The sequence below is a fragment of the Salmo salar genome, chromosome 01, assembly GCF_965601325.2.
Source record: "Salmo salar chromosome 01, fSalSal1, whole genome shotgun sequence".
NCBI lineage: Eukaryota > Metazoa > Chordata > Actinopteri > Salmoniformes > Salmonidae > Salmo > Salmo salar.
Window position 1 is genome coordinate 35,048,443 of NC_138291.1, and position 72,089 is coordinate 35,120,531.

At 41.4% G+C, this 72,089-nt stretch overlaps 1 protein-coding gene, 1 long non-coding RNA gene and 2 pseudogenes across 2 annotated transcripts; all 4 read right to left on the minus strand.

Moving 5' to 3' along the window:
- Positions 1–15,510: 15,510 nt before the first annotated feature.
- Positions 15,511–16,485, minus strand: LOC106600869 (G-protein coupled receptor 65-like). Its single transcript, XM_014192604.2, has one exon. The coding sequence runs from the start codon at positions 16,483–16,485 to the stop codon at positions 15,511–15,513; it is 975 nt and encodes a 324-aa protein (XP_014048079.1).
- Positions 16,486–18,019: 1,534 nt separating this feature from the next.
- LOC106600862 (B1 bradykinin receptor-like) lies at positions 18,020–25,898 on the minus strand (annotated as a pseudogene).
- A 4,464-nt stretch (positions 25,899–30,362) lies between these two features.
- On the minus strand, positions 30,363–31,406 carry LOC106600857 (B2 bradykinin receptor pseudogene; annotated as a pseudogene).
- A 4,702-nt stretch (positions 31,407–36,108) lies between these two features.
- On the minus strand, positions 36,109–39,439 carry LOC106601394 (uncharacterized). Its single transcript, XR_006758861.2, has 4 exons — positions 38,507–39,439; positions 37,017–37,202; positions 36,705–36,834; positions 36,109–36,592 (listed from the first exon to the last, which is right to left on the minus strand). It is a non-coding gene; the product is annotated as an uncharacterized LOC106601394 (long non-coding RNA).
- Positions 39,440–72,089: the final 32,650 nt, after the last annotated feature.

Here is a 72,089-nt window from a genome sequence, read left to right on the forward strand (position 1 = left end):
GTCAATCAAAGAATACTACTCTGAAATATGAGGACTACAGGATGTATCCATTTAAAAACAACTGAATGTATTACAAGAATGCATTAAGATGCAGTTGAAGTACATACCATGAATCGTCAATGTAAAAAGGTACAAAAAATGTCTGGAACAGGGATCATCAACTAACGTTAGATTCAGCCGCGGGCCGAGTTTTTCTTGAGCGATGGTCGAGGTGCCTGGACATAATTACAAACTATTTGTAGACTGCAAATTGCCTGCAAGAAGCCCAAACAGATATCTTTGTCTAAAACATAATAATATCAAACCTTGCTTACAAAATTAAAATAACGTGGAGCTGATTTCCTGGTGTTTTTACAGTCTTCCAACAATGAAAATGATTGAATTGGTTATAAAAAAAAAGAAAAAAAAAAACTTGCGGCCCAGTTGGGGAACCTTGGTCTAGAACATAGAATACACCACAACCATGGCGATAGAACGTATAGCTAGGATATTTGTAATTACAAATGACTCAAATTGAACAGAGCAAAACATTAAACAAATAAATAATCCTACCTCCCCCCTCCTTGCTTATTCTGCCCACTCTTGCTAATTTGCTCCCATTGGAAACGACAGGCTGTGGTCAATCTTGGTTAAGTTATAAAAATCTTTGGTAATAGTAAGTGTACTTTTTGTAGTAAGCTGTTTGTAGCCCATGTGCCTCAACCTAATAATGTTGTCCCTTTCCCCCTTACATCTTAACATTAGAGAAATGTAATCATAAAATATTGTAAGAGCTTTCATTGTCTGCTTATATGCCCCCTTTATTTATCCTAAGGTTCTGACTTGGTGTACAGGGAGAAAATTGTAAGAATGGCCCATTTTCTGAATTCTGGCGCTGTACATTTCAAAAAGTGCTGAACAAATAGTTATACTGACTATGTCTTAGCTCGCTCATTAATGTCTTAATCGAAATTACGGATTGCCTCTTGTTCCACTCATTGTTCCCTTATCCATAGTTTGTAAATCTCAATTGTCAGTAGAAACCACATTTGTTTAAGCAAGTCAGCCATATCAGCTATGTTTTTAAAAAGGCAGTAAATGAGGCTGAATTAGGACTAGGTGATATGGACAAAATATTATATCACGGTATATAAAAAAAACAAATTAGACGGTATGACGGTATTTTTAGTTTTTTAATAATAAAAGTTCTACATTTGCTTTATGAGTAGTGAGTGATCCTAGGGTGCCAGCACATACATTCTAAGTGATTTCAATTAGTCTTTCTCCATTCTGATTGATTTATACTGTTCAATTCAATGTCAACCATAACAAATTTCAGCAGTATTATAATTTCTGCATTTCCTGCACTTAATTGCAGTGGTGGAAAAAGTACCCAATTGTCATACTTGAGTAAAAGTAAAGATACGTTAATAGAAAATTACTCAAATAAAAGTGAAAGTCACCCAGTAAAATACCACTTGAGTAAAGGTATTTTGTTTTAAATATACTTAAGTATCAAAAGTAAATGTAATTGATCAAATATACTTAAGTATCAAAAGTAAAAGTATAAATAATTTATATTTTTGTATTTATTTACAGATATCCAGGGGCACACTCCAACACTCAGACATGATTTACAAACAAAGCATTTGTGTACAGTGAGATCCCCAGATCAGAGGCAGTAGATGACAAGGGATGTTCTCTTGATAAGTGTGTGAATTGGACCATTTTCCTGTCCTGCTAAGCATTCAAAATGTAACAAGTACTTTTAGGTGTCAGGGACAATGTATCGAGTAAAAAGTACAGTATTTTCTTTAGGAATGTAGTGAAGTAAAAGTTGTCAAAAATAAAAATAGTAAAGCACAGACACCAAAAAAAATTGACTTAAGTAAAAATACTTTCGGGTACTACTTAAGTACTTTACACCACTGCTCAATTGAGATCATTTCCATACAGTATGGGCAAATAATCTAGGACTTATTTTTAACTAAATGCCGGGGTGGCAGGTAGCCGAGTGGTTAGAGCGTTGGACTAGTAACCCGAAAGGTTACAAGATTGAATCCCTGAGATGACAAGGTAAAAATCTGTCATTCTGCCCCTGAACAAGGCAGTTAACCCACTTTTCCTAGGATGTCATTTAAAATAAGAATTTGTTCTGAACTGACTTGCCTAGTTAAATAAAGGTAAATAAAAATGTTGCAATTGCAATTTGACTTGCGAATTAGAACAAAAATGTTGGAATCATGGAAATAGAATGACTATTCTAATTATATAGTTAGAATATAATAGTGGGCACTTCGTATACAGTGTTGTTTGAGATGGCAATTAATTAAAATGCCAGGGAGGAGTTATTGTGACAGGGTAGGAACTAAAGCGCTGACAAGTGTTTCCTAGGGGTCCCTATAAGCTTTGGCTACATCGAATCCTTAAGCTGACTAGGTGAAAAACCTGTAGATGTGCCCTTGAGCAGTGTACTCAACCCTAATTGCTCCTGTAACTTGCTCTGGATAAGAGCGTCTGATGAATGACTAAAATGTAAATGAAGCAAATAGGAGTTGGCCTACTGTATGTTGTTATCTGGCTATGCTCCATGCCATAGGCTTGTTCCTTTAGCTGACATAATATGCTTATAAGTCCCGTGCCATTATTTTACAGTGCCTTCGGAAAGTATTCAGACCCCTTCACTTTTTGTTACGTTACAGCCTTATTCTAAAATTGATACAAAAATTCAAATTCTCAGCAATCTACACACAATACCCCCTAATGACAACGCGAAGACAGGTTTTTAGATTTTTTTTGCAAATGTATTAAATATAAAAACAGAAATAACTTATTTACATAAGTACTTAGACCCTTTGCTATGAGACTAGAAATTGATCTCAGGTGCATTTCCATTGATCATCCTTGAGATGTTTCTACAACTTGATTGGAGTCCACCTGTGATATATTCAATTGATTGGACATGATTTGAAAAGTCACACCGATCTACATAAGGTCTCACAGTTGACAGTGCATGTCAGAGAAAACCAAGCCATGAGGTCGAAGGAATTGTCCATAGAGCTCCGAGACGGAATTGTGTCGAGGCACAGATCTGGGAAAGGGTACCAAAAAAATGTCTGCAGCATTGAAGGTCCCCAAGAACACAGTGTCTTCCACCTTTCCTAAATGGAAAGACGTTTGGAACCACCAACACTGGCCGCCGGGCCAAACTGAGCAATCGGGGTAAAAGGGCCTTGGTCAGGGAGGTGACCAAGAACCCGATGGTCACTCTGACCAAGAACCCGAAGGACAACCATCTCTGCAGCACTCCACCAATCAGGCCTTTATGGTAGAGTGACCAGACAGAAGCCACTCTTCATTAAAAAGGCACATGACAGCCCGCTTGGAGTTTGCCAAAAGGCACCTAAAGGACTCTCAGACCATGAGAAACAAGATTCTCTGGTCTGATGAAACCAAGATTGAACTCTTTGGCCTGAATGCCAAGTGTCACATCTGGAGGAAATCTGGCACGGTGGTGGCAGCATCATGCTGTGGGGATGTTTTTCTGCGGCAGGGACTGGGAGACTGGTCAGGATCGAGGCAAAGATGAACAGAGCAAAGTACAGAGAGATCCTTGATGAAAACCTGCTCCAGAGTACTCAGCACCTCAGACTGGGGCAAAGGTTCACCTTCCAACAGGACACCGACCCTAAGCACAAAGCCAAGACAACGCAGGAGTGGTTTCAGGACACGTCCCTGAATGTCCTTGAGTGGCCCAGCCAGAGCCCAGACTTGAACCTGATCGAACATCTCTGGAGAGACCTGAAATTAGCTGTGCAACAACGCGCCCCATCCAACCTGACAGAGTTTGAGAGGATCTGCAGAGAGCACCCAAGAAGACTTAAGGCTGTAATCGCTGCCAAAGGTGCTTCAAGTACTGAGTAAAGGGCCTGAATACTTATGTAAATGTTATATTTGCTAACATTTCTAAAAGCCTGTTTTGATTTGTCATTATGGAGTATTGTGTGCAGATTGATGACACAAAAAAAACTATTTAAGCAATTTTAGAATAAGGTTGTAACGTAAGAAAATGTGGAAAAAGTCAAGGGGTCTGAATACTTTCCGAATGGACTGTATATTTATGATTTTATAGTAAGAAGAATATAATTGAACTTAGTTGAATAAAATAGAAAGGATATTTTTCCCATTCCTGAGTTAGTGTGCATATGAAGTGGCTATGTTGAGCATAAAAGTGATCATTTCAAACAGGTCCTATAAAACTAGATTTAGAGTTATTTGGCAACTTTAGTTGTGAATGATACAAACCTTACAAATGTCTTAAATCTAAAAAATATATGGGCTGCATGGTGCAACTATAGGTTTGATGATTTGAGAAAGTAAAAAATAAAAAAAATAGCTTACACTTGGTTCCTTGCCTCAGGCTGCACAGCTGTTCTCTCATCAAGTGATCACATTTTCACCTATCAGACTATTCTCAATTTAATTTTGCCTTTCTAATATGTAAAATTTGTTTTGATTTAGAATGGCCCATTATCAAATGGGCAGGAAAAGGGCCAGGGGAAAAAAATACATCACCCCTATGCACGAGAATAGCGAGTCAAGGCCACACGCTTTCCCGCCGGTCCACTTCTCAGTGATGCTGGGTAGGCTACTTTGGTTTTATCGAGGAGTATGAGCAGCTGAGAAATAAACACAAGAACACTTATCACTCCACGCGTGAATCACTGTTTGAGGAGCATGCTCTCGCTGCGCAACAGGTAATATTCCGCCCAAGCTCTGTATGCCATGGGCTCTCCAATCCTGTTGCTGCAGCTACCCAGTGCTTCATTTGGGAAACCAAGTGAAATCTGTTCAGGAATATCGACAGTAACAGGTTTTTGCAACAAAACATATTTCACTAAACTGTTGACAGCCCCTCTGCGCGCTCGAGAAAGGAATAAAGGAGAGAGGAGATGGAAATGCATGGTGGTGAGATATTCTGTATAGCTAAAAGGTAATGTGTCACCCAATTAATTATGAAAATATAAAACAATTCCCTATTACAAGGCTATTCAAAATCAAATACAAATTCATTGTAGGTTAACTGTAGGCCACTCTGCACAATCAATGAACCAACAGCATCGCCTAGGGCTATAGTTTCTCTCCCAGAAATGTTACAGCATAGTTTAAGGTAACCAGTCCATCCAGCATGCATGATAATACAGTCCATACTCAAAGGCGATTACTCAAATATGTTTAATTTTGGAGTATAGGCTAGACCAATTATGTACCAAAGACATCTTAAATCAGTTTTGTTTAATGTTTTGCCATGTGTAATATGCGGTAGACTATGTATAACATCACAATCTGTATTCTTATTTTGGGGTGGGGGCTTCGGCTCATAAGCCTATGCATAAGTGCTAATATGCATATGGGAGTTTTGAATTAATCGTCACCTTAGATAGCACTGTTACACAACAAGATGTGTAACAGTGCTGACTACACCGCTCACGTCGCGTGCATTGCAAAATAAATTTAGAAATCTATGTTATTCAATTATTGCACCCACACTGCTCGCGAGCGTCTGCGTTGCCAAGGGCTAGAATAGAAATCAGTTCCATTTCTGACGCAGATCGTGCTGCAAGTCCTGCCTCTCCCATCTCCTCACTGGTTTATAGAAGCAGGTACCCACATGTCATCTCCTCATTGGTTATACCCACGTGGGTGACTGAAAGACGAACGAGGTCAGTGCACCTAATTTATGAAAAAGTTGTCAATCGCAATATAAAGTCAAGAGAAGAAAAAGCCTGGAAGGAAGAGAGATGACTAGAAACGATTCGGTTGACCATTTTATGTGTGGATTAATTGTCGGAGTAGAGGACCTTGTGCATTTCAGGTAAAATAACAACTCAATGTTTATATCCCAGGACAAATTAGCTAGCAACAGCAAGCTAGCTAAATGGGACAAATTAGCTAGCAAGTGCAAGCTAACTAGCTAAATTGCCATACATGTTTAATGCTTTTCGACCTGTCCCCAAATTAATATAATTGGTTCAGAGTTTGTTTTGATATTTTAACCTGCGTGTCGTGATCGCGTTTGGTGTGGGGGGACAAAATAAATGTATGCACAATGGCGCACGGGAGCAGCCGGTTTGGGTTCTGTGTAAGGCTTTGAAACAACATCCACAAAGACCATGTTTTATACTCAGCTTCAACCAGCTGTTGAACTCCTTTCTTTAAATTGATCATCAATTAAAGTGGAACTGAAACGATTTATGAAGTAAGGGTCCTTTTAATAACCCAATACATCACCAAGCATGTCCCAATCCCTAAACATTGCCAAAAACTTGCATATGTAAATAAAAAATTTGTAAACCTTCTCACTGACCAACAGGGCGTGGCCATCTTAAAACCGCCAAGTCGGTGACGTCATCTGCATGTTTTTTTTTGTAATCTGCATGGTTTTAATTTTATTTTTTATTAACAACAAACCAATACAGGAAGTACATGTGGGAACACAAGTATATATGAATAATATACAATGGACAATTGGGCTAGGGGGTACAATATCACATTAAACAAGGACCTTAAGGGACATACATACATTAATAATTCTAACAGCTTTTTTGTTAGTAGAGTATTTAATTGTCTTACAAAAAAAAGAACTGTATTTTAAGGTAAGAAAGTGTTTTTTTTGTTTATCAATTTACATTTGTGAATATGAAATTTTGCCAAAAGAATAAAGAAATTAATTACATAAAATGTTTCAGCTTATTTCTATCGTAGGTAAAGAATCCAAGCAGTCCATCTCTCCACAATAGTGTAAGATCTTCATAAATGTGTTCAATTATAAATCTACTGATGTCTTGCCACAGTTTTCTTACATGAATGCAATGCAAAAAAGATGCAACACTGTTTCTGGGTGGTCATTACAAAAGGAGCAATTTGAGTTGATGTTTTCCTTAAACTTATTCATATAGTGGTTGGCAGGATAATATTTATGAATAATTTTAAGGGAAACTTCCTTAATTTTGTTAACAAGTATGTATGTGTGTGGCAACATCCAAACATTTTTTTACCAGAGATATTATCAATAAATCCATTCCAATAAGGCATGACATAAGGTATAGATACAACATCCTGCTGAAACAAGGTTCGTATTGCTCTGTTGTTGAATGGACCAAAAGAGAAACAAATCTTCCCTACTGATGAACCAACAGGATCAACGGAAGGTAGGCTCTGAGGGTCAGGTCTTGACACATTCCTGAATAATAAAGCAACACGTGAGGGAATGGCATCTAAAACAATTGCAAAATCTTTTAGGTGTTACAGGGACCTTGTCAAGTGATAAGAATTCCTTATAACTGAGTAAAAGACCCTTGTCATCTGCATGGTTACTTCTCACTGACAGCTAGCAGTGACAGTGTGTGTTCACGTCTCGCTGACAGCTTCTTTAGATGGCAGCTAGCTCAAAATGGCAGCTAGCTCAAAATGGCTTTGACAGAACCAGCTCAAAAGAGGCGCAACGGGGGTCTTACTGTATAGCCCCAGGCTGTAGTAATGAATTTCACAGAACAGGAGTCCACTACCTCTCAAGCGACAATCAGTGTTGCGACAATGGCTTGCACCAAAGCGCACCTGTTGCCCATGGATTCAGGGTAATAACTAAACAACCCTGAGTGTACACGCGGTTACTAAATGAATGATAGACATGTTCTCTATGCATATACACATAATGACGTGATAGGGTGCTAGCCATGCTACAGATACATATTGCTAGCTTACTTGGCTAATTATCAAATGAACACATTGCTGACAAACGGCATCTTAACTCCGAGGGAAATATGGTGTGCTGGCTAACAAATGTACAGGAGAAACACATAAACAGTGACATGGAAAGCAACTTACTGTTCATCAACGCACAGGAAAGGAACCACTGTTTTGTACTAAGAGCCAGGAGCGCCAATAACTTATGCCGAGGTTCAAAACAACTGGGAACTATGAAATCTCAGACTTCCACCTTCAGTGCGTTTTGACGACTGAAAACGAGCCAAAAAAAACTAGCTCTGACTGGGAAAAATCATTTTGAACTGTCATCGGACTCGGAATTCCAAGTCGGAAACTCTGGCACTTTCCTAGACTTTCCGACCTTAAGATCACTGACCATGATTTTAACTCGCTTTCCCCCCCTGAGTTTCCATTAGTTCTTTACAATAGTTGTGAACTTGAAAAGGTGCTCGCGTGCGCACTCTACAGGGAGAGACGTCATACCTAAAATGAGAACAGCTCGAGAGGCAGCCTTGGTGGAATAAATTAAATTGCTTAAAGACATTTAGCCAGTGCCCCTGTGACAACAATTTTGGACCCCCTTGTGGCCCCCCTAAATGTGGAGTATGAAATAATTTTAAAATAACACATTTTTGCTATCCTTTTTTTTTTACATCCGTCATTAGACAGTGGCAACTCGGAACACTAATGATTATGAACATGGTCTTTTGCCTGCTAATGCCTGCAATGCAGTGAAGAAAACGATATGACAACAATAACGTCTAATGTAACTGGCCCCTTTAACAGTACAACTGGCCCTAGCTTGGCCCCCCCAGTTGAAATGGTCAAGAACCGCCACTGCACCCAGGTCATGTAGGGCTGCTTATTTGCAACATATTAACACTGTGACCGTGGGCATCACAGTGCAGTTGCCACAAGTGTACCACTCGCAATTGTTCAGCCTGTAGTGTAATCTGTCTACAACTACATTATCTTCGCAAAAGGACCTGAAAGTACTACTAAGGGACAATGACGAAAAGGTTCAAATGAATATGCCAGGGGATGAAAATGGACAGTTTAGATGTATCGATCTTCTTTGTTTGTATTCTTCTTCTGCTTCTGTGGGGTTTATGGTGGTCTACAACCCAAAAAGGTGTATTGCCGCCACGAACTGGACAGGTTGAAACCTAAACAAGGTACAAAGAAAATCCATACGTAATTGGGAAACGAACTTAATCCACCCAAATAAACAGAGTACATTGACAAAACAAAACTCCCACTTCTTCCTTCTTTCTTTCAAATCTCCATATCTTCCTTCTCAGGCTGTAGGGCCCGAGAGGGTGGTACTGCTTTTGAATATATTCCATGTAGCTCCTTCACCAAGAAATCTTTCAGCGCCAGGAATCGCTCTGCCGCATCCACAATGATTTCTATCTTCCTGGACCTGCTCTCCACCTTGGCAGTGGCATTTATCACCATAGGCCATCTTCTAAACCTTTAAAATGTCTGGCTCCTGCTGGTGAAAGTCAACCCCTGCAGCTTGCAGTTAAGGCCTATCCACCACCATGGACTCTTCTGGTGCACCATTCAAACCCTCAACCCTTTTAACAGCTGCTGCATATGAAAAGCTCTGGACAGCCCTGACTTTGGCCACCTCATTCTCTTTCACTCTTGCGGGGCATTCGAAAGACGTGGCTTCATGGTTCCCACCACAATTGCAACATATCTTTGTAGTTTATATACCCCAACTGCACTTGAGTAGGGGCGACTCCAAAAAACAAAAAGATCAGATAGACTCTTCACTTTTTCACCATTCACCACACGATTCATCCGAAGTGCTTCAATCACTCCAGGAATATTTTTCATCTCTTCAAAATCGACTTCCCACGAGATGCCAGATATAACCCCCTTGAGGGATGCCCTATTCTGAAGAGACACAAACAACACTTCAAACTTATCAAATTGGTTAAGACACAACGCACGTTCCCTCTAATCCGCAGAAGCACAAAAAAATCTAAACTCGCCCGCCTCTCGTGATCCTCACATCCCTCACTTTACCAAGCACTCTCTCCACCAGTTTGGATAACTTAAATGGTTTCTTCAAGATTGGTACTCTGCTCAGCTGCTCTTCATTAACAAACCGTACTCCTACTAGATACAAAGGGTCATTCTCATCACTTATCATAATTGTTGCGAACGCCATTATACCAAAGAAGAGATGTGGGAGAGCTGGTGAAACGAAAGATGGCAGAAGCGGATGATGAAGTGGATTCTAAATACAATGGCAGTAGAATCAAGGAGAATTTGAGTATTGTCCAAAATAATGGAAAACGAAGCAATACTCCAATTCTCCTTGATTCTACCGCCATTGTATTCAGAATCTACTTCATCATCCGCTTCTGCCATCTTTCGTTTCACCAGCTCTCCCACATCTCTTCTTTGGTATAATGGCATTTGCAACAATCATATGTGCATTCCACCACCTACTATACAGATGGATAAAGATCCAAAAAGGAAAAATTACAGGGTAAAAAAATAAAAAATCCATACAAACTATCAATAATGAAATATTGATTCAACTAAATCAGCCTGCTTTTTTGTTTTAATCAGCTCCCTACACAGACTATATAAATGCTACAAAATCCACCTTCTTCACAATAAGTGTGTCCAGATCCCTTGATTGACATGTAACATTTGCAACTGGTTGTGGTGCATCCACCACCGTATCTTCTTCAGAACTGTAGGAGATAGGATATTTGCTGTACAGCCCTGATACTTGAGACCTCAACCTCTTTCACCCTAACAGGCCGCTCAGCGAATTTGGAAATATGATCCCACAACAGTTGTAACATGTTACATCATAGACTCTTCAATAACATATTCCTTCAGTCTGCAAACACTTGACACATGGCCAAACGTTTTACACTTGTTGCATTGCATCAGGTTTTGCACGAACACTCTTACAGCGTATCTTGTATATCCCAACTTTCTATAGGGTGGTAAATACTCATGAAACATCAATAATACTGTAACATCTGCTTCCAACTCACACCCTCAAACACGCAGCTCACTTTCCAGCCCACTTTCCAGCTCACACTCTCAAACACCTTGATCTCCTGAACGCAGCTCACTCTCCATATCCCAATCACCTGAATTCTAATCTCCTGTTCACACACCTGTATGTCATTATCACACACTATTTAGTTCAGTTCTTGCACCCCATCACTGTGAGGTATTGTTTGTTTTGTGACACATGGCTTTCAGAGTGCTGGGTTTCCCATGTATGATAGTTTTTGCCTGCCTCACTAACTCTGCCTATTCCCTGCCTGTACTTTAGCCTATCGGATTTCCTGTTATCTACCTATTGCCTGATCTCCTGGACTAAGTTACTAGCCTTTTTTCTGTCTGTACTGTTGCCCTTTTGGACTCCCTGTGTATGACCTTCTGCCTACCCCTGGACCCAGCTACCTGCCTCCTCCTGTGGTCCTTTGCAATAAACACCTGCTGCGCCCTGCGCTTGAAACCAGCTCTCTGTCTCCCCTCGTGTTCATTACAAATACAGATAAACATGGTTCCTTTTTCTCACTCTCCATACGGGTCATGCAACGTTTATTAACTACTCCTGGAATCAAAGCTGTCCACTTCATGCGTCAATTTTGCGAGCCACAATGCACTCTCCTTTTGTTCTTTAGATACACACCATACCACTCCTGGTTACTTTGACTGCATCCATTTTTCCCAACACCTACTTCACCATCCTCGTGACTTCAAATAAACATCAAAATAAAAATCATTTTCCAAAAAACATACTTTACAAGCAACGATTCATCAGACTCATTTTCCACAACAATTTTAGCCATTTTGTTCCATTCTTGGACTTCCCTGTTGTCCACTCATCTTTCTCGCTAACTGTACTCGACGTGCTTTCAACTTCAAACGACACTTCTGCTTCCGCCATCTTCCCACAACCTACTCCCCTTCTATTTTTTTTATTTACCACTGTGTTGATGTGCGAGGCTGAGACACAACATCCCTATCCACAATACTAACCTAATTGACAGAGTGAAAAGAAGGACGCCTGTACAGAATAAAAATAATCCCATACATGCATCCTATTTACCACAATGTACTAAAGAAATACTCCAAAAAAATGTGGCAAAGCAATAAACTTTTTGTTCTGAATACAAAGCGTTATTTTCAAATCCAACACAACACATTGCTCCATATTGTCACACCATATTTTCAAGCATAGTGGTGGCTGCATCATGCATCATGGCTGCATCACGTTATGCGTATGCTTGTATTCGGTAAGGACAAGGGAGTTTTTAGGATACAAATAAATGGAATAGAGCTAAGCAAAGGAAACATCCTAGAGGAAAACCTGGTTCAGTCTGCTTTCCAACAGACACTGGGAGACAAATTCACCTTTCAGCAGGACAATAACCTAAAACAGTAGGCCAATTATACACTGGAGTTGCTTACCAAGACGACATTAAATGTTCCTGAGTGGCCTAGTTACAGTTTCGACTTAAATCAGCTTGAAAATCTATGGCAAGAGTTGAAAACGGCTGTCTAGCAATGATCAACAACCAACATGACAGACCTTGAAGAATTTTGAATAGAATAATGCGCAAATATTGTACAATCCAGGTGTGCAAAACTCTTAAGAGACATACCCAGAAAGACTCATAGCTGTAATCGCTGTATTGACTCAGAGGTGTGAATACTTATGTAAATGAAATATTTCTGTATTTCATTTTCAATACATTAGACAATCTCTAAAATCATGTTGTCACTTTGTCATTATGGGCTATTGTGTGTAGATGGATAAGAAATGGTTTAATCTGTCAGTAATGTGTGTAACTGTCAGTAGGACCTTTTATTGGTTATATTGTTCTTATTTTAAATGTGTGTAGTTCAGTCCTTGAGCTGCTCTTGTCTTTTGATATTCTGTATTATGGCATGTTTTATGTTTTGTGTGGACCCCTGGAAGAGTAGCTGCTGCTTCAGCAACAGCTAATGGGGATCTGAATAAAATACAAAATACTTGAATATTTATCATATTATTTCTTGTAAGAACATGACTCCAGGGTTCTGATATTGGCTTGCTAATGTGGCCATCTGAGACTGGAAGTTGATAATGGAAGCATGGGATGTTATTATTCCCCATATAAAATGCCCATCAGCTTCAACTGTTGTGATCAAACATGGATCGTGGAGAAACTGAGTCATCCACCTCTGATAGAAGTGATGCAAAATTGAAATCCAAGTCATTAAAAGTGGCACCATGGTGAATGAGTAAATACATATTTTTACGGTTCTTCTTTTAGCATTGACATTTATGCCAGTCAATAAATCAAATCCTGACGATGCAAATCTGAGATAATCTGAATAGAACTATGACACAAGGCATCAATGGCCAGACTCATTCACTTTTAAATTGTGGTGAATTGGGCTATTCGAGTTTGTCAGCAGTAGTGGCAGTTCGCTGCCTTATAAAGAAGTGATGATTCATTGTTTATAGAATGCTAGTTCACAAATTCAGTCTTTTTAACTATTAACTAACAGCTTCTTTAGACTCCTCTCAGCTCTGTTGAAATCCTGAGCAGTTTTAGTAAAATCACCTACGAAGATTACAGTCTTTTCATCCATCATCCTATAGAGCCTGTCTTTTATCGTAGTGTCCTAAATTGATCGAACGAGACAAGATATAAACCACCTTATCACAACAATCATGGAGTGTGTGTGTGTGTGTGTGTCTATATGAGAGGGAGAGAGAGAGAGAGGCAGCTCCTGAAGGTGTGGAACCTGATCTTATCAACAGGGTCCTGTGGCTTCAGTGGTCTGTACCAGGAGCAGGAAGGTCTACAGGTTTCTCTTAAACCCAAATCAAACGGAAGACCTGCGTCAACAGCGGCATTATTGCGCACGGAAATTTGAGCGTGTCAAATCACACTAGGCGCGCAACTACTGCACACGTTGATTTATTGTTGACATCATTGTTTATAAATATTTAGACAGCCCTGCTGGGAATTTGTGGTAAAATCACTTCTTCATGGGTAAGTGAGAGTTCAACTCTGTGTAATAAAAATATGGCTTGATGATTATCTTTCTACAAGTATCTGTAAAAACAGCATATATTTGTTAGCTAGCTATCTGACAATGGGTTCTGATAATACTAGCAAATCAGTGCCTGCCCTTGTGAGTAGTACAAACGTGATTAACATAGTACACTTAAGTATTTCAGATTTAACCGTTTGTATATGAAATCGGATTCCTCTTCTTTTTTTTTAAACAGAGCAAATCTTGGCCGACAAAATAGAAGGTGTTATATCGGGCTAGGCAGCCCTAACCAACATCTCCAATCTCGTCTCATTAATTGGACTTCAAGTTAGCTGACTCCTGACTCCAATTAGTTTTTGGAAAAGTCATTAGCCTAGGGGTTCACATACTTTTTCCAACCTACACTGTGAATGTTTAATGATGTACTCAATATAGACAAGAAAAATACAATAATGTGTAGGTTATTAGTTTAAGCACACTGTGTTTGTCTATTGTTGTGACTAAGATGAAGATCAGATCAAATATTATGACTAATTTATGCAGAAATCCAGGTAATTCCAAAGGGTTCACATTCTTTTCTTGCCAATGTACACAATCCATGTCTCAGTTGTTTCAAGGGATAAAAATCCTTCTTTAACTTGTCTCCTCCCCTTCATCCACACTGATTGAAGTGGATTTAAGTGACATTAATAAGGGATCATAGCTTTCACCTGCATTCACCTGGACAGTTTATGTCATGGAAAGAGCAGGTGTCCTTAATGATTTGTACAGTCAGTGTATACCAAGATGATAGTGGGCTTATAGTGAACCACAATGCCACTATAATAATAATTTGGTGGGTGCTTGTATTTGTCCTGTTTCAAGTGTGTATTATACTCATGTCTGAAATGGAAATGTGTTTTTTGCAAAGCCCAACTCCCCCTGAGACACCCTCGGAGAGTGGGGTCACGGCCACTGCAATGTATGAGGATATCCTCGGGGCAAATAAAATGCCAATTTAAAACCTGCGGGACAGTATCCATCCAGATTAAATTACATGATTTTGGTTGAAAGCAGCTGTCAGGCAGCTACCTTGTTTTAGAGTCTTTGCCTCCAGTGTGTAGTGGCTGCACATATAGACAAGAAGAGGGTGCCAAATATATAAAAAATAGAGATCCCACTGCTTTCCCAATGCTGCTACTTGATGGCCCCCGATACCACAGTTTACATGCTGCTCTACTGTCAGTGTTAAACAGTGTTATATTTTACATGATAAAGCAAAAACACTGGGACAGCATGAAGGTTGACAGTTATGACAAGGATTTGGTCAAATAAGAATGCTGACCGAGTAAAGTGGTCAAGTTCTATTTTTGGTGCTATTAGTATACTTGGTCTCCTCTGAAACACTAGTCTGTAAATGTATTAACAGCAAGACAAAACCTGAAGTGAAAGTGGAATGAAGTTCATCCTTCTGTAGTGTCACAAGGAGGGATGAACGCAGTCACATTAGCTTTGAACGGTTCCTTTCAGAAAAACACGTCTTAGTAATGATAGCCTGGCACAATGATCCAAACCACAGCACAGTATGTATCCACGTTGGAATAATCTAACACTCCTTCACATAATACATTTTGGAACGGAGTCTTGACAAAGCATGAGTCAATATTTGTCACTCACAAAACAGTATGAGTCTCTCTCTCTTAACTCCTCCAATGTTCAGGTTTGTGGTTGAGTATCACTACACTACACCACCTCCTGACCGTTCCCCTCTCTCCTCCCCTGGAAGAAGTGTACCACCTGGGTGATGTTGGCCTTGCCCAGTCTGGTGATGAAACAGTAGAGGAAGGGGTCAGCCAGGCTGTTTAGGGCTGACATGGCCATGCTGATCTTATAAGGCAGGAAAAGCCAGGAGGGGCTCCGACAGTGCTCCAGAAGATCCCGCAGGAGCATAATAATGTGGATGGGTCCGTAGCAGAGCCCCAGGGTGAGCAGCACCACCCCCAGGAGTCTTGACACCTGTCTCCTCTCCTGCTCCTCCGTGGCCCGGTTGGAGCGGACCGCCACACAGATGCCCCAGCAGCAGAACGACACCAGCAGGACAGGAAACAGGAAACCCAGGACAAAGCGAGTCACGTTGACCTGCACCAGCCTGTCCCTCAGAGGGTACACGTCGAAGCACACAGCCCTTCTGCCCTCCAAGTCGTGCGAGTCTATCCAGGTGATTGTGGCCGCGTTGAAGGAGATCACCAGCACCCAGATAGCCACGCTGATCACCACGGCCGTGTTCAGCCTCCTCAGGACTGGGTATTTCAGCGGGTGAACCACAGCCAGGTAACGGTCCAGGGCGATACAGCAAAGCAGCCCATTGCTGGTGTAGAAGTTTGTAAAGAGGAGGATGACAGAGAGAACACACACAGCCTCCCCGCGAAGCCAGACACCGCGCCAATGCAAGTCCACCCACAGAGACAGACCTATGGTGAATAGGAGGTCAGACAGGGCCAGGTTAAACAGATAAACACCCAGCTCGTTCCTCTGTCTGATGTGCTGCCAGGACACATAGAGGGAGAAGGAGTTGGATGGAATCCCGATGATAATGATGATCAGGTACAGAAAGAAAAAGGGTTTCCTCTCCTCAGGGTAGTCAGCTGGGTAACACAGTTTGTCTGAGTCATTTGTGGTGGTGAGGCTGAAATTCTCCATTCCAGCAGTGAAATTCATGGCCCCTCACCTTTTGGAAAACAAGGCAATACAACACAACATGACTCTATTTCTAAAGTGTAGCAACAATCATTTCAAGACTGTGCATTATTTACCCAAGAAAGTAAACATCCCCCTAAAAGCTTGCATATGGAACATAGCAAGGATATCTCTAAAGCTAATAAGAATCAGTCCGATTTCTTTATAGAAAAAGCCATACTCACGGTTTATACAGGAGAGCAGCCGATTGGCCCGTACTTCTACTGTAGATTAAAGTCATAACATTATCTGATGTGTCTCCCAAACGATTACCCTCCACACAGACACAGCCCACACACCACGTACTATCATTCAGATGATTGCTCAACGAGCTCAGACAAACAGGAAAAAGAAACCATTGCTTCCTGAGACCTTTACTACCGTATAGATATACATGTATATTGACTTCAATCCCATAACATGACAGACAGAGAGAGGTCTAGTGGACCACACTGTAGCTTTAGTTCTAATCTCTATGTTGAGCCATTAACTACATGCTGTCTCTCCCTACAGTATTGGTTTCACAATATAGACTGGTTATATTAGTTTAGCTTGTCTTGACATAATTGTTTGCAGTGTGATAAAGGATTATGAACACGCCATATTACTACTGTAAGTCGCTCTGGATAAGAGCGTCTGCTAAATGACTAAAATGTAAATGTTAATATTGGGAACTTCCTCATGATATTTATCTAATCCAATTTCCATATAAAAGTCAAACAATGGGTAATGATCTAGAGTGTGTACATAGAGATACTTAGGTTTTCCATATTAAATAGTTGTAGAAAATAGGATACTATATCTTCATATTAACAGATAATATTTAGGCATTGTACCTTTACAGGAATATGTGTTAGGGTTTGAATAGCTATACATTTGCATAGAAAACATTTTAACAACATTTTTATAGAGTAGTGGATGCTTAAACAACACACATATAGTACTATTATAGCCTCACAAGGCATCAGTTGAATATATTGCGGCAAATAAGGATACTTAATTACTCTATCATGGAGGATACTGTCTACAATGTGAGGTAACACACGTATACAAGAGAAGCTAGTTAAGCATGCTAGCATAATAAAAAAATAAAAACATTTTTAATAATAAAAAAAAAACAGATAAAGAAACATTGTGGCACAAGTCCTCTCCCCTATTTGACCTAGATAGTTGGTCTGTATGCATTGATATGTAGGCTACGAGTGTCTTTACATTTTTTTAAATTTAGTTCTGTCCTTGAGCTGTTCTTGTCTATTGATGTTCTGTATTATGTCATTCTGTATTATGTTTCATGTTTTGTGTGGACCCCAGGAAGAGTAGCTGCTGTTTTTGCAATTGCTAATGGGGATCCTAATAAAATACCAAATACCTCCTTACACTGCCGCTGGAGAAGCCCTGCAGCGCCCCCGTGTGGTGAAGAAGATAGATGTGGATAGACAGTTCTACTCAATGCAGCGCTCACTGCCACTGCAGTACACACCTGCCGGACCCAGTAAAGAGGGTAGACCAAGGTCAGTTAGCGATCCACTGAGATGCAGCAGAGGAGATCAGACCCGATGTAGAAACTCTGGTACATCACCACAGACACCAGGCTACAGAGGGTGTCCCGTACAGGCCGGCCCAGGGTCAGCTCCATCCACACCAGCACAGAGATAGTGTAGAGGAGGTCTGAGATTGACAGGTTGACCAGGTACACGGCCAAGTTGTTGCCTTTCCTCATTAGCAGCCAGGCCACCGACAGAGATAGGCAGTTAGCCGGGGAAGCCTACGATGAAGAAGAGGGAGTACGCCGCTGGGAATATAGTATGTGGCGGTCCACCCATTTTGTCTTTAATGCAGGAGTCAGGAAGGTTAGAATTGGTCTGATTGCGTGGTGCTACTGTTGGGTCCGTCTTTGCCCTCTCTGAGTTGGATGACTCTGCATGCTCTGTGCTGTAGTCAACTACTGTACTTGTATGTTTCAATGAGAAAAGGGATGTTGGGTGCCCCTCTATTCCATGTGAATTCTATGCATGCATATTCGTTTTCTGGAACTTGTGAGAATGGCTCTACCAGTGTTCTTAGGGCATACGCTACTTATTTTTTTAATCAATAACAAAAGAATTGGGATTTATTTTTTGTTCTACATTTAGAATATTGTTAAATTACTAGATGACAATTTAGTGATTAGTTGAGTAATGGGTATCCAAATATATAAATAAATACTGTAAATGTTATGTATGCATTTGAAGCACATGCATATTTCCCTGTTCCTGTCCCCATGAAGACTTACCTGAAAAGGACAAATTGATAAGTAGGAATATTATCTGGTTGATTTACCTCTGAAAAGACAGCGGCCCCACAAGCACCGTAATGTAACATAATGGTGTGCATGGATTGTTTAGGAGTGTATTTGTGGAAGGTGATGTGATGTTGTTTTCCTCTTTTGTTTCATTGAGGTAGAGCGGACAAACAGCCTTACTGCATCGACCCACTGTTCTGTCTCCTCTGTCAACATTTGATCACGCAAATTGTTTCACTGAGACCATTTCCATGTACTCACAGCAGGAGAGAAAAGTTTGGGAGAAGAAAACAGATGGGCCTTGTATTCTTACACAGATGCCTGTCCAACAGTAGACATATTTCTCGGATATGTTTTGTTAAAAGTACATTAGGATACAAACATGGTCAAACAAAAATTGTGACACCCTATTTGAATGTAAATAGTGATAATCTGGATTTCTTTTGATGACATTTGCATCAAACATAATTTATTATTTTACATTGGAGCTATAACCACATTTCTGTCTATTGGAATAGTTCACCCATGAAGCAGGACACTATAACCTAATTTCCTTAATGTTTATGGTATTAATCTCCTCTATAGCGTTGGGTAAAAATAGAAAAAGCTTTCGTTATACATAATGGCAGACGTCACAAAGCGATGGTTTTGAAGACTGTAAACAAGGTGAAATTATTGTGAACAGGGCTGTTTTAGCTCTGTTGTAGCTGTTGGAGCCCCAGATGGCTAATACCCCTGATGGTCCATATTGCAGATAACTGAATGTCACTCGCGTAGCAATTATGTCAACCCCTAACCAAATTTAAAATCCCCCCTAAATGTCTTGTAAACTGAAAGGGAGGAGACTGCGAGAATTTTCTAGGATGTAATATTTGGCACTCTTATCTGCTGTATGAAAATAAAACATTGGTAACATATTGTTCTTCTAGGTGTTTTTTACTTTTGCTCTCACACAATATTTCTTTCGGTGCCAAATTTCTGTCTCCATCAAGGAAAATATTTGCATAAGGGTTTTCCTCAGAAATGCCCTCATTCAAATGGTGAAAGTTCTTTGAATAATGTTTTGATTAGTCCTTTACTCTATTTATGTATTTACATATTAATTACCATCATGCATATATATTACCTGTGCACAATGACAAATAGAACAACTGCTCCCCCAAAAATGCAAGAAACAACCCATTTGCCTAAATGGTTTTAAAAGTCAAAGTTTATCAGGAATTTCATGGCTTTTGCTCTAGAACCTGCATTATCTCAAGCACCAGGGATTTGACTGTTTAATTAACTTAGCATCCTGAAGTGAATGTCAAACATTATTAGCATTTCTTTGTCTTAAATTCCCCATGAGCTATCACACGAAATCAGCACTGCAGGTGAGAGAGAACTGTGTGCTGAGAGAGTGAATGGTGAACTCAACAATTACACATGGGTGGTTTGCAGTTCATACATCATATTTATGTGCATAAAGCACACAAAAAAGGAGAGTTGTTTTTCAAAGGTGACTTTGGAGACCTCATCAGTTGTTATGGTGCGGTGAGAGACAAGAGTAGTGAGTACAACAGAATTTGTGCAAACAGTGGGCCCCTCATGCAACAGGCTTTTAAGCTGTGCACGAAGATGTGGGCCAATGTCTCCACGTCACCTTGTGAGAAATCTGAAGCCCTAATACAGCAGCTAGTTAGTGTGGTGGACACCAGCCCACAGATTTGTGCACAGCTTGACTGCTTGTTTCATGAGTGGAAGAGCGGAAAAAAATGAAAAATGCAGGAGCATCACTCCAAAGGCTCATGGAAATAGCCCTTGAAGATGTGAAGGGGAAGTGTTGCTTTGCATACAATGATGACATCATGGTGTACTCCCGCTCAGAGCAACGACACCTGGAAGACCTGAGAGCTGTGTTCAGCAGGTTGCATAAAGTTGGACTCATGGTGAACCTGAAGAAGTGAGACCTGTTCCAGAGGAGCATTTCCTTCTTTGGACATGTGGTGGTTGAGACTGTCCAGTCAGTCAAGGAAGTGGAGAAGTTTCTAGGTATGACAGGATGGTATCATCGCTTCATCCCTCACTACGCAGACCACTCTGCTCCTCTCAATGCTCTGAAGAGGAAGGATGTGCCAGAGGGCTTTCAAGGACTTGAAGGAGGCCCTAACCAAAGCACCAGTGCTCCTCTCCTCTGACTTCTACCTGCCCTTCAAAGTGCAAACAGATGCTAATGACATTGGTCTTGGTGCTGTTTTGACACAAGAGTTTGATGGCGGTGAGCGAGTTATCGCCTATGGATCAAGACTACTGAACTCTGCTGAACTCTGTTTCTGAGCAAAGAGTATCTAGCAGTCATTTAATCGGTGGAAAATTGGTGGCCTTTCCTTGAAGGGAGGAAGTTTGAGGTCGTTATGGACCACTCAGCCCTGGCCTGGGTGTTCATCCATCCAATGCCCAATTCAAAATGGTAAGATGAATGATCAGACTACAGGAGTTTGACTTCCATGTCACCTACAGAAAAGGACAGTACAACATTGTTACCGGATGCTCTCTCCCATGCCCTGGTTGGAATACAGAAGCAAGCAACGGTCTGCATCAGCCAAGCATCCAGCAGTCCAGCAGTCACAAATGCTCACTCCCTGTGGACTAGTCTGACTTAGCTTCAGCCCAACAGTATGACCCCGAGGTGCAGACCACTATGAAGTATGTCCAGGGCAGAAAGCCAAGACATGGACACATCAATTATGCCATTGAAAATAGGTATCTGTTCTGGGTCGTCCCTGTGGGACAGGAAGGCCAGAAGTTTAAACTGTTTCTCTCACAGGGGATGAGAGAGCAGTTCTTGAGATACTTCCACGACAGTCCACCCTACTCATGGTGCTGGAAGTCGTCTACTGTCCAGATGTGAAGGGCATGTATCGGAATACACCAAGAGGTGCATTACTTGCCAGAAGTACAAGTCTCAACTGACTAAGATGTCGGGTCATCTACAGTCTACTGCAATCAAAGAGCCAGGATACAAGCTGGGAGTGGATATAAATGGGCCTTTTACCAAAAGCAGAAGGAAACATCAGTACCTCCTAGTGGTCGTTGACTACTGTAGCAAGTGGGATGAATTGTTCCCCATAAGAGAGGCGAAAAACCCCAAAGATCGCCTCCATTCTCACTGATGAAATATTTAACAGATGGGGAACGCCAGCCTATCCTGTCTCGGACAGAGGAGCTCAGTTCACCTCCCTCCTTCTCAAACAGCTTTGCCAGAAATGGGGTGTCGTCCAAAAGCTTACTACAACGTACCATCCACAAACAAATCTGACATAAATCGCACGCTGAAGAGCGTGATCGCATCATTCATGAAGGACAAGCACAACACTTGGGACAGCTGGTTGCCTGACTTCCGCTTCTCCATAAACTATGCCTGGCAGGAATAAGCAGGTTTCACACCTGCAGAAATCGCCCGCGGATGGAAGCTAAAGGATCTGCTTGAAGAGGCTCATCAGCAAGTCACTTGATCCTGAGCAGAATGTGTACTCACTGCTTGAAAGGCAACAGCACATGCTGGAGCAGGTTAGACCCAACGTCTCCAAAACTCAAGTAAAACAGGGGTGTTACTACAATCCCGAACGTCAACAAGTTGCTTTTGAGTTCGATGATCTGGAGTGAATCAGAGCTGACCCACTGTCCAAAGCTGATGCTGGTTTCATGGCTAAACTAGCTCCTAAGTGGAAAGGTCCAGCCAAGATACTTAAGAGGCTCGTCAACTACTCTGTATTTCTCCATAGCCAGACTGACAACAGTGATGTGTATCATGTTCAAAACTTTAAACTGTATTTCGGCCCCTCAGACTCATTTGGGGGGGGCATTTTGACTGCATGTTGGTGGGAGAAAATGTTTGGTGACAATTAAACTTGTTATTTTACCATTTGGGTTTTTGCTTTGTGTATTTACTTTGGGCTGGTAAGATCAAGCTTTTGAAATCAAATCAAATTTTATTAGTCACAATCGCCGAATACAACAGGTGTGTATTACAGTGAAATATTTACGAGCCCCTAACCAACAGTGCAGTTTCAAAGAAATACGGATAAGCAGTAAATAAGCAGTAAAAAATAAAAATATATACAGGGGGTGCCGGTACAGAGTTAATGTGCGGGGGCACCAGTTAGCTGAGGTAGTATGTACATGTAGGTAGAGTTATTAAAGTGACTATTTTGCATTCTTATTTGTGCCATACATTTGAGTTGATTTGGTTGATTTGGTTATGACATCACCATAGGCTATGGTGTAAACTTCACTGTGGTGTAGAAACCACAGCTATTAGGAAAAGCAACAGACAGGACGTTGGCTCATCTGCAGTTTATTGCTTGGAACGTCTCCACTGTGGTTACCCTGGGTGTGAGCAATGACTTGACATCTAAAAATGGACTCCAATACCTACAGAATGCAAATAGGTACAGAATGTAGTTGGAGGGTGGTCATACACTCAAGTTAACACGTTATGTACACAAACATGAGCCAACAGAACCAGTCTGCAGAGCAAAAAAGCACAGCTGGAAAGACTTCTCTCCACACTTTGGTCTTGTAATGTTATCATTAAATGACTATGAATGTATTTATTTATAAGCGTCTTGGGTGTCACGAACCGGCTCAAAGTTCATAACAAAAGGGAGACAACGTGGAGACAAGGAATAACAAAATATATATTTATTAACTAAGGTAACCTAAATACAAATAAACATAGTGTGTCTGCATGGAGAGAGTCTCCTCAATGAATGTGGCAGAGATCTATTTATCCTGGGATACACCCGGGCCCAGGTGTTTCCCATGTCGCTGACGGCCCTCCCAACTCCGCCCACCGGCATCCTATTATGGAAACAAGAGCAAAGAGAGAGAATACGGCAGACAGAGAGGGAGGGTCGTCACATGGGGATCATTAATATTTGTGTCAAGATACAAATATACTGAACAAAAATGTAAACACAGCATGTAAAGTGTTGGTCACATGTTTCATGAGCTGAAATATACACAAATGCATAAAATGATTATTTATCAAATGTGTTCACAAATTTGTTTACATCCTTATTTGTGAGCATTTCTCCTTTGCCAAGATAATCCATCCACCTGACAAGATTACCATGCTGTTTAATCAAGAAGCTGATTAAACAGCATGATCATTACACAGGTGAACCTTGTGCTGGGCCACTCTAAAATGTCCAGTTTTGTCACACAACACAATGCCATAGATGTCTCAAGTTTTGAGGGACCATGCAATTGGCATGCTGGCTGCAGGAATGTCAAGAATACCATAAGCCACCTCTAACATAGTTTTTGAGAATTTTGCAGTACGTCTAACCGACCTCACAACCGCAGACCATTTCTAACGCGCCTTCCCAGGACCTCCACACCCGGCTTCTTCACCTGAGACCAGCCACCCGGACAGCTGATGAAACTGTGGGTTTGCACAACTGTAGAATTTCTGCACAAACTGTCAGAAACTCCAATGTCACACAGGGGGAATTTGCTTAGATGTACAGTATATTAAATAACTTTATTGAAAATATGAATGGTAAAGGTACAGCAAATGTGGGTACTGGTGAGAGAAATACAATGTTTAGGCCTTCACATAGTGGTGTTTGGCATTTAAAGGTCACCATTTATTGTAACAAAAGACAAGATTTCGGGGGCTATCTGGAATGGTGTAACACGCACACACCTATGTAGCATTTCAAATCTATATCACCCCCATGATGTTCCCTGCTATAATCTACAATCTCTCTTGCTTGTCTCAGAGAAAGGACTGGAAAAGTTACATTTAGCATTAAAATTGACATTGTGACATTGTGAGCACACAATATACGCTTCAGGAAACATCGCCACTATCTTACTTTTGAGACTATCATTTCCATGCAATCTAAATCTGATAGGTCTACATAATGTGGTTCTAGATTGCACACATTTGATGTGGATATATGTGAAAAATTGCGTTATTCATTAAAAGTGCCATTTAGTTGATATCAAATCACAAATGTGCAGGAAAATGCAGGAAGACATGTCTGTATTACAACAGGTTTGATTTGATCACCGCTATGGCAATAGGTTGACACACTGGCATTTCAGCTTTCAGTTGTAGTAGAGCTCCTGTGATTCTTAGTTTTCCTGTAGATGGCGCTAACTTTCCTCCTAAAATACTGACTGGAAAATACATACAGCACAGGGTTTAGGCTACTGTTCAGAAATACTAGGTACGTTGAAATCTGGGTTCCAATATCCAAGGTATGATCCCACTTCTTGTCTAAGACCTCTACTTCACATAGTATATCGAGTAGGGTGAAGAATTGGAAGCGACTCCAACACACAAGGAACAGCAGCGTCATGGCGCAAACGAGGACTGTGGCCTTCTTGTAGTTTCTATCCTCTATGTAAACACTCTCCCTCCTCTTCCACAGGGCTCTAATGATGTTACAACTGCAGGAAATAATCACCACAACAGGTTGAATAAAGTCTGCAATGTTCATCAGGAGGTTGTGGGCCAGCTTCCAAGATTCCCCAGAGTTGTCAGGATACTCCAGAATACACACCATTGTCTGAAGTTCATCAACAAACATCACCTTTCTGTGAATCGTCGCCAGCACCCCCATCAGCAGCCCAAACAGCCACAGGATGAGACAGACCACCAATGCGTAGCACTTCCTCCTCAGCCAACTGGCCCTTATGGTCCTCACCAGCGCTAAGTAGCGGTCCACACTAACCATTGCCAACAGGTAGATGCTGGTACAGAAGTTGACCAGGATAGACTGATTGACTATGTGTCACAGGAAGTCTCCATACGGCCAGTTGTGGTCATTTAGGATGTTCATGGCCTAGAAGGGCAGGCAGGCCAGGAGGAGCAGGTCAGTCAGGGCCAGGTTTCCCAGGTATATCTCTGCTATGGGGCACTGGCCCCTCTGGAGAAGGAAAACCAGAAGGATGAAGCCATTACCCAGCAGCTTCACAACACATAGGGTAAAGATGTAGGGAGGGACGATGCTGTAGACCAGGATCCATTGTTGTGGAGAGGATTCTAGATGGTGGGAAGTATTGTGCTACTGTTTTCTGACAGTAGCATTGCCATGGAGACCACCAGCTCTGTGGTCATAGGAAAATATCTTATCTGTGCTTATTATTCACTAAGAAACAACAATATTCATGTAAATATTGTGACTGAAGTTGGATACTGTATTTGGCATGGAAATAGAAGCCAAGGGGGAAAACACTGTAATCAATCTCCTGAACATTGTAGCCAGATATCTTTCAAAAATGTATGCTGAAGTCCAAACTCTTCAAAACTCCCTTGTAGGGTTACCGTATTCCAGTTAAGCTGTGGTTGCTTAAGTATGCAGAATCCACATACATGTTTAGTAATTCTGGTGTTGGTGACAAAAGAGGGATTTAAGCATGATGTTTTAATAAAGACATGACAGGAGTCCTTGGAGTAATTGATCACACATTTTTTTTATTACTATTTCTTCTAAAATGTGATTTAGTAACTCATGAAAGATTTATCATGTGCGACTCTGAGTAGAACATTCTTAAAAATACAGATGGCTGATCAAACAACTATGCTTTCTTCTTGTCAAGTTGAATAACCTCTAAAAAGTGGAAGTCAGACCAAAACACTATCAGTACTAATTTGTACTAAATTACTTTAGTCTCTATATAATTACTTTATTCAGATGCCTGGCTCCCAAAGCCATCTTTTTGAATGTCATGCAATACATTTCTTACCTAGTGTTAATTTAGTTTTGAAAGGAGTTTTGTAGTGTTTGTTGTTCATCTTTAAGCTACTCACTGAGTTAGGGAGAGATCTGCTGGAAAGTTTGGTTCTGTATACAACATTCTTTCACAACCTTGTCCCACCGTGCATGTCAACTTGTTTATAAGCCATTTTCAGTTTGCCTCCTGAAGCGCCAAAGTTCAGATCAGAATGTACGAATACTCAAGAGAGAACATGTATTTTATCAAGCGAACAGCTTGTTTGCCAAGTGTACAAACCCATTTAAGTGTACAAACCCACTTTCCTTTTAGAATTATTTTAGAACATTATTATAACCTCTATAAAGTGGTCTGGAGCTTTTTGGCAGAGGTGTAAGAACACACATACATAACTGTAGGCCGAGGGCCAAGTAGCAGGCTTGATCTATGATTTCCTTTTTGTTCCCCCTTTCTTTCGAATAGATTTAAACTTAATCATTGAACAGCCTCTGTTTATATTTCATCATGAGTCGTTTTAAAGTGAATAACATTTTATTTGTCACATGCGCCAAATACAACAAGTAGACTTTACCGTGAAATGCTTACTTATGAGCCCTTTCCCAGCAATGCAGTTAAAAAGTAAGAAAATTAACAAATAGATAAAAATAAAATAGCATCCCAATAAAATAATGTTTCTGTATTATAGAGTGTACTGGTAATGCATATTTTTACAGAAACATTCTATAGGTACTATACACTGAGTGTATAAAACATTAGCAACACCTGCTCATTCCATGACAGACTGACCAGTTGAATCCAGGTGACGGCTATGATCCCTTATTGATCTCACTTGTTAAATCCACTTCAACCAGTGTAGATGAAGGGGGGAGACAGGTTAAAGAAGTATTTTTAAGCCTTGAGAAAATTGAGACATGGATTGTGTATGTGTGTCATTCAGAGAGGGAATTGGCAAGGCAACATAAAGAAGTGCCTTTGAACGTGGTAAGTGCCAGGCGCACCGGTTTGAGTGTGTCAAGAACTGCAACAATTTACAATTTAGTTATTTAGCAGACGCTCTTATCCAGAGCGACTTACAGTAGTGAATGCATACATTTCATACATTTTTTTTTTTTCTGTGCTGGCCCCCCGTGGGAATCAAACCCACAACCCTGGCGTTGCAAACACCATGCTCTACCAACTGAGCTACATTGTTGGGTTTTTCACGTGGAATTGTGCATGGTAAGTACCAAACAAGTCATTGCAATCTTTATTGCGCAGTTTAGCTATTCAATAACTATTCCATAGTGTTGGTCAGAAAAACATTCACTTATCATGTAAAATAGATTATTATCAAGGACTTTACAGATGTTTTATTTGTTTGAATGTATAAAAATGTTCAAACCATCCTGCGTATAAAATATCAAATCACTGAGAAACCTTTTTGAGATACAGCTATACCAGTGGTTTCTGGTATATGAACGACTTCCCTGACGTGGGCGGAAATGTCATGGCCTCCACTTCTTCGCTCAATAAGGAAGTGGTCAGATGACGTGGATGCTACGCTACAGGACTGTTTTGCTAGCACAGACTGGAATATGTTCCGGGATTCATCCAAAGGCAGTGAGGAGTATACCACCTCAGTCATCGGCTTCATCAATAAGTGCATCGACGATGTCGTCACCATAGTGACCGTACGTACATATCCCAACAAGAAGCCATGGATTACAGGCAACATCTGCATTGAGCTAAAGCCTAGAGCTGCCACTTTCAAGGAGCGGGACACTAATCCGGACGCTTATAAGAAATCCCGTTATGCCCTCAGACGAACCATCAAACATGCAAAGTGTCAATACAGGATTAAGATTGAATCCTACTACACCGGCTCTGACGCTCGTTGGATGTGGTAGGGCTTGAAAACTATTACAGACTACAAAGGGAAACCCAGACGCGAGCTGCCCAGTAACGCGAGCCTACCAGACGAGCTAAATGCCTTTTATGCTCGCTTCGAGGCAAGCAACACTGAATCATGCACGAGAGCATCAGCTGTTCTGGATGACTGTGTGATAACTCTCTCAGTAGCCGATGTGAACAAGACCTTTAAACAGGTCAACATTCACAAAGCCGCGGGGGCAGACGGATTACTAGGACTTGTACTAAAAGCATGCGCAGACCAACTGGCAAGTGTCACTGACATTTTCAACCTCTCCCCGAGTCTGTAATACCTACATGTTTCAAGCAGACCACCATAGTCCCTGTGCCCAAGGAAGCGAAGGTAACCTGCCTAAATGATTACCGCCCTATAGCACTCACGTCGGTAGTCATAAAGTGCTTTGAAAGGCTAGTCATGGCTCACATCAACAGCATCCTCCCGGATACCCTAGACCCACTCCAATTCGCATACCGCCCCAACAGATCTACTGATGACGCAATCTCAATCGCACTCCACACTGCCCTTTTCCACCTGGACAAAAGGAACACCTATGTGAGATTGCTGTTCATTGACTACAGCTCAGCGTTCAACACCATAGTGCCCACAAAGCTCATCACTAAGCTAAGTACCCTGAGACTTAACACCTCCCTCTGCAACTGGATCCTGGACTTCCTGACGGGCCACCCCAGGTGGTAAGGGTAGGCAACAACATGTCTTCTACTCTGATCCTCAACACTGGGGCCTCTCAGGGGTGTGTACTTAGTCCCCTCCTATACTCCGTTTACCCACGACTGTGTGGCCAAACACGACTCCAACACCATCATTAAGTTTGCTGACGACACAACAGTGGTAGGCCTGATCACCGACAACGATGAGACAGCCTCTAGGGAGGAGGTCAGAGACCTGGCAGTGTGGTGCCAGGACAACAACCTCTCCCTCAATGTGAGCAAGACCCAAAGGAGCTGATTGTGGACTACAGGAAAGGTGGGCCGTACAGGCGGGTTGTGAGTTTCAAGTTCCTTGGTGTCCACCAACGAACTAAGACACCAAGACAGTCGTGAAGAGGGCACGACAAAACCTTTCCCCCTCAGGAGACTGAAAAGATTTGGCATGGGTCCCCAGTTCCTCATAAAGTTCTACAGCTGCACTATCGAGAGCATCCTGACCAGTTGCATCACCGCCTGGTATGGCAACTGCTCAGCATCTGACCGTAAGTCGCTACAGAGGGTAGTGCGTACGGCCCAGTACATCACTGGGGCCAAACTTTCTGCCATCCAGGAACTATATGATAGGCGGTACCATCAAATTGTCAGAGACTCCAGTCACCCAAGTCATAGACTGTTTTCTCTGCTATCGCATGGCAAGCGGTACCGGAGCGCCAAGTCTAGGACCAAAAGGCTCCTTAACAGCTTCTACCCCCAAGCCATCAGACTGCTGAACAATTCATCAAATGGCCACCGGACTATTTACATTGACCCCCCTCCATTTGTTTTGTACACTTCTGCTACTCGCTGTTTATTAAATATGCATAGTCACTTCACCCCTACCTACATGTACAAATTACCTCTACTTACCTGTACCCCTGCACACTGACTCGTTACCAGTACCCCCTGTATATAGGCTCGTTATGGTTATGTTATTGTGTTCCTTTGTATTATTTTTTACTTTAGTTTATTTGGTAAATATTTTCTTAACCTCTTCTTTAACTGAACTGTTGGTTAAGGGCTTGTAAGTAAGCATTTCACGGTAAGGTCTACACTTGCTGTATTCGGCGCATGTGACAAATAAAGTTTGTTTGATTTAAAAAAAACACACAGTAGCACAAGCTAAATACACTGTAAACACAAAACACATTCACAAGTATTATAATGCTGTTACACAAAACAGTGATGCTAGTGCAGAAATATTTGCTTTAAAATGACATGGTTATTTGGGGTTTATAAATCATACCTTAGTGGAGTCTGTGTACTTAATGGTGGAGATGAGATTGACAGTATGATAGGACTTCCTTCCCTTTCCACAGCACATCATCTGTCTACATACCCCTCTTGCCCTCTGCTTAAAGTGCTTCCCCACAATCACATACAGAAAAGGGTTCAGTGAGCTGTTGCTGTAGCCCAGGTAGGTAGCCAGTTGAGTGGTGATTTCTAATACATCCACCCAGCCGCAGCCAGAGATGACCTCATAGTGATACAGGGTATCCAGGAAGATGACGACCTGGTAGGGCAGCCAGCAGAGGATGAAGATGGCCAGGACGATAAGCACCAGGTGGGCAGCCTTCCTCTCTGTGCCTGCCGCCGTCGTGCTCCTCACCCTGCTCGCCTGGTTGTCCCGTAGGACACTGATGATGTGGTAGCTGCAGAAGGACACAACGGGTATAGGAACCAGAAAGCCCACTATGTTGACAGTCAGGTTGTAGCGCAGCCTCCAGCCGTCGTGGGGGTATGCCATGTAGCACGCCTCCACCCCCAGGTGGGGGAAGAACTGGACGGATCGGAAGAGCAGGGCTGGGAGGCTGAGAAGAGCACCCACCACCCAGACAACGAGGCAGATCACGCTGGCCCAGGCTGGTTTTCTTCCCCTGCCCTGGGACGACAGGGGACGGGCCAGCACCAGGTACCTGTCCACACTCACCAGCGTAAGGAACAGGACGCTGCAGTAGTAGTTCATCCCAATGACAATGTTTACCAGCTGACACATAAGCTCACCAAATGGCCAATGGAACTCCTGTATGACCGCCACCACCCAGAAGGGCAGGCAGGACACCATGAGGAGGTCTGCAGCAGCCAGGTTCCCCAGGTAGATGTCTGCCACTGTGCTGTGTCTCTTCTGGAAGCAGAACACACACAGCACGAAGGTGTTGCCTACCATTCCCAGCAGGCAGATGACGGACATGTAAACTGGCTGGATGGAGTACACCCAATCCCAGGCTGCTGTGTGGTTACACTCCATGAAAGGGTCCACCGACCAGTTTGAGACCATTTCGAGAGCTGTCTGAAGAGAGATTGTGTGTGTCAATGTTGGAGCACAATTTTATATTATAAAACATCAAAAAAGCTTTTAATTATGTCAATGCTACTGAACATGTGTACCACGACTTCTTTCATTTCAGAGTAAAGTAAACTACTACCCTCTGGTTCCAAATAAAATTAATAATGTGCTAATGGACTGGGGAGGAAGAGAATGGAAGGGCTAATATTGATATTAGTGAGAGTACACAGGCTCTGCGTGCTGTTGCCTTGTGAAGCACACCTCAGCTCTTTACATAAACCACCGTGATGTACAGTCATCTAAATGGCTCTGCAGGCAACAGATGGTCCTTCTCTCTTATCTGGATGACATGGAGCACACTCTCTGTGGAATGACTCTGTCTACACCTCCCTCCCTCTGTACTGTAAGTCGGCACAGCTTCACCCAGTGGAATCCAGAGAGTATGTTTTCAGTCTCCCAAGAGAAAAGTAAAAGTGCATGGGGTACTCGCTCTGTGAGCTCTGTCTACACCTCCCTCACTGTACTGTAAGTCAGCACAGCCTCAGTGGAATTCAAAAAAGTGTGTTTTCATTCTATCAAGACACAAGTAAAAGAATGGGGTAACTTACAGTGAATGGGGGAGAATATTATTGTAGGTTACTCAGTATCATTCTTTTTGACTGAAGTACCTATGAGTACCATGCATTTTTTTTGACCCGGCAGCAAAATGCTTTCCTCTCTGCTCCTCATCAATTACTTCACCCACACAATGGTTTCAATTTCAGTTTGAAATTGTATTAGTCGTATGTACAAGATAGACATGGTATACACTGTACAATGAAATGCTTACTTGCAGGTTCCTTTTCGACAATGCAACAACAACAAGAAATAATAAAAGATAAGAATATGAACATAAAGTAAATGGCTCAGTAGAATAGAATAAACATTCTACCATAAAATACAGGAAGGCACATTTAAAGTACAATATTAACAAATGTATAAGGGAAGGGGGATTGGGGGGCAAGTGTTTAAGCACAAAAAATTATTGATATTTCTTGTCTCTCAGATATAGGACAGACACTTCAGAACAAACTGATTTTATTTTGGGACTATCTATTGTTCCATGTATTGAATTTGTTATTCTATGTGTTTGTATGGGCTAATAGCAGTAAGGACAAAACATTTTTTTCATGAAATTATATATTTTAAAAAATGTGATACTTCAAAGGGGTCTTAAAATTCTTAAAACTTCTGACTTTCTTTACTGCAGCGATCCCTCAAAATTCTTCCTGAAGTCAACAATCAACTCCTTTGTTTTGCTGACGTTGAGGTAGAGGTTGTTGTCCTGGCACCACAAATGCGAGTTCACTTACCTCCTCCCTATAGGCTGACTCGTCGTTGCTGTCACAACTGCTCCTGCTCTTCCTCCCCCTGGCGGCGAGGGGCGCCAGGATCCCCAGCATTACGCACTCAAGACACCATCAGTATGCACACCTGCCTTCCCCCCGTCACACACATCAGCAATCATTGGACTCACGTGGACTCAATTACTTGTGTCATTACATTCCCTATATCTGTCTGTTCCCAAACTCTGTTCTCTGCTTCGGGATTAATTGTCTCATGTCCGTGTTACCCGTGTTCTGACGCTGTTCCTGGCTTGTTTCCTTGTCTGTTCCCGAATAAATGACTCCCCGTACCTGCTTCTCCTGTCCGGTGTCATTTTTTACAGAATCCCGAAGCCATCATACGAAGCTTTGGGGAGTACTGGCGTTCCGGTTGGTGGTGACGTCGGTCCTGGGTCGCTGCCGATGGAACCGGGGGTGCCTAGTCAGCTCGCCGGGATTCCAATTCCAGCGGGGGGCTGGCTCGAGAGGTTTTGATTTCGAATTTTAAGACCACTTGAAGTATCAAATAAAATAAATATGTCCTTGTTTTTGAAAGAAAAGCTTATTTTTGTCCATTAAAACACGTTGTGTTAGCTAATCGAAGTTTATAATTTTAATAGGCTCATTAGAAAACCCTTTTGCAATTATGTTAGCACAGCTGAAAACTGTTGTGCTGATTAAAGAGGTAATAAAACTGGCCTTCTTTAGACTATTTGTGGTTTCAATTACAGGCTCAAAATGGCCAGAAACAAAGACCTTTGTTCTGGAACTCGTCAGTCTATTCTTGTTCTGAGAAATGAAGGCTATTCCAAGAACTGAAGATGTCATACAACACTGTGTACTACTCCCTTCACAGAACAGAGCAAACTGGCTCTAACCAGAATAGAAAGAGGAGTGGGAGGCCCCGGTGCACAACTGAGCAAGAGGACAAGTACATTAGAGTGTCTAGTTTGAGAAACAGATGCCTCACAAGTCCTCAACTGGCAGCTTCATTAAATAATACCCGCAAAATACCAATCTCAACGTCAACAGTGAAGAGGCGACTCCGGGATGCTGGCCTTCTAGGCAGAGTAGCAAAGAAAAAGCCATATCCTACAACATGACAATTACCCAAAGCACAGCTCCAACCTATGCAAGAACTATTTAGGGGAGAAGCAGTCAGCTGGTATTCTGTCTATAATGGAGTGGCAGCACAGTCACCGGATCTCAACCCTATTGAGCTTTTGTGGGAGCAGCTTGACCGTATGGTACGTAAGAAGTGCCCATCAAGCCAATCCAACTTGTGGGAGCTGCTTCAGGAAGCATGGGGTGAAATCTCTTCAGATTACCTCAACAAATTGACAACTAGAATGCCAAAAGTCTGCAAGGCTGTAATTGCTACAACGGGAGGATTCTTTGACGAAAGCAAAGTTTGAAGGACACAATTATTATTTCAATTAAAAATCATTGTTTATAACCTTGTCAATGTCTTGAATATATTTACTATTCATTTTGAAACTCATTTCATGTAAGTTCTCATGGAAAACAAGGACATTTCTAAGTGTCCCAAAACTTTTGAACGGTATATTTGATCAAATAATTTTGGGCCTTAGACCATTCAAACACATTGAATAACAGATTCACTACATGGAACAACAGTCCCAAAAACATATATAAAGGAAGTTTGTTCTGAAGTGTTTCTCCTACATCTGAGAGATATACAGTTGAAGTCAGAAATGTACATACACCTTAGCCAAATACATTTAAACTCAGTTTTTCACAATTCCTGACATTTAATCCTAGTAAAAAATCCCTGTTTTAGGTCAGTTAGGATCACCACTTTATTTTAAGAATGTGAAATGTCAGAATAATGGTAAAGAGCTTTTATTTCTTTCATCATATTCCCAGTGGGTCAGAAGTTTACATACACTCAATTAGTATTTGGTAGCATTGCCTTTAAATTGTTTAACTTGAGTCAAATGTTTCGGGTAGCCTTCCACAAGCTTCCCACAATAAGTTGGGTGAATTTTGGCCCATTTCTCCTGGCAGAGCTGGTGGAACTGAGTCAGGTTTGTAGGCCTCCTTGCTCGCACATGCTTTTTCAGTTCTGCCCACAAATTTTCTATAGGATTGAGATCAGGGCTTTGTGATGGCCACTCCAATACCTTGACTTTGTTGTCCTTACGCCATTTTAAATCATTCTCTCTACTATTATTCTGACATTTCACATTCTTAAACTCAAGTGGTGATCCTTACTGACCTAAAACAGGGAATTTTTACTTGGATTAAATGTCAGGAATTGTGAAAAGATGAGTTTAATTGTATTTGGCTAAGCTATATGTAAACTTCCGACTTCAACTGTATATTATTAGATACATTGGGAATTTTTCAGCGGTCAATAATAATAAAAAAGAAAGGCGGCAAGAATATTTTGAAAATAAACAAAACATTGTCAGTAAAATAACAATTATTTATGGATTGAAAGGGGCACTGCACCTGCTAATTTGTCTTATTTTTTTGTCTTCCTCCTCAAGAAATGCTGGCGGGCATGACAGAAGCCAAACGTGAGTTTGTTGGGGGTGTGGTTTGATGTGGGTGTTTCTTGGGTGTGTCCTTGCCACCACCAAGACACACCCATCTGTCAGAACCTTGCCTGCAGCTGTTTTCCCCCACCCAATCACACCAAACAACCCGCTGGGCAAAAACTGGTTGAATAAACATTGTTTCCGTGTCATTTCAACCAAAAAATTCTATATGGAAAACTGATTAGATTTTTTTTTTTTTAAGTCATCAACATAAGGGAATTTTGTATTTTCTTTACCTAAATCCAATGACATGGTGAAATGTTTTGTTGATTTAATGTTTAGTTCACATTAGTTGACAACTCAACCAAATGTAAATAAAAACTAGACGTTGAACTGGCGTCTGTGCCCAGTGGGAAACCTCCTGCAGGTCGAGTTCAATAACTACAGGCAGATGTATGGTGAGATGCTTTGAATAGGTCAGTAGCTTCCTGAATGTGAGTACGTATTATAAACTAAGTGTTTTAATAACTTTCACATTTTGTAACAGGTCAATGTAGAACAAACAACCCTTTACATAGTACCATAGACACAGTGTTCTGCTAATTTAACAATGTGATCTTTCACGTTTCATTGTCATTCCCAGCCAATACAGTGGGCTACCTTAGCAAAGGTCAGTGGCCATACCTTCCTGTGTGGTGTCCTGTATACAACAGTTCCCTGATCCTGGTGCAGAATACACAGGGTTTCTCCCTCCCCATATTGACTGATACCATTCAATTCAATAACTTAAAAAAAGACAATTCAAGTAAAAGTTGTGTCTAGTAAAATGTTAATGCCGAGTGCCAGGTCTCTGTCAATTCAGTGACATCAGTATAAAGCCAGTCTGGACATCATCTTGCAAGTCTCTATGTGCTGGCTCTTTTTATTTTTCTGAGAACACATACAGAGATAGTCACTGTTTAATTACCAATGGCAGTTAGGATGAGTAATATCTGACACACAAACAGGTACTATGTTGAAGTTTGAGCAGGTCTGGCATTTGGCAAAAGCACCTGTAGTCCTCTCCATCTGTAGAAATAGGCAGAGTTGAGGCAAAGTTAATCAGTGACACATAGAATGAAAAGGGTGTTGCAAATACTGGACATTTCTGCTGTACTGTATATTTACTAATCTCCTTCAGTCCCATATTGTGGATGTGTTGCATGCCAAGTCTCTCTCCATTCAGAGACATCAATATCAAGCCTGTCTGTCGGTCTGAACTTCATCACATCATCTTGCAAGTCTTGAAGTTCTGTCTCCATAGATGCGTCTGTAAACACATACACAGTCCCTGTTCTATTACCAATGGCAGTTAGGATAGGTGATATCTGGCAAACAAACATGTACTACGTTGAAGTTTGAAGAGGTCAGACTAAACATACCCAATTCTGGTCTCCCCATCAACGACCGTTGGTGAACAGCCAGGAGGTGAGGCTGGAGGTAAGGACTTTGCCAGTGCCCCCTTGATGGGCATGGCAGTGTAGATCAGCTCCTGGCCCCTCATCAAAGATACTGGTTAGTCACACACAAACATCAATGGTGGTTATGATTAGCATGGTGGAACCAACCCGATTGCTGCATTCACCTTTCTATTTCACTTCAGTTCTCATGATATGTGAAGTGAAATAGAATGGTAAACATAGCGATCAGAAGGTGAATTGGGACAAACTATGACCAGGTCAAATGTCACCAACCTGATTCAAGTGTCCTTCCTGTCCCATTTATAGCAATGCTCACAGTGAGGGTATGTCTGCGTGATGCTGAGGGTCCCCTTGTTGCATGTTCAGCTGCAAACGGAATATCTCTTGAACAACTGCAGCAGGCAATCCTTATAAACAGTGTACTTCCTCATATTATGAGGTGGTGTTGACTGGGAGGGCCTGTGACAGGGTGGTACAATAGACAGCCAAGTGGTAAACTGCATTTTGTTGAAAAGAAAGGACAAAGCTTTTTGATAATGCACTTCACAACCAAAATGACTATATTACTTGTATCTGCTTAGCTGGGTAATTAACCTACAAGATTATCAAACCAGGTGTTTTATAATACAACTTTTCACATAACACACATTGTTGATGTAGCCATCTGTGTCATCAGGGCAGTAATTTGGGTCAAGCTAATTCTAGGTTGTCACTAGTTACGACAGCCACAAAGTATTTTTTTTAACCTTTATTTAACTAGGCAAGTCAGTTAAGAACAAATTCTTATTTACAATGATGGTCTACCAGGGAACAGTGGGTTAACTGCCTTGTTCATGGGCAGAAGGACAGATTTTTACCTTGTCAGCTCAGGGATTCAATCCAGCAAACTTTTGGTTCCTGGCCCAACGCTCTAACCACTAGGCTACCTGCCGCCCCATAACCCCACCAATTTCTAAAATGTTTGTTCTTAAAAATGTGATTTTAAACCTAACCCTTACCTTAACCACACTGCTAACCTTATGCCTAACCCGAACTTTACCAAAAAGTACATTATTGTTTTCATACATTTTTACAATATAGCCCATTTAAGACTTTGAGGCTGTGGTAACTAGTGGAAACCCCTAATTCTATGCTTTACAGATGCTTTCTAGCTCCAGATCACAGAAGGTTGGTGGCACCTTAATTGGGAAGAACGGGCTCATGATAATGACAGGAGCGAAGTAGGTGGAATGGTATCAAATACATCAAACACATGGTTTACAGGTGTTTGATGCCATTCCATTTGCTCCATTCCGGCTATTATTATAAACCGTATTCCCCTCAGCAGCCTCCTGTGCTCCAGATCGGATTAGATTCAGGCCGGTGACACCGCTACGGTTTGTTGCTCCTAGTTTACTGTATTAGTTACTGTATTTGCATCCATTATTTAGTTTTGGCCTAGACCATACAGAATACACTTGCATGAGCTACAAACTAACTTGCAAATCCAACTTGTAGGCTAACATTAGCTAGCTTGTAGCTAGCTAGCTAGCCTGCCTCACTAGCATTATCACATGATAACGTGAAGTAACCAGCAGTATCTAGACAATACACAAACTTGTATGCACTACGACCTAAATTGTAATGAGGTATGCTAAAGTTAGCTAGCCTGCCTTGCTTTATCAAAAGATGTCTACCTACATAATCAGCAATAATGTTATCTAACGTTATTAGCTAAGTTATACCAGAGGTCATTATATTCCAGTATCTCTGGTTATACTCACCACCACCGGTCGTTGCACACCAAGCTAGCGTTACTGGTGCAAACATTGGGACTACGAACTCCTACAAGTCATTCCGCATACTCCGGTCCTTCGGCAAAGAATGAAAACCATAGCACTTTGGCTGTGGAGGCATGGTCAATCCATACAGGGCTTTTCAGTCTGCTTTTCTTTGAACGCATTGGGAATGATGAAACAACGGAGCCCCATTCAATGAAGGGAAGCGGAGGGGCGATTTACACATGGAACTTGGCAAAAGGGGGCATGATATTATTTGCTGACATAATTTTGATCCAAACCCAACCTTCATTTACTGTTTGTGATGCACTGAGGTTCCAAACTTTGTTTTAGACAAAACTGACTTAATGACCAAAATGACGCTATTTACACACTAGAATAAATGTTTCTGACTCATATCGATGCCACATAGACCATTTCCAAAGGGATTAGTTGCTTTTTAGGGGTAGTCACTCTTTAATAACTCAGCACAATATTGAACTTTGCTGCTCTCTGTGACTTTTTAAAATGATTTACTCAGAGATACTGTGTCTGAATGTCTTCATCAGGAAGTCGTCTTATTAGAGAACAGTACAAGTGGCTAAGTGGTCGCTTCAGTGTGTTATTCCTTATGCATCTCTTTATGTGCGTATTTTGTAAATATCATATGGAAAGGAACTAAAACAGAGGTAGAGAAAGAAATTAAAGTATTCATGGAAGTCACCAGGGTGCGTACCCTGTTCACCCATGACTGCATGACACCAACACCATCATTAAGTTTGCCGACGACACAACGATGGTAGGCTGGATCACCGTCACGAGGAGACAGCCTACAGGAAGGAGGTCAGAGACCTGGCAGTGTGGTGTCAGGACAACAACCTCACCCTCAACATCTATGTGGACTACAGGAAACGGAGGGCCAAGCACACCCCCATTCACATCGACGGGGCTGTAGTGGAGCGGGTCGAAAGCTTCAAGTTCCTCGGTGTCCACATCACTAAGGACCTATCATGGTCCAAACACACCAACACAGTTGTTAAGAGGGCACGACAATGCCTCTTCCCCCTCAGGATGCTAAAAAGATTTGGCATGGGCCTTCAGATCCTCAAAGTTCTACAGCTGCACCATTGAGATCATCTTGACTGGCTGCATCACATCTGGGTATGGCAAGTGCTTGGCATCCGACCACAAGGAGCTACAGAGGGAAGTGTGTACGGCCCAGTGCATCACTGGGGCCGAGCTCCCTGCCATCCAGGACCTTTATACCAGGCGGTGTCAGAGGTGTAGTGGAAGAATGATAGAAGGTGATTTGCAGGCGCTTTGGCCCAGCGTGATGACTCAATCCCAATTTATGACATTGTTTGGATAGTTGGCCATCTGTGGGCTAACACAGGGGTCAAACACACCTTATTTGTGGCTTTCTCTGGGGAGGGGCTCTGGGGAGGGGGACAGATTGGAGGTGCCCTAAACAAAAATCTTAAAGGATTAGTGATTTTTCCAATTGAATCCTATAGGATTTTCACAATCCTATAGAATTTTGGGTCACCTCTATCAGAATCCTATTGGACTACTTTTTTCCTATTGGAAATAAAAAGTAATCCTATTGGATCTCATAGGATTCTAGCAGTCCTATAAGGTTTTGTGTCCCCTGTATTAGAATCTTATTGGACTCCTTTTTCCGTATTGGGAATCTAAAGTAATCCTATTGGACCCTATAGGATTCTCACAATCCTATAGGATGTATTGTCACCGCTATCAGAATCCTATTGGACTACTTTTGGACAACTAGTACTTTTTTCTTAATTGATCCCAATAAATTATAGTTTGTCATAACATGTTACAGTACAATACGAAGGGATAATCAACAAGGGTCTATGCGTTCTATGGTAAATAATAAATGACGTGGAAGGTGTGTTCCACAACGTGCTAGCGGAGTGGAACTGACCTTCCACGGATATCAGGAATCAACGTAAGACCCAAGTGCAGACTGTGAAGTAACAATGTTTATTGTAACCACAGGAGCAGGCAAACGACAGGTCAAGGCAGGCAGGGGTCGATAATCCAGAGCAGAGGCTAAGGTACAGGATGGCAGGCAGGCTCAGGGTCAGGTCAGGCAGAGGTCGGTAATCCAGGGGTGGAGCAAAGGTATAGGACCGCAGGGAGGCTCAGGGTCAGAGACAGGCAGTGGTCAGGCGGGCGGATACAGGTTCAGGACAGGCAAAGGTCAAAACCAGGAGGGAGAGAAAAAGAGAGACTGAGGAAAAGCAGGAGCTGAGAAAATCGCTGGTTGACTTGACAAGCAAGACGAACTGGCAACAGACAGAGAACTCAGGTATAAATACACAGGAGATAATGGAGAAAATGGGTGACACCTGGAGGGGGGTGGAGACAATCACAAGGACAGGTGAAACAGACCAGGGCGTGACAACGGAGTTGTATTATTTTCCAGAGAATGTATAGAGCCCTGAGTTGATTATCCCTTTTATACCATGGCTATAATTTAACACATTTGCTGCTAGAAATGTGTTCATTTGCCTGTAGAAATGTGTTCAACAGATACTAGATACTACAGTAGTTGCTGTGGTAAGCAAACAAACAGATTTGCTAGTTTAGCTCCCTAGAGTAGATTGATGCACCGGTGAGTCAATTTAAGTAACATAATAAAAAAATCCCCATCAAAATCCATCAATTATGATATGTTTTTTTTGCATTGGATGCATCTCAATCCACCGCATCAGCGGATGTCGCATCGCATCTGCAGTGAAAGTGGCTGAGCAGAGCAGTTTTGTCAGACCATGAAACATCACAAAAATAGGTATTCTCATGACGAACAAACTATTATGACCCCTCTATGGAAAGGGGAGACTCTCACAAACACAATGGTTTCAGGGGACTCATCTGAAGTCGGTAGCATTTATGTGCGAACGTCTGTTTGTAGCATCCGAACCGTTTGGCTACAAACTAATGTGACCCCAATGTGAAAAGCGGAGATTCTCACAAAAATTATGGTGTTCTCTGTTTTGCTCTGCGACCCCCATTTAAAAAGCAATGGAAGTATGAAGGTACTTTTGTGCCTATCCAAAAAAGGGGTTAAATATGTGTAAGAAATATATATATTTCCTGAGCTTATATATATATATATATATATATATATATATATATATATATATATATATATATATATATATATATATAGTAGGACAAACACGTCAAAACCTTGTTTCTTATTTTTTTGGTTATTTATGAATGTGTTATTCAATGTGTTTCTGTGGGCTATAGTATTTAAGGCCAAATCCAATGTTAAATTTTTTTATACCTAAAGGGCTCCTAAAATTATAAATCAAATACTCTCAAATCCATGTATTGGTGTGAGGCCAGTTACGTTAATAAAGAGTGCGCACCTAATTTTCTCTGCCATTTGAGTTTGAAAATTATAGTTGATCCTAAAACCGCTGGCACATATGACAAAATCAATGGTACAAAACCAATGATATTGATCTGTTTTAAGCAAATGATTTTGTGTCATTGTGATTACTATAAACCTTTATACTAACCTAACTAATCTTTAAAAGGATGTTTTGATGTTTAATCCATTCTAAGGCTGCATGTTGGGACTCTAATGATGATATGACAAAATTCACACGCTGCACACACATCATCAGTCTCTCATTCAGAATTTGGCAAGCACTTGATAATTTTCCCACCAGGCCTCAAATTTCCCTGTTGCATCTCCCCTGTGTGCCCCCTAAAAATATGTGTGGCCATTGTGCCCTTGGGCTGAATATTATAGGCTAATTCTAATTCCCTTCTCCTGGCTGTAGTGCTCCAAAGCCCCTCTCACTCACATGGCTCTCTCAGATGTAGCCGTCACGTGATCGGGTCCTTCTCACAGACATTTCAGCTAAGAAGTAGGCTACAAGTGAATGAAGACAGACACATCAGGGATGAAACTGTGTGCGTCCCTTATTGAATTTTCGAGATACAGTACCAGTGAAAGTTTGGACACACCTACTCATTCAAGGGTTTTTCTATTTTAATTTTTTGTAACTATTTTCTACATTGTAGAATAATAGTGAAGACATCAAAACTATGACATAACACCTATGAAATCATGTAGTAACCAAAAAGGTGTTAAACAAATTAAAATATATTTTATATTTGAGATTCTTCAAATTAGCCACCCTTTGCCTTGACAACTTTGCACACTCTAATCATTCTCTCAACGATGAGGTAGTCACCTGGAATGGGGCGTAGTCACCTGGGGTGGCAGGTAGCTTAGTGGTTAGAGTGTTGGACTAGTATCCGAAAGGTCGCAAGATCAAATCCCGAGCTGACAATGTAGAAATCTGTTCTGCCCACTGTTCCTAGGCCGTCATTGAAAATAAGAATTTGTTCTTAACTGACTTGCATAGTTAAATAAAGGTAAAAAAAAATGCTTTTCAATTAACAGGTGTGACTTGATAAAAGTTAATTTGTGGAATTTCTTTCCTTCTTAATGCGTTTGAGCCAATCAGGCTTGTGAGAAGAAGACAGCCCTATTTGGTAAAAGACCATGTCTGTATTATGGCAAAAACAGCTTAAATAAGCAAAGCGAAACGACAGTCCATCATTACTTCAGGACATGACGGTCAGTCAATGCGGAAAATTTCAAGAATTTTGAATGTTCGTGCAGTCACAAAAACCATCAAGCGCTATGATGAAACTGGCTCTCATGAGGACCGCCACAGGAAAGGAAGACCCAGAGGATAAGTTCATTAGAGTTACCAGCCTCAGAAATGTATCCCAAATAATTGCTTCACAGAGTTCAAGTAGCAGACACATCTCAACATCAAGTGTTCAGAGGAGACAGTGTGAATCAGGCCTTCATGATCGAATTGCTGCAAAGAAACCACTACTAAAGGACACCAATAAAAAGAAGAGACTTGCTTGGGCCAAGAAACACGAGCAATGGACTTTACACCAGTGGAAATCTGTCCTTTGGTCTGATGAGTTCAAATGAGAGATTCTTGGTTCCAAAAATGTGTGAGCCGCAGAGTAGGTGAACGGATGATTTCCGCATATGTGGTTCCCATCGTAAAGCATGGGGGAGGAGGTGTTTTACTTTATTTCATTTTTTATTTCACCTTTATTTAACCAGGTAAGCTAGTTGAGAACAAGTTCTCATTTACAACTGCGACATGGCCAAGATAAAGCTAAGCAGTGCGAGAGAAACAACAACACAGAGTTAAACAATAAACAAGCGCACAGTCAATAACACAATAGAAAAAAATAAAGTCTATTTACAGTGTGTGCAAATGGCATGAGGAGGTAAGGCAATAAATAGGCCATAGTAGCAAAGTAATTACAATTTAGCAGATTAACACTGGAGTGATAGATGAGCAGATGATGATGAGCAGATGATGGTGTGTAAGTAGTGATACTGGTGTGTTAAAGAGCAGCAAAGTAAATAAAAACAATATGGAGATGAAGTAGGTAGATTGATGGTGTGGGGGTGCTTTTCTGGTGACACTGTCAGTGATTTATTTAGAATTCAAGGAACACTTAACCAGCATGGCTACCACAGCATTCTGCAGTGATACGCCATCCCATCTGGTTTGCGCTTAGTGCGACTTTCATTTGTTTTTCAACAGGACATTGACCCAACACATCTCCGGGCTGTGTAGAGTATATTTGACCAAAAAGGAGAGTGATGGAGTGCTGCATCAGATGACCTGGCCTCCACAATCACCCAACCTCAACCCAATTGAGATGGTTTGGGATGAGTTGGACTGCAGAGTGAAGGAAAAGCAGCCAACTAGTGCTCAGAATATGTGGGAACTCCTTCAAGACTGTTGGAAAAGCATTCAAGGTGAAGCTGGTTGAGAGAATGCCAAAAGTGTGCAAAGCTGTCATCAATGCAAAGGGTGGCTACATTGAAGAATCTAAAATCTAAAATATATTTTGATCTGTTTAATGCTTTTTTGGTTACTACATGATTCCATGTGTTTTTTTAAAAGTTTTGATGTCTTCACTATTATTCTACAATGAAGAATAAAAATAAATAAAGAATGAGTAGGTGTGTCCCAACTTTTGACTGGTACTGTATATATATACATACAGTTGAAGTCGGAAGTTTACGTACACTTCGGTTGGAGTCATTAAAACTCATTTTTCAACCACTCCACAAATTTCTTGTTAACAAACTATAGTTTTGGCATGTAGGTTAGGACATCTACTTTGTGCATGACACAACAGTCATTTTTCCAACAATTGTTTACAGACAGATTATTTCACTTATAATTCACTGTCACAATTCCAGTGGGTCAGAAGTATACATACACTAGTTGACTGTGCCTTTAAACAGCTTGGAAAATTCCAGAAAATGATGTCATGGCTTTAGAAGCTTCTGATAGGCTAATTGACATCATTTGAGTCAATTGGAGGTGTACCTGTGGATGTATTTCAAGGCTCACTTTCAAAATCAGTGCCTCTTTGCTTGACATCATGGGAAAATCAAAAGAAATCAGCCAAGACTTCAGAAAAAAATTGGATACCTCCACAACTCTGGTTCATCCTTGGGAGCAATTTCCAAATGCCTGAAGGTACCACGTTCATCTGTACAAACAATAGTACGCAAGTATAAACACCATGGGACCACGCAGCCGTCATACCGCTCAGGAAAGAGACGCGTTCTGTCTCCTAGAGATGAACGTGCTTTGGTGTGAAAAGTGCAAATCAATCCCAGAACAACAGCAAAGGACCTTGTGAAGATGCTGGAGGAAACAGGTACAAAAGTATCTATATCCGCAGTAAAACAAGTCCAATATCGACATAACCTGAAAGGCCGCTCAGCAAGGAAGAAGCCGCTGCTCCAAAACCGCCATAAAAAAGCCAGACTACAGTTTGCAACCGCACATGGGGACAAAGATCTTACTTTTTGGAGAAATGTCCTCTGGTCTGATGAAACAAAAATAGAACTGTTTGGCCATAATGACCATCGTTATGTTTGGAGGAAAAAGGGAGAGGCTAGCAAACTGAAGAACACCAACCCAAAAGTGAATCACGGGGGTAGCAGCATCATGTTGTGGGGGTGCTTTGCTGCAGGAGGGACTGGTGCACTTCACAAAATATATGGCATTATGAGGATGGAAAATTATGTGGATATATTGAAGCAACATCTCAAGACATCAGTCAGGAAGTAAAAGCTTGGTCGCAAATGGGTCTTCCAAATGGACAATGACCCCAAGCATACTTCTAAAGTTGTGGCAAAATGGCTTAAGGACAACAAAGTCAAGGTATTGGAGTGGCCATCACAAAGCCCTGACCTCAATCCTATAGAACATTTGTGGGCAGAACTGAAAAAGTGTGTGCGAGCAAGGAGACCTACAATCCTGACTCAGTTACACCAGCTCTGTCAGGAGGAATGGGCCAAAATTCACCCAATTTATTGTGGGAAGCTTGTGGAAGGCTACCCGAAACGTTTCACCCAAGCTAAACAATTTAAAGGCAATACTGAGTGTATGTAAACTTCTGACCCACTGGGAATGTGATGAAAATAAATAAAATCTTAAATAAATCATTCTCTCTACTGTTATTCTGACATTTCACATTCTTAAAATAAAGTGGTGATCCTAACTGACCTAAGACAGGGAATTTTTACTTGAATTAAATGTCAGGAATTGTGAAAAACTGAGTTTAAATGTATTTGGCTAAGGTGTATGTAAACTTCTGACTTCAATATATATATCATGTAGGGAGGCCAAATGCTCACTGGCTTCCCATGCATTCAATGCTATGGGCGGCAACAATGTCATACTCTTTCTGACCAGACAGCATCTATCATGACTTCTGCCGAGGTCAGTCCCTCTCCTTGTTCGGGCGGCGTTCGGCGGTCAACGTCACCGGTCTTCTAGCCATCGCTGATCCATCTTTCATTTTCCGTTGGTTTTGTCTTTATTTTCTACACACCTGATTTTCATTATCCAATTCCATGTTCATGTATTTAACCCTCTGTTTCCCCCATGTTTGTTGTGCGTGATTATTTCTAAGTTCAGTTCGGTTCATGATGGCTGGTTTTTCCACGGGTGCTGTGTTCACCCGTGCGTAATGTTTACCGTTGGTTATTTGTCAAGTGTATTTGTTTACCTTGTGCCTTTGTTTTTTGAGTAAAGTACGTTGCTCACTCATTCTGCTCTCCTGCGCCTGACTTCATGCACCAGCTACAAACACCTTCTGACATCATCAGATAGATATGCTGCACATACTGAGACAAAGGGGCTCTGCTTTCTTTGGTAAGATTTTTAAAAATCAATTTTTAATTTAACCTTTATTTAACTAGGCAAGTCAGTTAAGAACAAATTCCTATTTACAATGACGGCCTACACCGGCCAAACCCGGACGTCGCTGAGCCAATTGTGCACCCAATCACGGCTGTGTGTGATACAGCCTGGACCCGAACCAGGGTGTCTGTAGTGATGCCTCAATGCAGTAGCCTATTTTACATTCAGCAAGCAAGAGCAAGCGTGCATCTCTCCTCCAATAGGCTATTAGTAGGCCAAAGAAAATAAGTCTAAATAAGTGTCCAACAAGCTTTTGTAGTCTGGCTTTTCCTGGGACTCTACAAGATGTAAAAGGAATAGCCGTGGTAGCGGAGAGAACAATGAAGACAGACAGGCTGGAGATGTAGTCACAGCCAACCCGCTCATTAGGCAGAATTAGGCAGCTACTGTGTCGGCAGATTGACGAGGGCATTTTCTGAGCTAAACTGATCAAGACACCTCCAACAACAACACATAAAACCTCACATAATTCTTCCCCAAAACAATGACAATTTCTCTCAACCAGTGGTATAAGGGCTTTTTAGGTGAGTGTTGATGCCGCCCTGTGATAAGCAGTGCCCACTTTGTCAAAAGCTGGGGCAAAAAATATTTTGCTTGTCCATTTCCAGCGAGCCTCTCCAGGGTGCTGCTGGAGAGATGCATCGCTGCAGCGCTCCACCAACGTTTCGTCAAAAAATGTAGATAAAATGTATGACAATGTAATGAGACGGACACTTTTTACATCATGCAGGTTTCTCTGATGAAATAGCCTAACCTAAGACACCTTTTACATCATACAGGTTTCTCCGATGGCGCCCAATCAAATAAAAAATGCGCTGTCATGTTAACTTCCCTAGTCAACAGCCAGTGGAATCGTGTGGCGCAAAATACAAATACCTCAAAAATGCTATAACTTCAATTTCTCAAACATATGACTATTTTACACCATTTTAAAGACAAGACTCTCGTTAATCTAACCACATTTTTCATTTTCAAAAAGGCTTTACAGCGAAAGCAAAACATTAGATTATGTCAGCAGAGTACCCTGCCAAACATAATCACACAGCCATTTTCAAAGCAAGCATATATGTCACAAAAACCAAAACCACAGCTAAATGCAGCACTAACCTTTGATGATCTTCATCAGATGACATTCCTAGGACATTATGTTATACAATACATGCATGTTTTGTTCAATCAAGTTAATATTTATATCAAAAACCAACTTTTTACATTAGCATGTGATGTTCAGAACTAGTATACCCACCGCAAACTTGAATTGACTAAATTACTCATGATAAACATTCACAAAATACATAACAATTATTTTAAGAATTATAGATACAGAACTCCTTTATGCAATCGCGGTGTCAGATTTTAAAATAGCTTTTCGGCGAAAGCACATTTTGCGAGGACATAGCTCGGCCATCACAGCTAGCTATTTTGACACCCACCAAGTTTGGGACTCACTAAACTCAGAATTACTATTAGAAAAATTGGATTACCTTTGCTGTTCTTCATCAGAATGCACTCCCAGGACTTCTACTTCAACAACAAATGTTGTTTTGGTTCCAAATAATCCATAGTTATATTCAAATAGCTCCGTTTTGTTCGTGCGTTCAGGTCACTATCCGAAGGGTAACGCGCGAGCGCATTTCGTGACAAAAAAAATCAAATATTCCATTACCGTACTTAGAAGCATGTCAAACGCTGTTTAAAATCAATTTTTATGCTATTTTTCTCGTAAAATAGCGATAATATTCCAACCGGGCAACGTTGTATTCATTCAAAGGCTGAAAGAAAAAAATAGAGAATTCTCGTGAAGGCGCATCTCAGTCTCACTGTCCCCAGGCTGACCACTCACAAACAGAGCTGTTGTACTTTGCCCAGAGACAGCAGACACCCCATTCCACTTTCTGGCGGCTTTAGAGAGCCAATGGGAGCCTTAGAAAGTGTCACGTTACAGCACAGATGCTGTATTCTTGATAGAGATGCAACAGAAGGACAACAAATTGTCAGACAGGGCACTTCCTGTATGGAATCTTCTCAGGTTTTGGCCTGCCATATGAGTTCTGTTATACTCACAGACACCATTCAAACAGTTTTAGAAACTTTAGAGTGTTTTCTATCCAAATCTGCTAATTATATGCATATTCTCATTTCTGGGCAAGAGTAGTAACCAGTTTAAATCGGGTAGGTTTTTTTATCCGTCCGTGCAAATACTGCCCCCTAGCCCCAACAGGTTAACAAACAATATATCCTAAAAACACGACAGGTCAAAGTAAAATGCACAATATGGAATGGACAACCACAACTTTTTCAGGAGTTTCACCCCATTGTAACAATCAGTGGTTTCAAGTTTGTATCTGTCAATCTTTGACAAGCTGATCATAGCGAAAATAAAATACTGCTACATTTCCCGCTGTGTGAACACATTGCAAATAGGCTCATGTTAACTCCTGATAAAGTTGGGTAGCTGATTTTATTAGAGCAATAAATAGACAAATTGATTAGTCACAGGAATCAGGACTAATAAAGCCAATGCAATGGCCTGTTTCACAAATGGTGGGCCTACTACATGGATGGGCATTCATAAAATTACATGGCAAGTCGACATGGTAGGCTACACCTTGTAAGCATGAGCCAATGTCTTTTTTTGGTCCTGTCCAGATCGGACATCTTTTTTGATGTTTTACAGACGGTATGCTTACTACATAGATGGGCATTTCTAAAATAAAATGTTGAGGCAACACTGTAGGCTACACCTCAGTATGTGCGGACCGACGCCGACGCCTTTTGGATGTCTTTTTTTTGTGCGGTCCAGACCAGCCTTGATTTCAACTTCCGGACTGGACCAAACCTGAACCAATCATAGATGTCTTTGTTTGGTTCAGATTTTGTCCGGTCTGGGCCAGCATTGATTTGGCCCAAACATAATCATCTATAAATTATGTCTTTTCAACTTTCATTCAGAACCAAAAATGTGCCTTATTCAACATCTAGAAATTACATATTTTCAACGTATGGAAAATACATATTTTCACAACCTGAACATAAGTATTTTCAACTTTCATTCAGAACCGAAAATGAACCTAATTTCAACTTCCCGAGCATACGTATTTTTCAACATCTGGAAAGACGCCTTTTCAACGTCGTGGAAAATATGTATTTTAAACGTTCAGTACGGAAAATAGGCATTGTCACCTTTTATTCAGAACCTAAATTGAACCTAACTTCAATGTCTTGGAAATATGTCTTTCAGACATATTTTTTATGTCAGTTTGCTTACTGGGACTATTCTAATTTAGCAGGGGCTGCATTTTTTGGTCTCACCTAGGGCGGTAGAACGGCAAGGGCCGGCCCTGGATGTAGCCTATAGCCTAAGTTAGAAGCTTATGCATATTAGCCCATAATTAATTAGCTCAATGTTAGGCTTAATACTGCAGTGAATATATCCACTCAATTTACACAGCGAAAGAAAATCATAGGTAGCCTACAGTATGTGCACTCCAAAGCTACCCTATTGTTTAAGTTTTTTAGGGACAAGAAATTATCCTACCTAGGCTACAACAACATAATGTAATGAAGAATGTTATTGTTTTCAAGTGAGTACAAAACCCTAGTCTAGACTATAAACTGCAGTGAAAAGTCTACTCTATGTCATTTGAATAACCGCTCAAAAGCCAGTGTATTTTGTCAGGAAGTATTGAATTTGGTTAAAAGGACAGTGAATTTCTTCATACTTTGAAAACTTCTTACCAAGCTCCTGTGTGTATCACACACAGAGTTTTTTCTCTTAGTGATTATTCTGAACTGAAAACACATGTAACCACGTTAAGTCTAAGCCTATTCGTGATAGTCATTTACTCTGTGTTATTCTGTAGTGTATCTCATGTACACTGTAATTGTTTGAGTGTTACTTATTTTGTGACTAACAAATTCTATTAGTTGAACTGGGTAAATGCATACCTCATTTTACAGAGTAATTATTTGACTGACTATATTCTTATAATTTTGTAGGTCTATTGGAAGTTGTTATATACACTGTACACATGCCAAGCACATGCTTGGGAACTACCTTGACATCCCTGATCTGCTTGCCTCAATGAATGATTGCTAGAACATTGGTCGCCAGGATTAGGTATTTGTATCTAGTCTCTTAATAATTGCGGTGCAATTTAGGCACTCGCTACCTTGACTAGATTCCTCCAGAGACGCACAGGGCCGGTTGTATTTATTCACATTATAATGGAGTCAGATTGATAAATGTAGTTTATTATTATATTCAACATAATTTCGACATAATGGTTGGAAAATGTCCATCCCTTACAGAGGAAGGCCCTAACGATTGTCAAAGATTCCAGCCATCCAAGTCATAGACTGTTCTCTCTGCTACCGCACGGCAAGCGGTACCAGAGCTCCAAATCTGGGAACAAAAGGCTCCTGAACAGCTTCTACCTACAAGCCATAAGACTGCTGTACTGTTAATCAAACGGCTACCCAGACTATTTGCATTGACCCCCTTTTTTTGCACTGACATTCTTGCACTGGCTCTATGCGTAGTCACTGGACTCTCTCTACCCACACACTCACACAATTCATTCAGAAAGTATTCACACCCCTTGACTTTTTCCACATTTGGTTGTTACAGCCTGAATTTAAAAGGGATTCAATTGAGATGTTTAGTCACTGACCTACACACAATACCCCATAATGTCACAGTGGAATTATGTTTTTTTTTACATTTTTACAAATGAATACAAATTGAAAGCTGAAATTTCAAGTCAATAACTATGTATCAATACACCCAAGCACTACAAAAATACAGACGTTCTTCCTAACTCAGTTTCCGGAGAGGAAGGAACGATCAGGGATTTCACCACGAGGCCAATGGTGACTTTAAAACAGTTAGAGTTTAATGACTGTGATAGTAGAAAACTGAGGATGAATCAACAACGTTGTAGTTACTCCACAATACTATCCTAATTGGTGGCTGCATCATGTTATGGGTATGCCTGTAATTGTTAAGGACTGAAGAATGGAGCTAAGCACAGGAAAAATCCCCTAGAGGAAAACCTGGTTCAGTCTGCTTTCCACCTAGACACTGGGAGATGAATTCACCTTTCAGCAGGACAATAACCTAAAACACGATGCCAAATCTACACTGGAGTTGTTTACCAAGAAGACAAAGGTGCTTATACAAACTATTGACTCAGGGGTGTGAATACTTATCTAAATTCGATATTTCTGTATTTAATTGAATACATTTGCAAAAATGTCTAAAAACATGTTTTCACTTTGTCATTATGGGGTATTGTGTGTACAGTAGATGGGTGATCTGTGTAATCCATTTTGAATTCAGGCAATAACACAACGAAATGTAGAATAGGTCAAGGGGAATGAATACTTTCTGAATGCACTGTACTACACTGACACACACACACACATACACAACATATGCTCACACATACAAAACACACACATGCATGTTGACGCCACACACACACTTTCACACGCTTCACATACGCTGCTGCTACTCTGTTTATTATCTATCCTAATTGCCTAGTCACTCTTACCCCTACCTACATGTACATATTACCTCAATTACCTCAACTATTTTGTACCCCTGAACATTCACTCGGTACCGGTACTCCTTGTAGAGAGAATCATTATTGTTATTTTATTGTGTTACTATTTCCTTAAAAAAAAAATATTTGCTCATCTTTTCTTGCTTTTTAACTGCATTGATGGGGAAGCATTTCATGGTAAAGTCTACACCTGTTGTATTCGGCACATGTAACAATACAATTTGATTTGATGATCAATGTATCTTGTTATGGAAACATTTGGGAGATAAAACATGTTCAATAATTCTCCTAAGCATTATGATACAAGACGCTATTAGGCTTATACCTTATCCTGTTATCATTGTTTCACATACCAGTATCCTCATCAGCAGTGACTTATGACAAAACAGACAAAAGTAAAAGAAAAGTCTGACAAAATAAGCATTCACACAGTAATCTTCTCTTTTGTCAGATGTGCTCTAAAATGAGAGGAGGCAGCAATTCAATGATGTTTACCCTAATATAATCTAAACTAACAATTTATTGTGATTATATAAGCAGTTCTTCAATATTTATAAATGTTCTTACACTAGTGAAAAACACTAGGCTATGTTTGACATATACATTTACAGTACTTAATCTTACAAACCTTGTCGGCTGGAGCGAGAGTCCTCTAGACTATGTGTAAATCCAGAAGTGCCGTGCGTCTGGTCAGTCCAGTCAAGACGTTTCCCCACAGTGTTCCTCTACCCTGTGGTCGGCACCAACTCACTCTCTTAAAGGAGGAAGGAGTCCATAATGGAAGTGATGTCACTCCATCTGTGCACTTTTTTCATCCATTTTCCCCCATTTTGTTTACATCTTAAATTCAAACAAGATCACTTGAGTGTGAAATATGAAGACACTTGAATTATCTGGTTTGTCTTGTTGACCATTTCGGTCGAGCTTTAAATGATGTGAGCTTATAAAGGCTTCATAAAGCCTTCATAAACACTAGCAAACATTTAGCTAGCTAGCAGGTTCAACTAAATAAAAATCCCCCTAGATCGTCATAACAAAAATGATGTGCATGCTTCAGTAGGGCAGAAGTCCATAAGTTGTTGTGATTCTGGATGCCCAGATAGCTGCCAACAATGACCAGAAACTGCCATGTGGGGAATCGTAAGTAATTTGTTTTTGCTAGTTTCATCTCGTTCTTGATAGCATGTCTTGTTTTGAGGGGTTTTGACTGATTTCATGTGGCTAAAATTTGCTAGCTAGCTAACCAACAACTGTAACGATGTATTTGAGAGAAGACAAGTGCTCATTGTGCAAATGTATTTATGTTGTCAATAAACGTTGGAGATGATCGATAGTTTATGCCGACAATTTAAAGGCCAAATCAAACAACGCTTTTTTCATGAGCGTGAATGAGCGTGTTCACACTGGAATTAGAATGCACGGTATTGAATGAGAGAAAACAGACGGCTGTGAGAGTCAAAGCCGCCAACGGCGTCATGCGCGTCAAATTAGAAAGCAAGTGAATTTGTTCTTGCGTCTACGCAAAGCAAAGATGGTAAAGTGAGGGGATAATTCCAATTTAAAAAATGACAAAATTTTATCTAGTGTGTAGATGAGCTTTAATATTGCAGATGGTTTGTGGCTTCCATCAGTGTAATGGTCTGCATCATTTCCAATCTCCCATAAATATTTTTTTTGTGTGCATATATATATATATATATATATATATATATATTAGTCAAATGTTTGGATGCACCTACAGTACTTATTCAAGGGGTTTTCTTTATTTTTACTATTTTCTACATTGAAGAATAATGAAGACAGTAGTGAAGACAGCAAAACTAAAAAATAACACATATGGAATCATGTAGTAACCATAAAAATGCTAAATAAATCAAAATATATTTTAGATTTTAGATTCTTCAATGTAGCCACCCTTTGCCTTGATGACAGCTTTGCACACTCTTGACATCAACCAGCTTCACCTTGAATGCTTTTTCAGCAGTCTTGAAGGAGTTCCCACATACGCTGAGCACTTGTTGGCTGCTTTTCCTTCGCTCTGCAGTCCAACTCATTCCAAACCATCTCAATTGGGTTGAGGTCGGGTGATTGTGGTAGCCAGGTCATCTGATGCAGCACTCCATCACTCTCCTTTTTTGTCAAATAGCCCTGACACAGCCTGGAGGTTTGTTGAGTCATTGTCCTGCTGAAAAACAAATGATCGTCCGACTAAGCACAAACCAGATGTGATGGCATATCACTGCAGAATGCTGTGGTAGCCATGCTGGTTAAGTGTGCCTTGAATTCTAAATAAATCACAGACAGTGTCACATTCAAAGCACCCCCACACCATCACACCTCCTCCTCCATGCTTCATGGTGGGAACCACACATGCTGAAATCATCCGTTCACCTATTCTGTGGCTCACAAAGACATGGCGGTTGGAACCAAAAATCTCAGATTTGGACTCATCAGACCAAAGGATAGATTTCCACCGGTATAATGTCCATTGCTCGTGTTTCTTGGCCCAAGCAAGTCTCTTATTTTCATTGGTGTCCTTTAATAGTGGTTTCTTTCCTGCAATTCGACCATGAAGTCCTGATTCACATAGTCTCCTCTTAACAGTTGATGTTGAGATGTGTCTGTTACTTGAACTCTGTGAAGCATTTATTTGGGCTGCAATCTGAGGTGCAGTTAACTCTAATTAACTTATCCTCTGCAGCAGAGGTAACTCTGGGTCTTCCTTTCCTGTGATGGTCTTCATGAGAGCCAGTTCCATCATAGAGCTTGATGTTTTTTTGCAACTGGCCTTGAAGAAACTTGAAAAGTTCTTGAAATTTTCCACATTGACTGACCTTCATGTCTTGAAGTAATGATGGACTGTCGTTTCTCTTTGTTTATTTGAGCATAATATGGATTTGGCCTTTTTTTAAAGGGGTGGATCAGCTTAATATTGTGGAAAGATTGTTGCTTCCATCAATGTAATTGTCTGCATCATTTCCAATCCCCCATATATTTTTGGGGTAAATATATATATCCATATACATACACATACATACCCATACATATACATATGCATACATAAACATTCATACATATACACATATATACATACATACATATATACACATACCTATATAGATATACATACTTTTTTTTTTAATATACCTTTATTATTCCCCGCAAACCTTACCACCCTACCCCCAATTGAAGTAAACTAATAAACAATAAGACTTAGGCTTCTACCTTCAGTTTATTCATATTATACACATTTTACAGACACAATCTATTTTACAATAGTTATATTTTGATAGTTTTTAGTCCTTCCTCTATTTCTCATGTTCATCCAGTTTGATTGCTATTTGTAACTTGTGCTATTTCACAACATTGCTGAACCTATATTTTGAAGACCCCCTATGTTTTACATTGGTTATCTTGTTATTAGTCCCACCCTTCAGCTCCATTCAACCCCTCCCATCTATCTCTTAACCACATCTATTTTGGATTTCTATTTGCCATATATTTTGTTTCACAAAAGTACTGAACCTTTCTATTCTCATAGCTTCTACAGATTGTAAATTAAAGATAAAATGTTTGCTAAAATAATTATTATATTATTGATTGATTGACTATGGCTTTTGAAATCACCCAGTATTGCTATCTGCAGCGTTAGTTCTAGGCAAATGTTACAATTCTTCAGTCATTCCTGGACCTGTGACCAAAAACGAGCTACATATGGACAGTACCAATATAAATGATCTAATGACTCTGCCTCCTCACAGCAAAATCTGCAGAGCTGGGAAGATTGTATCCCCCATATATATAACATTCTATTGTTTGCAAGAATTTTGTACAGTAATTTAAATTGAAAAATTTGAAGTTTTGAATCCTGCGTTGTATTGTGTGTCAATTCATCAACCATGTGCCATGGAATGTGTACATCGAAAATCTCTTCCCAACTATTTAGCAATTTACATGGCACAGCTGTCAATTTTTTGGTCCTTAAATGAAATTGGTATATGTTTTTATTTATCACACTTTTCTTTAACCATTTATGTTCTTAATGCGGGGCTGACAGACAAGTTCCTTACTTTTTTACCCTTCTACTTGCCTCTTCCATTTTTCTGGTAATGCTGCTGTTGGTTGTAATTTTGGGTAGAGCAGACATTTCCATATGTCTGTGTTAGCTGCATGTGTGACATAACTCCACCAGTCCTATTTATGATATCATTCACTAAAATTATACCTTTTTTAAACATTTCATCAAAAAATATGTTAGTTTTTTTATCAATTAGTATATTTGAGTTTAACCACAATATTTGTTGTATTATTTGTTCTGTCTTTTCAGGTGGATTAAACTGAAATTGCAACCAACTTTCTAAGGCTTGGACTTGGCCTTTTACCAAATAGGGCTACCTTCTTCATACCACCGCAACCTTGTCACCACACAACTGATTGGCTCAAATGCATTAAGAAGAAAATAACTTTCACAAATCAACTTTTTACAAGGCACACCTGTTAATAGAAATGCATTCCAGGTGACTACCTCATGAAGCTAGTTGAGAGAGTGCCAAGCTGTCATCAAGGCAAAGGGTGGCTACTTAGAAGAATCTCAAATATAAAATATATTTTTGTTTAACACTTTTTGGTTACGAAATGATTCCATATGTGTTATTTTATAGTTTTGATGTCTTCACTATTATTCTACAATGTAGAAAATAGTAAAAAATAAAGAGAAACCCTTGAATGAGTAGGTGTGTCCACATTTTTGACTGGTACTGTATATTTTTTTGATACCTAAAGGGGCCCTAAAATTCGAAATCAAATAGCTAAATGATCTTTGGTATGACCATCATAAAACAATTGCTTATGTTAGCTCAGGACTCACAAACTACGCCCGCTAATGTTGCTTCTCTGTATGGAGCGATCGATAAATCAGCAGAATTCAATTGTCATAACGCTTCCCATTAATCTAATAATAAGGGCTCAGTTAATTCTGTAATGTTTAAGTATTACAGATTCCGCAATAGAAATGTAAAGGTGATTTCCGATTGAGCCGACATGCAGCGTTTACCATGAACGCAGTCTCCGCTAAAGCGGGAACATTGCCTTTAAATTTCACTCAGGCTGTACAGCTGAATTTCTGTGATGCGGATTGAATAGAGCCGTAAGTGCTTTTCCACATGGAATTTGCGCTGTTCTTTATCCATGCATGGGCACCAAGCAGACTAAGACTAAATAGGTTTGATATTGACCCAAAGCAAAGTGATCTTGGTATTTCTCCGCTGCTGCTGCAGCACTTAGTGCAAATATAGCAAATATTGCCATCAATTAATGTAACCACTGATTGTCTGGTAGTAGTCTCTAAGAAAACAATGATTTATGGGTGGGTTTAAAACAAATAAACATTTCAGATGCCATTTATATAGATGGAAGACCTACTGTGTCACCCAATACAAGGCACATGTACTGTACAGTACATTAAATCACCAGTTGAAGAACATGTACCCCTTTTTTGACGTAAACATTTTTTTACGTTAAACAATAACACAAGACCTTGAGCAAGAATGACCTTGTTTTTTTCCCTCAATGTGAGATGGTGGTCAGTGTGAGTAATGATCAGTGCCAGAAGAGAGTGGGCATTAACCTCTGAGTGCTGTCCCCTACATGGGAAGGGTAGCCATGTGGCCAATGGTGATGCTAACACACTAACGGCTCCTCTGTCACATCACCAGGGATCTTGGCACCACCCCACTGGGTACAAACTGGTTAAATCAACATTGTTAATTTGTCAACATTTTGTGACGTGGAATCTACATGGAACATACAAGTCAGCAATGTAAACTGTTGTTATGAGGGTGACATTTCAACCACAGGATTATGTCATCATGGTAACACATTTTCAACATTGACAAAACCTGTATAAAATATGTTGAATTTGTACCTTTGAAACAATGTCAGATCTTCAACGTGTAATATCCACTATAAGAAAAAAAACTGTAGGCTGGGCAGCACCTCCTACTGGAGAGTTGATCTATCTAGAGCCACCCTTTTGTCTCCCATCCAGGGTTTTAACCAAGCCCAGCTTAGTTTTGATATTTGTCACTGACTGTGGGGTTGAGTAAAACGCAGAAGACACATTTCAGTTGAATGTATTTAGTTGTGCAACTGAATAGGTATCCCCTTTACCTTTTATCGTGAGAATGATTGTTGAGAAATCTCCACTTAACAGATTCACTATTGCTATCAAAGTCATTCCAAAGGGAAGGTTTAACAGAGCAAATGAAATGTAACCATACTGTATCAATCATATATCATCAATTATGCATTTAGGCCTGCATAGCATTTGGGAAATCATCAACAGCTATTGTTTAATAATACAAAGATTCCCATCAAAATCTGTCTTTTTAAGCTAGAGATATTGCATCAATGTTTTTTCATTGGGTGCATCTCAATCCATCTGCGGTGGAAGGTAGCACGGTACATTATGGGGGTTCTATTTGTTGAGAAACTTGGTGACATTGTTGGATAGAGATTAAGAGTGAAGAGTGATAGTTTAGCATTATTTTCTACCAGCGCGAGTGTGCAGTTCTCCACCAGAATGGTAGAATGGCCAACGCTGCCGAAAATGTTGTGGACTTTTTGTTGAAGAAGCCCTTTCATTCTCTAGGGTACATGGAAAACGTGCAAATTAAAAGCGAGGGTCGACCTCTGCCTGAGATCAGTTTCATGAGGAAGGATGAAAATGTGAGGGCGTTCAATACCAACTGGTATCAAAAGTATAGTTGGTTAACCAAGCCGCCTGTATTGCTGGCCTTGCCTGCTTTTTGGAAAGTCTGAGCCTTCGTCAAATGGTGGGTACAGTGACCTGAAGAACATCAATCATTCAGCTAAACTGCAAAACAAAAGTAGGGAGCATATAAATGTCCACATCAGATTCAAGCTTCTGGGAAAAGCTGCATCGATCATGACAAAGGTCTCCGTATTCAAACTGCTACCAAGCTGCTTATCAACACCACTGGGTTTTTGGGCGTGCAATAATTTGCTTTTAGAGGACTACTACACCTACAAGTAGCTTGCAGAGGTAATTGCGCGTTACAACGCTTTACTTGATGAACATATGGAACTTTCTACTGTCTTTTCTGGGATGTTGAAAACAATTCCGAATGATTTGATAGCTTCCATCGCATCATCCAATAAAAGTTAGATTAAAGAGTGTAACGGCCGTCGAAGGGAGTAGACCAAGGCGCAGCGTGTTGAGTGCTCATCATGTATTTATTGTACTGAGAACACATAAACAAAGAAACAAAAACGACAGCCAAACAGTTCTGTCAGGTAAGCAACACTAAACAGAAATTAACCACCCACAAAACCCAAAGGAAAACAGGCTGCCTAAGTATGGCTCCCAATCAGAGACAACGACATACAGCTGTCCCTGATTGAGAACCATACCCGGCCAAAACAAAGAAATACAAAACATAGAAAAAAGGACATAGAATGCCCACCCTAGTCACACCCTGGCCTAACCAAAATAGAGAATAAAACCCTCTCTTTGGCCAGGGTGTGACAGTACCCCCCCCAAGGGTGCGGACTCCGGCCGCAAAACCTGACTCTAAAGGGGAGGGTCTGGGTGGGCCTTCCTTATGGCGGCGGCTCTGGTGCGGGATGTGGACCCCGCTCCACCTTCGGCTTGGCCCACTTAGGTGGCGCCTCTGGAGTGGGGACCCTCGCCGCCGACCCCGGACTGGGGACCGTCGCAGCGGGCCCCGGACAGGCGGGCGACTCTGGCAGCTCCGGACAGGCGGGCGACTCTGGCAGCTCCGGACAGGCGGGCGACTCTGGCAGCTCCGGACAGGCGGGCGACTCTGGCAGCTCCAGACAGGCGGGCGACTCTGCAGGAGGCCTGGCTCTGGGCGCAGGCACAGGATTCACCAGGCTGGGGAGACATGCAGGAGGCTTGGCTCTGGGAGCAGGCACAGGACTCACCAGGCTGGGGAGACATGCAGGAGGCCTGGCTCTGGGAGCAGGCACAGGACTCACCAGGCTGGGGAGACTTGCAGGAGGCCTGGCTCTGGGCGCAGGCACAGGATAGACCGGGTCTTGGAGACGCACTGGAGGTCTGGAGAGCACGGCCTGCAACACCCGTCCTGGCTGAGTTGTCACTCTAGCCCGGCACGGGTGGAGCGCAGGCACAGGACGAACTGAGCCCTCCCAGCTCCCCGGAGACACAGTACGCAGAGCCGGCGCAGGATGCCCTGGGCCAAAACTGCGCACTGGGGACCAGACGTGCTGAGCTGGCACAATCCGCCCTGGCTGGATGCCCACTCTAGCACGGCACTTGCGGGGGGCTGGTATCGACCGCACCGGACTGTGCGTGCGGATGGGCGAGACCGTGCGCACTTCCGCATAGCACGGTGCTCTCCACGTCAACCGCTCCCCACGGTAAGCACGGGGAGTTGGCTCAGGTCTATTGCCTGACTCCCCCAATCTCCCCGTGTGCCCCCCCCCAAAAATGTTTTGTGGCTGCCTCTCAGGCTCCTGTAGCTCCCAGTATCGCCGTTCCGCCTTCGCTGCCTCGATCTCCCACTGCGGGCGGCGATACTCCCCAGGCGTTGTCCAGGGTCCTGCCCCATCCAGGATCATCTCCCAAGTCCAGGAGTCCATAACCCTCTGTTCCTCCATACCACGCTGCTTGGTCTTCTTGTGGTGGGTGGTTCTGTAATGGCCGTCGAAGGGAGTAGACCAAGGCACAGCATGTTGAGTGCTCATCATGTATTTATTGTACTGAGAACACATAAACAAAGAAACTAAAACGACAGCCAAACAGTTCTGTCAGATAAGAAACACTAAACAGAAATTAACCACCCACAAAACCCAAAGGAAAACAGGCTGCCGAAGTATGGCTCCCAATCAGAGACAACGATATACAGCTGTCCCTGATTGAGAACCATACCCAGCCAAAACATAGAAAAAAGGACATAGAATGCCCACCCTAGTCACACCCTGGCCTAACCAAAATAGAGAATAAAACCCTCTCTATGGCCAGGTCGTGACAAAGAGAGAGGTTCACGGAGCGCATTTTTTCTTGTGCACTCAAATAGACTTTCCACCATCCTCTGGTATTTATTTAGCAAAGATGATAACTTATAATCACTCCGGACAGACACAAGCAAAAACTCATGACATAAATGTTGCAGCAGCCTAGGCCACACCTAAACATTAGAAATCTGACATGCTGTATGGGATGAAAACAATACTATTTTTCAGTCTAATCAACTGTAGGTTACTAATAAGAGCAGCTGGATACAGCCAATGTTCCCTGTCCATCTGGTCAGGATAACTAATTGGTAACGTTATGTATTTATAGTCCATTTGTGTGTCAGGAGAAAATGTGAATGTGATCCAATTTAGTTTATATTCAAAATTGGGCTGGCTAGGCTGCCTATACGTCCAGTATGATTAACTGGAATTATCCAATATGATTAACTGGAATTATCCAATGTGATTAACTGGAATGAATCAATCAACATAATAGTGATGACATTTTTATAAGGCCTACAGTTGCATAGGCCTGCATAACGCAAACATGCGTAAAGCAAGCTCAGCCCTGTGAGTTCTATTGTCTATCAGTTGTTGTCTGTGTCTGGGTAGAGGAAATCCCCCTCCTAATCTAGTCTAAATATAATTTAGATGAACAAATGTAAGGTAGCTGCAGTTTGACAGGATTTTCATGATGACTACTCCACTCCACTACCATTGTCAACTTTCTCCTGACATTAACTGAAGCCAGGTCTCATATGCCCGCTCATCCACTGGCACATTGAATGTTTCCCCTACAAGCACTGTGAGTACCCTTATCAATTTTCTCTCATTACTGTATGCAGAGTAAATCACATACACAATCAAATTATTACACATCAATGATTTTACTCCTTGCTTGGACTAACTCATTCTCAGCTCTTTTGTCTAACTGTGAAGTGTGTGTGTTATTGTTTTTTGTCTTCTCAGTCAAATCCTGTCCGGCATTGGTCAAGCCTCTGAACACCTCAACTCATGCTTCATACCCTCATTCAATCACTGCTGTGATCCCTTTCCAACACTGTGTAAGTTGCCCTCTCATTCCCATTCCCCATAATATTGTACTATGAATGTCTTTATTAAATGCTTTAGGTTAAAATAATTAGTCTTTGACGATTTTTGAAACACACTTTGTCGTCTCAGTGCATTCCGAGCCTATACCGTGGGTCACCCATCCTCCTCAATTATTCAAGTCACCAGCCTCCAATGGTCTTCACTATTATACTACAATGTAGAAAATAGTAAAAATAAAGAAAAATCCTTGAATGAGTAGGTGTGTCCAAACTTTTGACTAGTACTGTATATATATGGGTAAAAAATGTATTTATAAAATCCTGATCTTTCTTATATCTCTCAGATATAGGACACAAACTTCCTTTTTATTTAAACATTTTTCCATATGTGATTCTGTTATTCAATGCGTTTCAATGGGCTAAAAGTAGTAATCCAGGATTCAACAAAAAATAGACAATGCATATATAGGACTAGGGTTTCAAGCTTTGGTTGATTTCAAATGGAATCTACAAATTCATTAAAAAAAATTGGATTCACGTCTCCATCTCAACCAAAAATGTAATTTAAAGAATCTAACTAAATCAAATCAAACTGTATTTAACCTGTGCATTTCAAGTTTGATTTGATTTAGTCCTACTAATTAAGTTACAATGTTGGTTGAAATGGAGATGTGAATCCAACAAATCAGATTAATTTGTGGACAAACTGGAATTAAAGCCAGACTCAGTGGCACAGATAAAATGATCTAAGGATACATCTCCTTAGAATTTGTGTATGTGGTTGCATTGACAACCAAACACAATTTACTTTTGCAGTACAGTAAATAGCCTATAAACTTCTCGACCAGTTAACAAATGGTATGTTGGATTCAGTTTTCCATCTCAACAAAAAACAAGGCAACAGTAAACATGTCATCCCCCACGAATGATTCAGTGCACTCCATTGGGCCAATTGAGAGAGACTAACATATAGCGTGTGACTAACATATTTCAGTTAATTACTATAGCTCCCACCTTGGGCCAATCAGTGTAATTTTGTAAATGCCGGATCTCTATGACAAGAAACATCATTCACCCACGTTTCATCAAAATCGGGCCAGTGCTGTCTGGGATATTGCGTGTGACAAATGTACGAACAGACAGAGAGAGATCCACTGTCCCCTCCCCGATGTCATAGTTTATTAAGCCAGTGGCTCATGTGGAACTATCCAAGCAGTAGATACATCTCCTTTAAATGTTGATATTTGGTTGCGTTGTCAACCAAACACAATTCAACATTACATTTTGTAATACAGTAAATAGCCTAAAGTTTAGGCTACTACCTAATGTATGTAATGTCCCACTGTTTAGATTGCTTATGTTTATAAGAACTGAGGTCGGGGTGCTCGTGTACTTTAGTTTAACTTTACTCAGAAGTATGCTGGTATTACATAGTTCACATGGCATATCACTCCCGCTGTCTGGCTACTGTAAAACGCGGAACTGGAATCCCACAGTACGAATACACGGACTGGATTATGGCATAATGTTCACTACATTACAATTTAAAAGCATTTATTCAATAAAAAAAATTGTAACACATCCCTATCCACATTTTGAGGTTACTGTAACAAGACATGTCTTTTGTAATCATAGAAAGTGTGCATGTTCAAGACAGCATGCAAATATTACAGGTCTGTAGGAGATTTTCACAATTGCTATAACAATCTGCGCATAATCTCAAACGGCATTGATCACTTGCACCATGTACTTAAATAATCTCAATTGCAATCCAGGTCATTTGGTTGTGCTAGTACATGAAGCACAGTAATAACACATTAAGCAGAATAAATAAACAAAATATCTAACATTGTATTCCCATTTGAACTTTGTTGTGCTTTTAAATGGTTGAAAGCGAAGTGACATCACATTTAGGTGACAATTAAACAAAGAATCTGACATTGATTTTCCATTGGAATTTGGTTGTGCTTTTAGATAGTTGAAAGCATAGTGATAACACATTCACATTTCAACAAACTTTTAACTGTCTTTTTGAGTTGGTGAAAATAGGTTGTAATCTATTACCTGGCCTGATGACTCCTTGCTGTCCCTAGTCCACTTGGTCATGCTGCTGCTCCAGTTTCAACTGTTCTGCCTGCGGCTATGAAACCCTGACCTGTTCACCGGACGTGCTACCTTGTCCCAGACCTGCTGTTTTCAACTCTCTAGAGACAGCAGGAGCAGTAGAGATACTCTGAATGATCGGCTATGAAAAGCCAACTGACATTTACTCCTGAGGTGCTGACCTGTTGCACCCTCTACAACCACTGTGATTATTGTTATTTGACCCTGCTGGTCATCTATGAACATTTGAACATCTTGGCCATGTTCTGTTATAATCTCCACCCGGCACAGCCAGAAGAGGACTAGCAACCCCTCATAGCCTGGTTTCTCTCTAGGTTTCTTCCTAGGTTCTGGCCTTTCTAGGGAGCTTTTCCTAGCCACCGTGCTTCTACACTTGCATTGCTTGCTGTTTGGGGTTTTAGGCTGGGTTTCTGTACAGCACTTTGTGACATCAGCTGATGTAAGAAGGGCTACATAAATACATTTGATTGATCAACATATCAACCAAATATGACCCAATTTTCCACATTGAAATGACGTGGTGTGCCCAGTGGGACCTTATTTCCCTTCCTCCTGTCCATGGTTTCCTAAATTTTTTTGCGCAGGCATCCTCCTACCAGGCTGGATGCCCGCTCTAGCATGGCACCTGCGAGGGGCTGGAATAACGCGCACCGGACTGTGCGTGCGTATGGGTGAGATAGTGCGCTCCTCAGCGAAACATGGCGCTCTCCACCTCATACGCTCCTCCATATAACCACGGTTAGCTGGCTTCCGGCTCTTCCTATGCCTAGCCAAACTACCCGTGTGCCCCCCCAATTTTTTTTATTGGGGGTGTCTCTCGTGCTTCAACGCCAGTCTTGATCCTCGGAAACGTTCCCGGTCCTTACCAGCCATACTCCATGGGCCTTCTACGGCCATAACCTGCTCCCATGTCCATCTCTCCCGATTGTCCAAATCAAAATTCCTCTGCTCCTTCCTCTGCTGCTTGGTCCTGGTTAGGTGGGAGATTCTGTCACGAACTTCTTCATCATCCGATGATATAGCGAAATCGTCGTCTGAAAGTGTGGACCAATACGCAGTAGAGTTGGTGTTCATTTTCTTAATTTATTAAAGAACGTTGAACACGAGAAAACAAGAAAACAATAAGCATGACAAATGACAGTTTGGCAGGCTCACAAAAACACGCAATGCAAAAACAATCTCCCACAAATCCCAAACACAAACACACCCTAATATATGGGACTCTCAATCAAAGGCAAAGAGAAAACACCTGCCTTCAATTGAGAGTCCCAACCCCAATTAATCAACCATAGAAACACAGACTACCTAGACTAGACATAGAATTACCTAAACATAGATCATAAACCAAAAACCCGGAAATACTAAATCAAACGCCCTTTTCCCAAAACACCACCCTGAACCACATAAAACAAATACCCTCTGCCACGTCCTGACCAAACTACAATACCAATTAACCCTTATACTGGCCAGGACGTGACAGGCACTGAGCTAATTTTAGGCAAACTTGAACATCGAAAAATCTGTGCAACTTCCAGCACTCATTTACTATGAACACTGGGTACCCGGTTTAAGTTACAGTTTTCACAGTGGCCAAGCAGGCTACTGTGGCTATTAGATCATAATGTAGGCCTACCAGAGTGACCTACCATCAAAAACAATGGAGAAAATGCATCCCCTAACATTTTAACATGGAAACTTCCTTTTTAAGACATAAAAAAAAACTCTTCACCTGACTTGCTTTTCAAAGATGGCTATAAATGCACACATTTTGTGCTCCTGTAGAAAGCAACCACTCCCCCATTGTTGACAATAAATTAGCTATAGCTGGGTTAATAACTCACTAACTACTAAAGAAAATGAACAAATTTGCACAGGTGGCTACATGCAGTTCTCGCTTTGATCTCAAAACAAGCACATCTACTCAAAACTGCTCATGCTGTCCAGTTCAAAGTGAATGGTACAGATCCATATATGGCAATGGCTATTTGCATATAGGCCTATTGCAGCTCTGATTTGGTTATGGCGCACCAAGTCGTGCATGTCAATGCAATAGAATCCTACTCCAATGCGCGCTGCCTACAAGAAAATCTCTTGCACAGTGAGTTTTGCATACTAAGTCTTGCATAGTGTTTCGGTATGTTACATCGAAATTGGCTAATATTGCGTTGATTCGAGCACAATTCCCACAGCAGAGCGAAACGTTGATAGTGTTAATAACTAAAGGGGAAAACTCTAGAAAGTTGAGTGAAGTTCCACCTTGTGCTTTTCTGCAAGCTGATATTTCATCTGGGTGACAGTCCCCTGTGCACTCGTGCAGCTTAGAGGGAACATTGCTCCTGTCTCATATGACAGGTCCTACATGTGGTGGGCCCACAGTAGACTTCAACCCATCATCGAACAATGTAATATTCTACTGGTGTCATGCAAGACTTCCTGGTCTGGCAACCATTTCCTCCACTTTTCTCGGCCCTTTCCTTTCAAAAATGAGATCATCACAAAAGTTGACGGAAACGTGATAATCAAACTCTCACATTTTATGCCAGCAACTGCAGTGAGTTGATTGGAAATCCTCTTAAGACGCTGATCATAGTTTCAGATCAGGAAATTGCCAATCTTTGTCTAAGGGTTTCTCAAGTAGTGAATTTCAATCAGTTCATCCATTGACTTTCGAAATGACCGCAATACCTAACACTCTTCCTCATTGCAAGACAAGTCAATCAACTGTGCTTAGTGCAGGCTCTCAGTACATCAAAAACCCCCATTGGAGCACCGTGCTTTAGGTGCTGTCAATAAATGCTCCACCTTGCAAGGAAACGGACACTCATTTCCCTTCAACATTTGTCCCGTCTATTTTTTCCACATCTATTCTCAGATTTTGACAAATGCAGCAACCGCATGACACTTCCCTTTATCAGCCCCACTTAAAAATGAATTAGCAATCTTTGTTGAGATCAACCGGTGACTTTTTTTCAGCCACCTTATGTTATGTTGTTTGTTTTGGAACTGTGAGCACATCTGAAATGGCTAACAAGCCTTCCATGTGCAATATGATACAATTATATTTATGTTTGCGCTCTGCAGGTGACCATATGGTGTCCATGAGTAACACAGTAATAAAACAACACACATATGGTATGTGGTGAAAAAAAAACACTTCAACACTGCATATATCAACTGGGGAAAACATTGTCTGAATAACAATGTCCTAGAGAGTGCATGTCTCAAACACAACGCTGTTGCACTAAAACGTCAAAGGGTGACTCAAACACCTTGTTCCTGTGAAGTGCTACCCTTTTATCAAGATAATGTTTGAAACAGATGGCAGAAGCCACAAGATAAATGGTGCACTTCCATGGATAGTGTACTCTAACTCTATGCATTGACACTGCTATAGAGATGCAGTACTTTCATACAGACCAATTCTGTGGCAACTTGCAAGCAGTTGCACAAATAGACACATGATACACTATGTATACAAAAGCATGTGGACACCCCTTCAAATGAGTGGATTCGGCTATTTCAGCCACACCCATTGCTGGTGTATAAAATTTGGCACACCGCCATGCAATCTCCATAGACAAACGTTAGCAGAAGAACGGCATTACTGAAGAGCTCAGTGGCTTTCAACATGGCACCGTTATAGGATGCCACCTTTCCAACAAGTCAGTTTTGTCAAATTTCTGCCTGATAGAGCTGCCCCGGTCAACTGTAAGTGCTGTTATTGTGAAGTGGAGACCTCTAGGAGCAACAACGGATCAGCTGCGAAGTGGTAGGCCACACAAACTCACAGAACCGGACCGCCGAGTGCTGAAGCGCGTAGTGAGCAAAAATCATCTGTCCTCGGGTTCCACACTCACTACCGAGTTCCAAACTGCCTCTGGAAGCAACGTCAGCACAATAACTGTTCATCGGGAGCTTCATGAAATGGTTTTCCATGGCCGACCACACACAAGCCTAAGAGCACCATGGGTAATGCCAAGCGTCGGCTGGAGTGGTGTAAAACTCGCCGCCATTGATCTCTGGAATGGCTTTACCATCTGGCAGTCCAAAGGACAAATCTGGGTTTGGAGGATGCCAGGAGAATGCTACATGCCCGAATGCAAAGTGCCAACTGTAAAGTTTGGTGGAGGAGGAATAATGGTCTTGGGCTGTTTTCATGGTTTAGGCTCCTTAGTTCCAGTGAAGGGAAATCTTAACTCTACATGATATTCTTGACGATTCTGTGCTTCCAACTTTGTGGCAACAGTTTGGGGAAGGCCCTTTCCTGTTTCAGTAAACCTTTTAGTTGTTCACTGATGTCACACTGACACTGACTCTTACTAAACTAGAGACTTCCATTGTCTTTATATTACGTATCAGCATGTCTTATTTGTTGAAATCATGCCTATTTATGAGTGCCTTTTAATCACGTATGCCGTGTGTCTTTTACAACAATTGCCTTTCACGTAATTTCTTACATTCTCACATGTGAAATCGAATTGAATCGCATGGATTGTTTTGCTTGCTTGCATGGTGTGCTGTGATTCCACAGATTGGCATGGATGAAAGTGACATTGAGACAGCTGTTGCCATTTCCCTATCACCTCCTCCCTCTCCAAAATAAATTTAACAAAAATATAAACACAACATGCAACAATTTCAAAGATTTTACTGAGTTACAGTTAATATAAGGAAATCAGTCAAATACATGCATTAATGCCCTAATCTATGGGTTTCACAGATATGCATCTGTTGATCACAGAAACAAATGAAGGGCGTGGATCAGAAAGCCAGAGAATATCTGGTGTAACCACCATTTGTCTCATGCAGCGCAACACATCTCCTTCACAAAGGGTTGATCAGGCTATTGTCCCACTCTTCAATGGCTGTGCGAAGTTGCTGGATATTGGCGGGAACTGGAACACGCTGTAGTACACGTTGATCCAGAGCATCCCAAACAGGCTCAATGGGTGACATGTATGGTGAGTATGCAGGCCATGGAAGAACTGGGACATTTTGAATTGTGTACAGATCCTTGCGACATGGGGCCATGCATTATCATGCTGAAACATGAGGTGATGGTGGCGGATGAATGGCACAACAATGGGCCCCAGGATCTCGTCATGGTAGCTCTATACATACGAATTGCCATAAATAAAATGCAATTGTGTTCGCTGTCCAAAGCTTATGCCTTCCCATACCTTAACTCCACTGCCACCATGGGGCACTCTATTCACAACTTTGACATCAGCAAACCGCTCTCCCACACGGCGACATACATGCTGTCTACCATCTGCTGTACATTTGAAACCGGGATTCTTCCGTGAAGAGCACACTTCTACAGCATTCCAGTGGCCATAGAAAGTGAGCATTTGCCCACTGAAGTCGGTTACTGCAGTCAGGTCAAGACGCTGGTGAGGACGACGAGCACGCTGATGAGCTTCCCTGAGACGGTTTCTGACAGAAATTCTTCAGTTGTGCAAACCCACAGTTTCATCAGCTGTCCGGGTGGCTGGTCTCTGACGATCCCGCAGGTGAAGAAGCCAGATGTGGAGGTCCTGGGCTGGCATGGTTACATGTGGTCTGCGGTTGTGAGGCCGGTTGGACGTACTGCCAAATTACGGATGGCTGGCAATGAGACGGGTGGAGGGGTGGGCCTGGAAACAGGAGACAAAGGGCTGTGAGACAAGGGCTTAATCCTGGACACATGAAAAGTGGAATGTATACGGAGGGTACAGGGCAACAGAAGATGAACAGCAGTGGGACTAAGGACTTTAGAGATGGGGAAAGGACCAATAAAAAGGGGGTAAAGTTTACAGGACTCCACCCAGAGGGGCAGGTCCCGCATAGACGATAGCAGGGAGCCAGAGTGGAGGTGGAGGTAGTCTTGATGAGAGCAGACCGAGTTCTCTTCCAGATACCCTCAGCCCAGGTGTTCGTCTGCCGGCGTATGTTGACCTCTTCTTCTTGCTTCGGAAAGATCGGGGGCTGATACCCCATGGAGCACTCGAAGGGAGAGAGCCCAGTGCCCGAGCAGGCGTACTCCACCCACACAAGTTGTCGGCTCCAGGTGGTGGAATTGGTCGAGACGAGGCACCTAAGCGTTGTCTCCAGGTCTTGATTGGCACGCTCAGACTGGCAATTGGACTGGGGATGAAATCCGAAGGACAGGGTGGCTGACAACCCAATGAGGGTGCAGAACGCCTTCCAGAATCAGGACGCAAATTGAGGACCACGATCAGAGACAATTTTTTTTATTTCACCTTTATTTACCAGGTAGGCCAGTTGAGAACAAGTTCTCATTTACAACTGCGACCTGGCCAAGATAAAGCAAAGCAGTGCGACAAAAACAACAACACAGAGTTACACATAAACAAACGTACAGTCAATAACACAATAGAAAAGAAAATAGAAAAATCTATGTACAGTGTGTGCAAATGTAGAAGAGTAGGGAGGTGGGCAATAAATAGGCCATAGAGGCGAAATAATTACAATTTAGCATTAATACTGGAGTGATAGATGTGCAGATGATGATGTGCAAGTAGAGATACTGTGGTGCAAAAGAGCAAGGGGGTAAGTAATAATATGGGGATGAGGTAGTTGGGTGTGCTATTTATAGATTGGCTGTGTACAGGTACAGTGATCGGTAAGCTGCCCTGACAGCTGGTGGTTAAACTTAGTGAGGGAGATATGAGTCTCCAACTTCAGAGATTTTTGCAATTTGTTCCAGTGGCAGCAGAGAACTGGAAGGAAAAGCGGCCAAAGGAAATGTTGACTTTGGGGATGACCAGTGCAATATACCTGCTGGAGCACGTGCTACGGGTGAGTCTTGCTATGGTGACCAGTGAGCTGAGATAAGGCGGGGCTTTACCTAGCAAAGACTTATAGATGACCTGGAGCCAGTGGATTTGGCGACGGATATGTAGTGAGGGCCAGTCAACGAGAGCATATAGGTCGCAGTGGTGGGTAGTATATGGGGCTTTGGTGACAAAACGGATGGCACTGTGATAGACTACATCCAGTTTGCTGAGTAGAGTGTTGGGGGCTATTTTGTAAATGACATCGCCGAAGTCTAGGATCGGTAGGATAGTCAGTTTTACGAGGGTATGTTTGGCGGCATGAGTGAAGGAGGCTTTGTTGCGAAATAGGAAACCAATTCTAGATTTTATTTTGGATTGGAGATGCTTAATGTGAGTCTGGAAGGAGAGTTTAGAGTCTAACCAGACACCTACAGTTGAAGTCGTCAGTTTACATACACTTAGGTTGTCATTAAAGTCATTAAAACTCATTTTTCAACCACTCCACAAAGTCGGTTAGGACATCTACTTTGTGCATGACACAAGTAATTTTCCAACAATTGTTTACAGACAAATTATTTCACTTATAATTCACTGTATCACAATTCCAGTGGGTCAGAAGTTTACATACACTAAGTTGACTGTGCCTTTAAACAGCTTGGAAAATTCCAGAAAATGATGTCATGGCTTTAGAAGCTTCTGATAGGCTAATTGACATAATTTGAGTCAATTGG

What these genes read in the sequence shown, in the direction of transcription:
- LOC106600869 (XM_014192604.2), bottom strand. Translation starts at nt 16,485, where the DNA reads ATGAATTTCACTGCTGGAATGGAGAATTTCAGCCTCACCACCACAAAT.